Below are 65,976 nucleotides of genomic sequence, written 5' to 3' on the forward strand. Positions count from 1 at the left end.
GAGTGAGTCAGAATCTCTGGGGTCAGACCCAGTCATCAATATTAGCTCTGCAGGAAATTCCAGAATGCAGCCAAATTTGAGAGCCAGTGCTTTATGCCTCCTACAACTAAGAGAGAGGCAGAACTCTCACGGGGTTCTTTGGATTTTGGAGGTGATATCCCACACGTGAGGGTACCCAGCTGCCTCCCATTTTCCTGGTAAATATAAAAGCAATGAGCTTCCAGTGGGACACTGGACAAGGGAAAGCTCCCCTGTTGGTCTAGGTTGCAGGTAAATTGTCCTGGCACTGGATCTCTTCAGACCAATGACGTCTTACGTAGTGCAGAGGGTCTGAAGTGGACTGTGGTGATGGATGAAGACTGTGGCCAGCCTTGATAGAGAACTCACAGCAGAGGCCCAACTGAATTCCTGAGCAAGGAAATGCCCCTTGAGTAGACAACCATCATTTTCTTTTAAATAGGAGTTCTTAATTTTTTTCCCCTCATCCTTCCTTGCCTCTCATTGTTGACTTTATAGTGTTTGGCTGTGAGCTGAACTTTATTATTAATTTTACAGATTGCAGAATAGTCAGATGGGATTTCTAAGGAACCAAATGAGAGTCTGGAGATGGTAGACTGTGAGAAGAGTGGCCCTCTGGCATTATCTGTGAATTCCATGATCTGCTCTGAGGAGATAGGGATGTGCTACAGTAGTGCCTAATGTCTGGGGATTATGGTAGCAGGGCACATTGCACATATGTGGGAGGAGATAATGGAGATAGCCCGACAGCTCTAAGTGGAAAGCAGTAGACATTTTCAGAGGTGTCTGCCCAGCTCACAGCAATAGGCCCTTGTCTGAGAAACCGCCCCCTCGTGTAACCCACCCTCCAGTAAACCTGCCTGAGGGCACAGCTGCTGGGAGCAGGAGTGAATGCCAGGCCATTTGGTTTCCTTCCCCAGGAATTTAGAATCCTGAGGGAGGAAACCCTGAGACTGGAGGTAGTTGGAAATGGGTCATGTTGGCAGACCTCCAGGGGAATTTCCTAATGCTCCACTATTGAAGCCCTTGAACTTCCCTGGCACTTGCTCCTGGGCTGGTTGTAAGGATGTGCACAGCTAAAACTTTACACAACTAACTCCTAAAAAAGAAAGGTGAAAAGGAAAAAAAGATCTGATTTCTGGTGTTTGCTGATTCCCATGGTGTAAAGACTCCCACCATGGCCGGTACCAGGCTACCACAGTGGAGTCACTGAACAGAGAGCCGGGCGACATTGTGGACACCGGGCCGTCCTCATGGGTCAGCAGCTCTGCCTTTGAAGCTAGTGGAACTCTCCAGTGGCCTCCCAATAACCTCTTTTGGGTTTAGACCACTTAAGGGGCATGTCTGTTCCTTGCAACTAAAATATCTTTAACTGAACTCCTAGCTACCATAACCTCCCTTTGTTCTGAACAGTTAGAGTCAGTTCACTCAAAGCGTATTCTAACTTTGGTTGATTCTCCACAACCCTGTACTTTAAATATGCGTAGCTATTTTCATTTACATGTAAAATTCATATCTGTTTGTACAAATGGGTAGTCTTCACCAGGTCCAGATTTTGTTTTTAATCACTGCGGTTGCTTAGAATAACTTATTTTCAGAAATTCCTGCCCTCCAGTGTCCAGTACAGCGAACTGCTCTGTGTTTCTTAGCTGTGAAAGTTATAGGAGACCAAGGAGTGAGTCCCAAGCATTGACATTCATCAGGGACTATGGGTAGACACTAGTGGGTATTACGCATATTGGCTCTCCCACATTGTTTTAACGAAGCTCAGGGACATTTTACACCAGGATTTCTCAAGCTCAGCACATTTTGAGCCAGACAGTGCTTTGTCGTGGGGGCCTTTCCTGTGCCTTTGGGGATGTTAAGCGGCATCCCTGGTCTTTACCAGTAGATGTGAATACCAGCCCTGCCCAAGTTGTGACAACCAACGGTATCTTCAGACATTGCCACATCTCCCTGGGGTCAGGGCAGGGGCTGGGGAGTGGAGGTGGAAAATCATGCTGGTGGAGAACCACTGCTCTACACTGACGTAGCAGCTTTGTCTCATGTATCAGTGACGCTAAGCAGCACCGAACCTTACGCAGCACTGAGCCTGGTTATGTACCCGGTTAGAGCCTGAAGCTCAGGCTGTACCTCCTGAGTGCCTGTACTGCGTGCACTCACTATAGGAGGAAAAATTCCAGGTGCCAGAGATAAAAGTATCTGAGTTCATAATCAAAAAATTTTTAACTTTTTTATTTAAAAAAAACACTTCTTTTGAGCCCTGATGGGAGTGGATGTGATGATGCATTCATCTTTGTAGATATTTGTTAAGCAGTGCTTCTGACCTAGGTGATGTAATAGGTGCTGGAGCTGATGCAAAAGCAGACTACAGCTCTTCCTGTAAAAAATGAGTTACTCTAAATGGGACCAACAGGGGTATTTTCAGTTATTATAAGAGAAAGCCCAATTCCAGCTGACTTAAACAATAATGGAACTTCATTGGCTCGCACATTTGAAAAGCCCACAGGCAGTAGTAAGGCTGGAGCCAGCGGCTCAAGGGTTGCCATCAAGGGCTGGGTTTCCTTCAGTTTCCCTAATGCTATTGTCAGGTTCCTCCTAATGCTGACCCTCTTGCAGTCACCAGAGGTGTTAGCAGCAGTCATTGCCACCAAAGGAATGAAAGGTGCTGATTAGCTTAGCTGAGACCACTGGCCCCAGTGGTCCATAGACATCACACAGACTCTGTAGGGGAGCCCAAGCATTGCTGGGAGTGGGGAAGAGAGCCACAAATGCTGGGAGAATGAGGAGTTCTCAACCAGCCAAAGGGCTCCCATGGCCTTTGCTGCTTTTCACACAGGCTGTGCCAGGTGATTTCATCAGCTCCAAGGCTTCAGCACCATTTGTGTGGGTCTCTGCGTCTTATCACAGTCTTCTGTGCTTTCCATGTGCCACACCTCCCCGTGACATCTCATCGCCTCTCTACTTCTCACAGTGATCCCCTTCTCTTTCCAAACTCAATTCAGAGTCAGCTCCTCCAAGGCTATTTCCACATCACTGGCAACCTTCCCTCCTCCACACTCCCTTAGCCCACAACTTCCTTGTGGCCTGTCTTGCTCAGCTTTTGACTGCTTCTCCAGCGTGGCTATGTGATGGGTTTAGACCCACATTCTGCTCCTGCAGAGTTTTTGGTCTACTGAGTTCTTTAATGGTTAATAAATGAATTGAGAGCTTTTGATGGTGATTCCTTGCATCCTCAAATTTAAAAGACAAGATGGTGTGTGCGTGCGCACGCATGTGTGTAAGGTAGAGTGGGAAAGAGTGAGGGAAGCAGACTTGGGCTGTGGAAAGAGTAAAGGATTTCAAGTCAGACAGTCCTGGGTTTGAATCCTAGCTTGCATCCTTTTAGATCTGCGGTTTTGACCAGTGGATCCCTAGTTAACCCTCCGTTCTCTCCTTAAAAGTATCAATTGTATGTTATACATTCATGGCTTTGATGGTGTTCCACACTTGTATGATCATGTGTCATTCACATAAGGTACATTTTATAAGTATTTGTAACTCTAAGTATTGCCATAGATATGGCTCCCTCCATAAATCACACGGTGACTTTGGCTGGGAGATCGAAGATGAGTCATTCCAAGACGGAAGAGAAGTCAGGCTGTTGGGAACCGTCCTGCCTGGTTTCAGGAGCTGTAACCCCGCCAACAGGCGAAAAGGCCCCAAGGCCAGTGACCCTTGGAACTGTAAGCCACAAGGGGATAAAACTTACCCTCCCAGCAAGGGGGCAGCCTCTGCCCCCTTTACTTCACCCTGCTTGGCCCCTGGAGGACGGCTGGATAGTCAATAGTGGGTAAGATTCCTTAAGGGAGGAACAACCTAAAGACAGGCACAGTTTCGAAGGGGCCACTGGGGAAGGACTTAGGGGATTGTGGAGGAGGGGCAAAAGACCCTCACCCCTTGGCTCTATCACAGCCCGAGTCCTCATTCTATCTGTAAAGTCTCCTAATCTCTTGGCTGCCTTGCTTCCCCCGCCTGATTCAAGCCTGAAACAATGCCGAAGGGAGGTGCCTCCCTGTGCCAGAATGGGTGGTTCTCAGTGTGTGCGTGCGTGTGGCAGGGGGCATCCGGCCTAAAAAAGAATGCATAAAGTCCCGTGAAACCTGCTTTGCTAAGAATGTCCTCAATTAAAATGTTAAGGGTCCGAACACAAAATAAGTTTGTTTCCCAAGGTTTCATAGCCGACTGGCTTCACCAGACCGACTCAAAAGGACCCCTGTGATCCCAGAAATGTTATCTGTAAACCACACTTCCGTTCTTTGCTGTGCGTCCCTGTGCAATCGAAAGTCAATGAAAGCCCCCTGAGAGAGGCTTGACACCTTTCTCCTCTGAGACTGGTCAGCCTTTCCTCCCCAAGCAGATCATGTCTTGGTAGACTTATTCTCATCCTCGGCGGCAGGGGGGAGCTCTGTAGGACGGAGAACCCCAATATCAGACCCTTCTAGCCTTAAAGAAGCTTCTCCCCTTCCGGCAGTGTGCGACCCCATTAGAGGTGGAGTGGGAGGAGTGGTTGTCCCTTCCCACCTGCCCCTCATCCCAATGACACCCTCTAAGGCACTGCCCGGGCAGAACAGCTCAAATGCCCAGAGGGCGTCTATCAGCCCTGCATGCACCATGTAAAGATAAGAGTGAACACGTATTGTTCTGTTCACATGATCCATTTAACTAATTTAATGCATTTGGGGCCGGTTTAGTGCATAAAGAGTGGGAAACGGTAGAGGCAGGAAACCTACCTAGTTTTTTAGATACCCTTAGGGCAGAGATGGCCCTTTACAAGTTCCTCTTCAAAGCTGCATCTGCCTTGTTGTGAAATGAGGTCCTCTGAGTATTTACGGTGTCAACACAGTTATCGCTGTCAGAGTCTGATATCAGCTTCAGCTCAGCACTTCCCAGCAGGGTGCCCTAACCTTTCTGAGCCTCGCCTGCTCATCTGCAGAAGGGGGATAATCCTCTACTGTGAAGACATCACACCCTGTTGCACAACCAGCGCACCACACCCCATCAGCTGGTCCCCTTTAATCTGTTCATGACAAACACGGGTGCCCAGACGGCTGGAAATCCAGCCCTTCCCCAGGCTTCCGTGGCCACACATAGTCCCCAAAGGTCAGGGCTAGTGAGCCCAGATACAGTTAAGGCATTGTTTTCTCCCTTTGCCCTGGCGCCCACCCTGGGCTTCAGGAACAAGCTGTTTCCTACTGGGTCTCCCATTGGCAGGTTATCAACTACTTCAGCGTATCACTTTGGAAAGCTCTATCGGGGCATTTGTTTTAAAAGTTTGCAAATCTCAACCATCTTCTAGCTTTGTAATAGCAAGTGCATTTTTAGGACATGAGGGCTTTTTGTAGTCTAAGAATTTAAAATTCTAGAATTGATGGTTCTAAACATCTTTGAGAGAAAATGCACAATCCATGACCAGACCAGAATATACTGAAAAAATAATTTATTCAATTGTAAGCCAGGAATTTTATTTTTTCTTAATGTTTAAGAATAACTGTTCATGAGGTTCTTTTCATAGAAAGGGAGGGGAAGGGAGGGAGAGAAACAAGGATGTAAGAAACATTCATTGGTTGCCTTTCACAGGCACCCGGACTGGGGACACACCTGCAGCCCAGGCATGTGCCCCTGACCGTGAACCTGGCCAGTGGTCTTTCGGTTTGCAGGACGACGCCCAACTCACTGAGCCACGCAGGCCAGAGCTGTTCATGAGATCTTGAGTTTGTTCATTTGGGATTCTCATTTACATGAATAAAGGAAAAATCAAGATTCCCTCAAAAGTAAACATCTATTTAATCATTCAGGATAGATCATTTCTTTGGTTCAGGATTTAAACCATTAATTTTTCCTATTCCAGAATGTATTCCGGAAAACTGGAGATAAAGAGAAACAGAAGTCCTAAGTGACATGTGATTTCCTTTTTCTTTTACAAAGTCCATTCCCGGATTTTTGGTTGGTTCGTTTTGTTTTGCTCATAGTGATATTGTTTGGCAAGAAGCGAAGAGTAAGAGGCACAGTGCAATGGCAGACGAAACGTCGGTTTTCTGTATCCGAGAAGCCCTTCGTGCTGGACATCAAGGCAATGGCTGTTTAAATAAACTGCTTACAAATGGAAACTGATGACTTAAACTGGAACACAAGAAAATTATAAATATGTAAATGTTGCTTCCTAACTTCCTTTACACTGGATTGCATTACTTTAAATAACATGTAGGATTTCATAACTTCTCTTAGAGAAGGGAATTGAATGGTAAGCTGCTCAGTCATGAGGAATGGGTCTCTTGTTGCCATCCCCTCTGCTTTTGATACAAAATTAATGAACCATTTTATGAAATGTGTCTAGCTGTTGTTGCACTTCAGCGGCGCAGGGGAAAATGAGGTTACTCGATGGGAGGGCTTCTCCTCCAGTCCACTCCTGATGGTAGCCCTCCAGGTGGGGCACGATAGGCTGAGGGACCCTGAAGGTCAGGGCAAGTGGCAGCAGGACTTGCTGATGACTGATGGTCATGAGGCCCAAGTCCGGGAAAATCTAACTCCTCGCCAGCCTCTTCAGTCCACTGCGGGCCTTTGTCTTCTCTGACACCGTCCACGTCTTCTGGCCGAGAACCTGAAGGTACGAGCTGCAGAATCTGGCAGGCGGAACGTGACCTGGGCAAAACAAGAAGCATCTTCCGTGCAAGTCCTCTCTGCTCTAGTTGTCATGGGGTGGGGGAGGCTGCAGACCGTCCACGTCGCCCCTCCCGTTCAGCGCCTGGGCCCACGCGTGCTGCATTTAAGTGCCAACCTGTGTCCCGTGCTCCTCTGAGGTGGCATCGATCGCCCAGCCATAACCAGCCTCCCTCTCTTCCCACCCTCTCTCCGCTGTTTCACAGCAAACTCACTTTGACGCTTTGTGTTCACTTTCTTCACGTTCTCTGGGACTCCAAAATTCACCACCGTGATATCCACTGGGAGTCTCAACCAGTCCTTTCCACGGAAGCCAGATGTCCTGAGAAAAGGAAAGGACTACAAATGGCCTGAAGCCGCCGGCTATGAAACCATCTGAGGATTGCCACGTGGACGGCATCCTCACGTCGAGCTCCCCTGCTGCAAAGCAACCCGTGTTGCTCCAGAGTCAGCACCCTTTTCTACAGTCCATTGTCTGGTACGTGTAGAATGCTTCTGGCTTTTTCTTCGCCCATGACAATTTTTTTTATTCGACTGATAGTATTTCTCCCAAACCCAGAATAGGTAAGAAATCATTCAGAATTTACATCTGATTCTCCCATAATACAAAGCTCAAAGTTACAAGGAGGAATAGTATGTACTTGCTGGGTTGGTGTCTTGTTAGTATTTTTTAAAGTTAAAATTATGTTACTTTTCGGAGGAAGTAGCCAGAATACTCTCCCAAATTCAGAAATCTACTGGCACAATTTAAAGTCAGATATTATTTCTAACCAAATTATATTCTTTTGTCTGCCAAGATATCTTGACAGTCTTAATATCTGAAGGTAGGCCTATATGATAATCCCAGCAATATTCTGGGGATAAGATTTTAGTTGGTTTGTTAAGAAGGAAATACTTGTTCAGGTGGCTTTCATCATGCCACTTGGCTTCTATGTCATTTTTCTTGTCCTGGAGGATGCCCTTGAAGCACTCCTGGGTGATGTTTAGGACCTGAATGGGTGTTCCTCCAAAAATGGCTGCGTGGTAATAAAAATCCCCCTGGCCGTACGGAATGAATGCTGAGGACTCCATCCGCCTCTCGTAAGTAAAATCATCAGGATCTGCCTTATAAAACCAGGCCTGTAGCTGTGCCACTGACTGGCCAAGGGTCTCCACCCCAAAGGTGTCTTGGAAGACCTGGTCCACGTCCATGCAGAAGAGGAAGTCGACCTCGTGCTGGATGTGGGCCGCGATGTGCTCCGCGATGGTCTTCATGCGCATCATGCTGATGTCCTGCCACCTCTTCTCAGGCTTGACCTCGAACACTTTGAAGGAACGCAGGGGACCCAGCTCTATCAAAGGCAGCCTGGAGACATCGTCCATCATGATGTAAAATATGACTCTGTGGCCAATCATGAAGTGCCTGTTGGCAGATGTTAAGAACTCCTCCAGGTAATGCTCAATGTATCTGAAACAAAGAATGGGATAAATGAAATCTCTGGGACTCGACAGGAGACCACGTGCTATTCTCATCATTTTGTTTGTATTTTGAGGTTTAGGAGTCTTTTCCTCATTCCAGATGCGACATTCCTGACTGCTCTCTGCTGTTCAGTCACACTGCCTTGGGGTGGTGGAGTGACTTATCCGACTGCCAGTTTTGGAAAGGCGAGTGTCGGTGAACAGCCCGGACCCCTCCCCTCCTCCTGCTCCTAGAAGCTGACCGATTGGAGATAGTATGGGTGCTCTGGGCCTAACGGTGCGTATAGTGGTACAGGCCCTGCTCCCATGTCCAGAGCCCTGAAATTTCTAGTGCTATAGATGCCTGGGTCCCTAAGTCCTTCTAATTCTGTGGTTCAATGTCAGGAGGCCTTATAAAGGCCTGCAGATATAAGCCACATTCTCCAGTGCCAGCTTCCACTGTAATGAAGACTATATTTACCGTCACCTGCCTTAATTAGCCTTTGGGCAGGCAAAGGGGCTGAAGTTCTTTTCTCCCCAGCTCTATTGGTATATAACTGACATACAACATTGTATAAGTTTAAGGTGTACAAAGTGTTGATTTGATACACTCATATTTTGCAAAATGATTCCACCATAGTGTTAGTTAACACCTCCACGTGTCACACAATTACAATTTTCTTTTTGTGGTGACAATATTCAAATTCTACTTTCTTAGCAACTTTCAAGTATACACAGTACAGTATCATTCACTGGAGTCACCATGCTCTACCTTAGATCCTGGAACTCACTCATCTTACAAGGGGAAGTTTATACCCTTGGACTAACATCGGGGGGCACTAGTTCTTGAGCCTCCTTCAAAAAGCCCAGCCTACACCCCAGTGTTGCTACCACCCTACCAGGTGCGACCATGATGTGACTCTCGGGTCCTTTGGGGAAGCATTAGGCCTAACAATCGCCACTCTGGGACCCAGACAATGGGTGGGTTAAAGGACACGGATATCCTTCTGTACTACAGATTCGCCCTGTGAGCCTCTCACGGGTCACCCAAAATCCTAATCCATTGTTCAGACACCACCATTTTAAGATTTACCTAAATACTGATGCAAATAAGCTTGGATTTAGCCTTAACTATTTTTTCTTAAATTTTTCCATAGCATTTTTAGGTTCACATAAAAGTTGAGCCAGAAGCACAAAATTCCCATATACTCCCCGGGCCGCCCCTCCCTCCCCACCTTCCCCCGCCTCCAACACCCGCGCCAGGATGGGACGCGTGCTGCAGCCGGCGCCCCTACAGCGACACTCGGTCAGCGCCCGAGCCCGGGGTTCACGGGAAGGTTCCCTCTGGGTGCGGCGCCTTCCACGGGTTCGCACAAACGTACAACGACGTATCTATCATCACGTACAGTATTATACAGAATAGTTTTATTGCCCCCCAATCCTGTTCCCCCTATTCCTTCCTTCCCCCACCCCGGCTTCTGGCCACTACTGACCTTGTTACTGTCGCCACAGTTTTGCCTTTTCTGGAATGTCACAGTATGCAATCATACAGTAGGTAGCCTTTTCAGATGGGTGTCTTTCACTTAGTATACGCATGGGAGATTCCTCCAAGTCTTTGCATGGCTTAGCTCTTTCCTTTTTGGAATACTGATGCTACTGATAAGATATCCCTGTCTGGATGAACCACGGTTGGTTTATCCATTCACCTGCTGAAGGGCATCTTGGCTGCTTCCAAATTCTGGCAATTGTGAATAAAGCTGATGTAAATATGTTGTGTGCAGGTTTTTATGTGGACATAGTGTTCAACTCCTTTGGGTAAATATCAAGGAATGCAATTGCTGGAGTGCATGTGAAGAGTATGTTTAGTTTTGTTAGAAACTGCCAAACTGTTTTTCAAAGTCTCTGCCATTTTGCAGTCCCACAAACAATGAATCAGAATTCCTGCTACTTCCCAGCATTTAGTGTTGTCAGTGTTTTGGGATCTGGGCCATAGTAATGGGGTGAGCAGTGGTTTTTTAGCTACTAGTCAACTCATTCAAAAAATATCGTGTTGACGCCTTTTGTAACCCAGCTACACTCTCTCTGTGAATCCACGAAGGTCAGAGAGAAGAGGAAGGAGCAGGAAGACAGCTAACCCAGCTCATGCAAACTGGACTCACGCTCGGTGAAGGTGGACTGAATTTAATGGGTTCGCACAGCACCGGCCAATCACGATGTCTTGTGAGTAGCAATAACTGGCACTTTTCAGTGCGGTTGCTGCCTGGATTCCCTTTCTTTGCTGCCTAATTAAATGGGTTTTTAATGGTGGCCTCTGGAAACCTAAGGGCTCACAGTATTGAGTCTTTAAATGGAGAGCAGAGCACATATCTGAGCACTATAAAGAAGGGCTTTGATATGGCTCTGTGGCCGATGGCTGGGAAATTCTTTGGTGCTCTGCACCTTTAAGAAAAGTCTATAGTGCTTTGAGGCTGGGAGACAATCCTAAAGGGAGCACGTGAACTACAGCAGGGTTTAACATTGTTTGGAGATTAAAGCACTGAGGTTGCACTGTTATTTGACAGTAAACCAAATGTCACACCTCCTAAAAAGTCCAAATCCACTCTCCTGAGGATTTATTGCTGGTGATTACAGTCCTCTCCTGCCTCAGAGGGCAAAGGGCTTTCACCAGGATATGCCATTTATCCTTTAGTTCTGCAGAGTTACAACTGTGGACAAAAAAGGGGTTCTGTGGAATGTAAGCAAGGTGATCTGATCATAAATTCCTAACTGGATAGGTCATGGTGAGCAGTCATGCCCCAGACACATAACTTCTTCAGTAAAAGGTTTATTTTCCACTTAGGCTAGTCCTGCCCATTGTTTCTACGCACCCAGGTTAACATACCTTTGAAATAAGAGAACTACCCTCAAGAGAGCACATAATCCTAATTATCCTGTTCTTTGCCGCCTTCCACCACCTTGTACCATACATTGCTGTGTATATGCGCACTTTTTGCCCAAATTTTTGAGGGAAAAATACGGATGTGCATAGACATGGGCAGTACGAATTCTGTATGTATATAACTCTTTTAAATTCTTTTATTTATGCTCATGTGTTAAAAGTGTAACTCTAGAAAACAATAACAATATCCATATGCAAAACAATACCCTGGAGTATGACCATCGATTTTTGTTTCTAAAAATAAGCAAATAAACAATCGAATGAAAAAATTAAAATGAAAGATTTTTTCCTGAAAATTTGGGCCCAAAACATGGGTGCCCATTATACATGGGAGTACATTACGCGCGGCAAAATACAGGTGATCTTTCTTATGTGCCCTCACTAGTTTCGAATGCAAAAAAGAAAGTGCAAAATGGTTATTCTCCAGAGTATTTGAGGTCTTGCTTCTTGGCAACTGTCATCAGTTTGGGTCAAATAAATTCCTGTAAAAATTCTTTGTAGGTTTGGATGTTTCTTTCGCTGACACAACTGCTGGCTGAGGTCACTGCAGGACAGTGGGCAGCATTCTGTTCTTTTGGAAACATCAGGATAGAATCAGTCTGCATCGTGGCCGGCTTGTCCCCTCTCTTGCCAAAGGATGAGGGGAGCTGAGTGAGCAGTGGCTCCCAACTCATAACAATATAGATTCTTTCAGTAAAAGCGTCAAAACTCCAGGGTTACCCTTTCCTATTACAGTTGCTCACACAGGTCCCTGGGATCGGCACAGTCAGTGACATTAGGACCTAATCGGTACGGTGCCGGCAATGGCTTCTGAGCCCCGAGTTGGAGGAGGACTTCGGAGAACTGTCAGATCCACACAGTGCTCTCCTTTGGGCCCTACAGTGGCGGAGCTCAGGCTCAGACTGACCTTGGCCTTCAAGTCCTCTGTCCAAGGCAAAAAGGTCAGCTTCCCACATGGCTTTCAGAAAAGGTACAGATAGATGGAAAGGCCAGGATGGGGGCGGGGAAGGAAGGGGAAAATTAAACTTTTGCTTTTGTTTTGGAAAAAAAAGAATTCTCCAAAAGAGCACAATGAGTTATATTTTAAAACCAAAATTGCAAGCTACCAATTTCAAGTAGGAACCATTGTAGCTTGGGGAGAAACATTCTAAACAAGGAAATGGACACTGAAAGAGGAACCCAGCCAACCTCTGGGAGAGGAAGTCCTGGCCAGCCAATCCCGGGGCCTGAGTCCTCCGGGACCCAGGAGGGCCAGACAGAGAGGAACACGAGGGACCCAGGGAAGAGCGGTCAGCCACGCTCTGCCGTGGAAACCACAGCACTTGGGTGGGTCTGGACCAGGCACTTGCTCTGAGTCCTGTCTTTCGTCCTGGGTCTCGAGAGTGTAGGAGGAAGAATGCTGCACATTCGGGCTAGCTGCTGGCATTCTGGGAAATTTCCAGAGAGAGCCACGGGTGCGGGGGTGGGGTGGAGGTGGCTGTGGGTGAGCTGTAGTCTTTGGGCTCCGTGGGTGTAGCAGGCATTTTTACCTGTACCCTGAGATGGCTCTCGCTTGGAGGTGGGAAGGAGTCGACTCACTGACTCTTGTTTCGTCCTCACATTTAGGGGGCCTTAGCAGCAATGAGACTGAAATGGTCCCATTGTAACATTCTCCTAACTGATGACTCAGATGGGTCATGAACGGCTTTCATTAGCCCAGGGGGACCCTCACAAACACTTGACAGTTGGAACAAGAAGTCAAGTTCAATTTTAACAGTGACACCTACCTTCCGATAGCAAAAACCGTCAAACCCACAGTAATTTTCTGTTTGCCATAGTAATTTTCCAAGATGGCTCTGTCGTAAGTGCCTTCCCACACAATTGGCGCCTTCCATCCGGTCACTGTCAGCACTTCCGGCCGTTTCCTGGTGATGAACACAGAGTCCCGTCAGTGGGGACAGCTTCGCTAAGGTCGGGCAGAGCCCGGGGAAACCTGGGGTCAGCTGGGACTTGCGGCCACTGTCCCCGAATCCCGACTGCAGCTTAACTGCAAACAGGGGGCTGGGTCGCAGGCATCTGAGGGGCAGCACGTTCTGGCAGGGGCACGGAGGCCCAGGTGCCTCAGAGGGCTGTCTCGGGGGCCTACAGGGGGTCTTACCTGCATGTCTCATGCCCTCTTTCCTTTTTCCTGCTTTCCTTGCTCCCTTTCAACGCCCCTTCCTAGCTCCCCGCCTTTCCCTAAACTGCCAGTGGCATCCCTGGGTGTTGTTACCCCTGTGGGTGCCAGCTGAGCCTGAGAAGGTCCTGGTCCTTGGCATGGGGACAGGACAGTGATACTGAGCGGAAAGAGAGAAAACGGTTGCAATGTGCCTTTTACCAGAGAAGGATTTCTGCATAACAACCTGGTTAGAGGCCAAAAAGGGCCCCGGACTAGGGGATTTGGGGGTTATTTTACACACAAGGAGACAGAGTCCCCCAGAAAAGGAGGGACTCATAGCACAGGCCCCACAGCCAAGGCTGGAAGACCCCGGCACAGACCCCCTCCTCAGCCCATGGGGCCGCGTCACTGGGGGCACAAAGGGAAGCGGGGAAAGCGTGTGTTTTCTGCACTCAGAACACCCGAAAGGAACTTGGCAAAGCCAACACAAACACAGGAAGCAACGTCAGAGCTACAACAAACTGTAAAGGATAATGCAGAAAAGCTGAGCTGCAGCTGGGGCCCAGCATGGGGGTGTGACTCAGCCTCGAAGGGGTGGTGGGGACTAGCTCTGACTCCCTTTGGCTCAGGAAGTGGCTGCATTTCCCCCACTGGGGAGCAGAGGCTGAGACACAGTCATTTAGATTTAAACCCCAGCGTGCGAAGGCCTAGCCTCGGCTAGGCATTTGCTTGTACTTCATCCACTGCAGGGAGACCAGTGTTGGGGGCAAGTCCTGGTGTCCCCTTCGTCAGGTCCCTGCTGGCTGTGTGCCTGTGGCCCTGGGGAGGCTACCGGGGAAATGTTAGCACACAGAACATATCCGGCCGGCCAGAACTTCCCCTCCCATCACACATGGGCGGAGGGCAGGTTTTCACTCAGCAAAGCCGGCTCTTTCCGCAGTGAGGCCGGGCAAGGGTGCGTCGACCCCACCTCGCCCCAGCCTTAGCCCCAGAGAGAAAAAGAGCCTTAGAAGACTTGTCTTCATACCCCCTGTCCCTCTGTCACCTAGCTCTGCACTCTCATTCTTGAGCTGACTCTGCCCTCCCACCACAGCCCTGTGCCCTGCTTTCTTCTGCCCCCTGCACAGCCAGAGTGGCCTCCAGGGATGGGGGGACACTCTCAGGCTGCTCTCCTGACCCTGCCTTGTCTGGAGTCTCCAAGTGAGACTCAGCTCTGCCCTCACACCCAGACATGCTGGCCGCATGGAGGACAGCTCCTTCAGAGGTGCACCAACCTCTGCCAGGCAACCTCACATCACAGCACTTTCTCTTTTGGTCCTTGCCACAGGCCTGCCACATATTATGTCCATTGTACAGGTGAGAAAGTCAAGGCTCAGAAAGGCTTGTTAACTTGTCCAAGGCCACAGGGCTGGCCACCAGTGGCAGTAACTAACACACACTGAGTACCTCCATCCCAGGGGGCCAGGCACTACAATAAGGGCTTCAGCCTTCAGAAGTGGGACTCTGTCGGTTTTCCTATCAATGCGGAAACTAGCACAGAGAGGTTAAATAACTTGCCTGCGGTCACATAGCCAGGAAGGGGCAAAGCTGGGGCTTGAACCCAGATAAGCTAACTCTGTAGTCTGTGCACTAAGCCACCACCCTGTATCACTTCCTATGTGGACAGTTATGTGCTGTGCTGATGCAGCTGGGGTTAAACGCCAGGTCCGTCATTTTTGCCATCTAACTTAGCTACTTCGGTTGTTTTATTACTGCAGGATGGTTGGGGGGAAGGGCGGGGGCAGAGAGAGGATGAGATCAGCTTCCTGGACGAACCTCTGTTTGTATCAAGACAACTCAGTCATTAAAACCCACAAACCTCCCCCACCAAAAAGAAGGGACAGATGGCAGGCCACACGTGTGTAAGAGCCTTTGCTGCTCTCAACTGCCAGAGATGTTCAAGATCACCAAGGTGGGGCTCCAAAAGGAGGAAAAAGTGCTGCAGGAAAAGATTCGGAGCTGCCCCCCAAAACCTCCCTTCCAAGCAGGGCACCCGCCATGTTATGCTGGCTCGCGTGGTTCCACCAGAACAGGCTTCCCACAAGGTAATAAAGGCTCCAGAACCCAAACCCACACCTGCTCAGGATGTTGGTAGCTTTTATATCTTAGGTACTTATGTACGGGAACACCGTGGTACCTATCCAAGGGCTGGGTGGAGGGAGCGTTAAAATTCCACGAAGTGTGCATGTCAACAAAGATGTGGAATGCATATAACGCACTGTTTACTGAACTCCCAGGAAGCAGCTGCTGGAGAATGATCTGGCAAAGAGCCTATGGTGAAAGGAACAAGGACAGTGGCTGTGAAATGCACAGATGACGACGGTAGGGGAAGAATTTTGGAGGAAGAATGAACAGAACACGTTAATGAATCAGATGGAGGGGCAGATGGAGGAGAATACTGAATCAGAGAGGTGTCCCAGACTCTGGAGCTTGACAGGGGGAATTAGAAAAACCAGGGTGGGGTGGGACCATGCGAGACAGGCAGAGACATCAGGCAGGCAGCGAGAGCAGGCCTCGGCCCGGAGATCTACATGCGGGAATCCTCCGCACACAGACGGATCTAACGCCCTGGAAGGGTGAGAGCACCCTGGAAGGTGACGCATGCAGACGAGGTATGAGGGCACTGGACTTGCCCCGCAGACGCTCTAAAGAGTGAGGGCCGGGGGGGGAGAAGCCCCCGTCAAGGAGACTAAGAAGGGAGGACGGAAAAGGAGGAGGAAAACTACAAGGTCCTGATGTCACAGAATCTGAGCGGGCTTGATGTGGAAATGTGAACACAATAATACTATATGCTTTGGGTAGTTTACAGAAAAGTACACGTTTGTAGAAATATATTTAATCGTTCATTGAGTTGGTTGTCTGATCACTCACTTACGTGAGACGTGCGCTCTGGGGCCCTGAGAAGGCTTAATTTGGTGTCACTTCCAACCAATAGTCTCTAAATACCTGCTCACCACTGCTTCAGAGAGGCTGAGCCATGCGTGTGGAGAGTGGCAGCTGGTGGCTGTCATCTGTCCCTCCTCTTTACCCCCAGCAATTCAGCCCTGACCCCACCACCCAAGTCCTATTCAGGAAGGCACAAGTGTCACAGTAAAAGTGTGCCACCCTCCTTAGAAGGGAGCCTGGTGACCATCTCTGGCTTATCAAGCCTGCTCCCTGGGAGGTCTGAAGCCCTTCACCACCCCCCCACGCTCCCCCACACACACATCTAAGGGACTTATCAACACAACGGGGTGTCCATACTCTGACATTTCCAGTAATGGGAACATCTCATAGATGGCTACCCTGTTGTCCAGCTGATCAAATGACACATGGGGACCCCAAATTCCCATCCGTATCCCAAAACAATAAAAGAACTTGCCGGAACATATTTAGTCTTTCCAGAGTCCAAGATCCCCCACACTGGAATAGGGTTCTTCTCTCCCACCCTCCTACCACCTCCACAGCTGGGTCTCCGACCTCTCTTCCTCTACCAGCCCTTGACACGCTGATGTCAGGCGGGACTCAGGTCTGTTCCTCTGCCTGGGTGGCCCTATCCAGGCTCACAGATCCCACTGCCACTTGTATTCTGACGGCTCCCCATCCTCCGTCTTCCTATCTTCTGCCGAGCTCAGGCACTGCTAACAGATGGGACTGTCCCCTCACCCCACCAAATTTACACGTTAAAACCTAATCCCCATTGTGGGGGTATCTGGAAGTGAGGCTTTTGTGGTGACCAGGTCATGAGGATGAAGTCCTCGTGGATGGGATTAGTGCCCTTTTTAAAGGAAATCCCGGAGAGCTCCCTCGCCCCTTCCACCACATGCGGACACAGTGAGAAGATGGCCAGGTAGGAACTAGGAAGTGGGTCTTCACCAGACACACCACATCTGTCTGTGCCTTGATCTTGCACTTGCCAACCTCCAGAACTGTGACAGACAAGCTTCTTGTCGTTCATAAGGCACCCAGTCTATGGTGTTCTGTCACAGCAGGCCAGAGAGACTGAGACAGGCACCCTGTGACTCTCCATCCAGGTGTCCCCCACGGACCTGAATTCACACACATCCCTAACTGGCTCATCACCGCCCTCCCCTCTCCACTCCTAGACCATCTCCTCCTCCGGGCCCTCTCCTGATCCGTGGCACCCCCACTCCCACACAGCCTCTCAGGCTTCATGGTCATCCTGGACAGCTCCCACCCCCTTACTCCCCAAGCCACATCCTTCTAAGTCAGGTTCATCAGACCTTCTTACGAATCTTGGCAAGTGCCACTCTAAGACTGTGAACTTCTTGAACATACCCACATTGATGACACTGGAAGACACATAGGGGATCCACAGAGGGCTGGATTTTTCCGTTTACAGTGTCCAACACAATGTCCAGTACAGGATATGTGAGCACGACTCATAGTGGGAAATACACTTGACGTCACACCCAAAACACGCACATACACATACAGAAACAAAAATTCCACTAGAGAGCACATCCTTATTTCCTCTGGCTCACAGTGATACCCTCTGATCTTCTATTTAACTTCAATATTTTTAAAAAAAGCTGGTGTTAACCCTTTAAGCTAGACACATTGATGATAGTGATCAGTGGTTTGAAAGACACCAGCTGGCCTGTCACAGATGGTTGCTGAATGGATGCACACATGGTCCCTGAGACTCTGCATCCTCATTGCCATTTTACAGATGAGTTAACTGAATCTCAGAGAGAATTTTCTTGTTCTGACTCTGGATCCTGCGGCTTTCCAAAACACACCGCAGTCTGTAAGACCCCTCCTGGCCGAGTATTTTGTGATTCACCTGCTGCCATCGGCCAGCTGCTGTCAGAGTCACCATGTTACTGCTCCAGCATTTGAGTCAGAACATCTAGACTCTTGGTTTCTCATTTAACCTGTTGCTAAAGGTCCAACAGAGGCTTGGACCCCGTCTCCCCGCTCCGGGATGTTCTCAGCGGCACTGTCGCTGACACAGCCCCCACCACCTCCCGCTACACCTCGGGTTCACTGTGCCAGGGCAACGCCCTTTCTTACTGTGGATTAAACCAGTCCGACAGCTGAAGCTCTTCGTCTTCCTTCTCTTTGTTTGTGTCTTCTTCTTCCTCTCGGTAAGCGTGGGTCCTGTGTACAAAGGGAAAGCAAGCTGAATGAGGCAGGGAGGGCGGTCGACCGTGTGGGGACGGTCGGTGAAAACGCATCTGGAGGCAGGAACACCTGCGGCACGTGACTGGCCGGAGGGGGTGGCTCATGGCACCAACTGGTTATTCCCGAGGGCGTGCTGCGGGTGAGAAGGCGCAGCAGCACCTATCCTTGTCGTCATCCTTCCAAGTCAGCGCAGTTGGCAGTTTAGCGGTCCAGCAGCCCTCAGATTATTTCGGGGGGTGAGGGAAACTTGATAAAGCAGTCCTCACAAGGACATTTTATCTTATGACGATCTTCCCTGCAACTTGAACTTCAGCCCAAGTCCCACTCACCCCCAACTTAAACGGAAAACCAAAATCAAATCTTCTAGTTCCAACCTTGAAGTGAATACCTTGTATGACTTCAATAAGCCAGAAGATGAATGACCGAGAAGGTCGTGACCATGAACTGTCTACCTGACTCTGCAAGTGTTCAGTGGGGGGAAGCACAGCTCTCCGTCTTACACCTCACCTGTTGTTAAACCAGCTCGGAAACCACCAGCCCTGTGGGCTGCCGCCGTCACCGAGTTCTGGGCTTCTAAGAAACAAAAAAGATGAGAAACAGTTTTAGAAAATGAGACTGTCCCAAACTGGGGGTTTTCCAAACTCTCTTTATGACAGAAAATCATGTCAAATTTTATTTTGAACTGCCAGCTGGTAAAACAGACAGCAGTGGCGCTGCTCCGGTGGAAGGAGCGGAGACGGGCCCGGCGGTGCCCGGACCGCGCCTCCCAGAGGCAGCCCGACCGGCACTCGGCTCCGAGTCCAGGGTCCGCGTCCAGGGAGCCAGAGAATGACGGGGCGCAGGGGGTGGGGCCTGATACACAAACCGGGGGCTTGGATCTGCCACTTACTAGTTGTGTGGCTACGATAAGACATTTTCCTTCTCTGAATCTTGGTTTTTCTCCTCCGAAAAGTCACATAATACTACTGCTACAGGGTGGGGCAAAAGTAGGTTTGCAGTTGTTCATATGGAATACAGTACAACAATTAATAAGGAATAATACAAGAACTGTTTTGTGTACTCACAGTTGTAAACCTTTTTTGCCCAACCCCATACAATAATAATAATAAACCTACTATGAAGGTATCTTTGAAAACTAAGGGACACAACATACATAAAAGAGCTTTATAAGTTGAAAATAACTGTAACAAGTTGTGATCTTAGTAAAGAAACCAGCGCACCCTTCCAGGAAGGATCTCTTCTGCCGGCCTAGGAGAATTCAGGCCGCCACAAAGTCAGCAGTCGCAGCCCCAGGGAATCTGAGGGTCTCCGAGCTGGAAACCCACAACCTGTCATCAGAAACCACCTTCCCTGCCCACACGCGGAAGTTTCCACACTTGCTGTGAGAGCCTCCCCGGGGGCAGGGGCCTTCTGGAGATGGGGAAACACGGGAAACCGAGAGATAAGGCCTTTCGGTTGGACAAGTCCGAGTGGTGAGGCATGAACAGGCATCGTAAATCTGTTTGAAAGCTCATCTCCTTTCAGAAAGTGTTCAAGATGGTACACGATCAAGAAGGTATGGTTGCGGTAAGCAGAGAAACAATGCAAGCATACAACAAACAAAAGGGAACAGGGAAACATTTACTCTGTCTTTCAGGTAGGTGTTTTCACATGACCTGGGTCATCCCAGCCACGCGTGAGAATAAAGGTTTCGCCTTTCCTTTCACTTGTAGCTACAATATGGCTGAATGGGCTTGGGAAAACTGCCAAGATCCCATGGCACTCTGTGCACATAAACGCTCCGATTTAGTGCCAGGGGATAAACTGTATCAGAAACGAAGGCCGAGGAAAGCACAAGCAGTTAAGCACGACTCTGCTCTGAGGTTCCTGGCAACCCAGCTGAACACAGAAAAACAAAGGTTCGCGTAGCTCTTCCTGCCAGGAATAATAATGATAATAGACCCACGAGTTCATCCGAGTCCCCAACTTTTTTCATGATCCTGTCTCACAGAAATTTCTCGGAAGAATACACAACATGTACTGGGCAGCCTGAGGGACAATATCTACCCTGACACTTTTTACTGGGAAGGCAGGCATGGTCTCCAAATGACACCACTTAAGAGACACGTTGTGAGAAAAAGCAAGGGCGAACACAGCCACGGTCCTCTAAAGGCTGCCTGGGAGGCCGAGGCAGGCTGTCCAGATCCCCGGAGCCCTACCCTGCCCTCGGCCTCTGACCAGAGCCCGGCCGCCAGCCGCCACGTTGAGAGGGGGCTGTAGGAGGTGCGGGAGTGGTCATGGGAGCAGCTCCAGAGCCATCTAAAATTCAAAGCACTTACTTTGAGTGATATATCCACAAGAAAGAGCCTTCTGGGCTAAAAGCAAACAAAGAAAAACATATCGAGTTACTTTTCATTCTGAGAAAAGCTTTTTTGCAACCACTATGGGCTGAGTTGAGAGCCTTGTTCTAGCTCCTCTTAGGTTTCCACCTTCCTGGAGATGTAACCGAGGATCTCGGGAGACAGGGACGCTCTGCTGCAGTCACCCCAGCGCTCCCCACGGCAAGGAGGTCTGAGGAGACTCAGCTCTTAGTAAAAAGGCGACAGCTCTTCCCTGTGGCTTCACCGAGGAGAGGTTCACAGACGGGTCCCCTCCCAGGACCTCCTCGGGATCACCATGGCTCAGCCATCCTCCACACAGGGTTCACGGTCCCTCAGGAAACAGGACAAGGAATGACCGCAGAGCCTAATGCCGCGTCCAGGTGGCAGCTTTCGAGACGCGGTGTTCCTCATCTGGAAACCTGGATGAACACCTCCTCGCAGGGCTGGTGTGCGAGCTGGAGGGTGTGCACGCAGTTCCTGGCACACGCCGACACTCAGTCACTGGTAGCTGCTGTCGTCACAATCGCCATCGCCATCATTCTTTTACTACCACTTTCCACCAGCTCTAAAACTCTAAGATTTTTTTTTTTCCATCCAGCCTCGAACCAAATGCTGTCCTGGATGACATTCTTTCAGGAGGCTCTGCTGAGAACAGCTGATGTGTTCGGTTAGGTTATTTTAAAACCCTTTTGAGCCCAGCACTGATCGCCTATCTAAGGCTGGTGCTCTCAGCTCACCTCCAATCATCACACAGCCGATTGATTCACAAGGTGGCAGAGGACCTGCTGCCTTCCGAGCCCCTTGCGGGTATGCGGGCAGGTTCCTCACAGTGAGTCACGGTGCGGCCCCAGGCTGGGTGCACGGGGTGCTGGAGAGCAGCCAGGACCTGCTCTGGTGCCCGAGTAAAGACAGTGTGCCCAGGACTGCAGAAAGACCCTCTCTGTGGGAGGCCAGTGCCAAATGCACATTTGTGCCTTTGGCTCCATATTTTAATTTTGTGAGTCACCCAAAATACGGAATTCTGGCTGCAATTCAGAACACCAAGGATATCAAGGCAAGCAGTCACAGCTTGAAGGTTATCCACACAAGCAACCTAACTCAGGGCAGGTCCCCCAAAGGGAACTTGTACTTCTTTGCATTCTTCCAACTGCTAGAGCTCTTTCTTCAAGCTGCCACAATCCTCTGTCCTGGCCTGCTCTCTGGAGCAGAGGGTGAGGGTAATAGTGACGATGAAGATGATGGTGATAAACAAGGCAGCTAGCATCTCCTGAGTGCTTATTAAGTGCCAGACATTGCCCTAACTGCTTAACATACAGTAACTTATTTAATCCTCCCAGCAGTCCTATGAAGCAGGCACTGAATTACTGTCCCCGTTTAAAGACAGGGAAGATGAGGAACAGAGCGGCTGCACAAGTTGCCCCAGGTCACAGGGGAGGTGAGCGGTGCCAAAGGACCAGCCCCGGCAGCAGCCGAGCTCCAGACTCCAGCCAGGGTATTTCCTCGGCTCTCGAGTCCACGAGGCAGCCTCGAGGCGCCTTCGCCCAACTCCGGTCCCTCTACACTTCAGACCAAGTACCCGTTTTCTCAATTTAAAAGATCTGGTTAGCCGACCCCTCTACCTTGGTAACACTGGTGAGCTGTTCAGAAGGAAACGGAAAGACAATCCAGAAACAGATCTATGCAGCGCCCCGGGGCGGGGGTGGGGGTGAAAAGCTCCCCAATTCTGGAGCAATTCTCTTTCTCCTGACGGACCTCAAGGTGCAGTTCCTTTATTAGTAGCCAAGATGGTCCTCTTGGCTCATCAAGTCTTAGGACTGAAGAACTGGAAGACATTCAAATGTTAATTCAGGCTGTCACTGTGAACTTGGTGGCTACTTAAACACTGCACCATGAAAATATCAGTGGTGCCAAGACAGCTCTCCCTGCCCAGAGGTGTACGGTGGACTTTTTGGACGAACCATACCAGTGCTTTTTTAAGTCAGAGGCATCGCACATTTTTGTAGCTGCTGGTGGAGACTTCTTTCTATCAGAAGCCTCTCCAGCTGGAACCTGCACAGCACTGTAGTCTCCAAAAGCACAGAAGCAGCTTTTGGAGAATGCGCTCAGAAATGTTTAATCCACTTTGCTTCCAGAGTTTAAAAAAGAAACGTTTTAACCAGGCACACATAAATCACCAGCGACTCAAGTGTATTTTGCAGCAAAAGTCAACAACTTGAGTTGCTCCTTTAAACTCTGCAAATATCTCAGAATTACCAATTTCAGGATGGATTTCTTGTGGCATTTGTGTCTGAAACTCCTCAACATAATTTCTATATCTGGCCACATGAATAACTTTAAATTACATTTTGGGCTTAATAAGACCTTACTATTCCTGGATTCAGCCTGCCCGGAACTGCAAGAGCACAAAAATCAAGACATTAGGAACGTGGCAGGAAGACAGTTAATCAGTCAGAAGGTACTTGGAGCTCTAACGCTTTGACATACGGCTCAGCGTTAAATTGAACTAACAAGGAGAATGGGGACAGACTCACAGATGGAGAGCAGGACGACAGCTAGAGGTTGGGGGAGGTTAGGGGGTGGAGGGATTGAGCAAAAAGGAAAAAGGACTCACGGACAAGGACAACAGTGTGGTGATTGCTGGGGAGAGGGGGTGTAAGAGGACTAATGGTAATGGAAAGAGAAATAAAGATTAAAAAAATGAAGACAGTTCAGGGCTCAGGGATATAGAAAAGGTGGAATCTCTTCTTGGTGGTTTCGGTGAAGACCACCTTTAATTCAGCGTGGTGATTTGGCTGATACTAGGGGATCAGAGTGACTTTCATCAACATCAGTTCATCGTGGTTCATAATTACCTGTTGATATATTCCCAAAACACAACAATTACAGTTGAGATAATCAGCATTGACAGAACCAGTTTTCCTTTGACATTCATTATTTCCTCCTGGAAAAGAAAAAGAAAAAAGACAAGGAAAATAGACTCAATAACTTCTGAGCAAGATATGGCCTTTAGGGACTGCTGCTACCTATACGCCCTCTCTAAAGGGAAATGTCCACGAATGCATAATCGGACCCGAGGAGGTGCTCTACCTGGAAGTGCACAGGGCTGCACAGGCCAATCAGGCCAGTTCCAGGAACTGACAGGGCTCTCGTGTTGGGAATGATGCTAAGGCCACTTTGGGGCTCAGAGGGAAAGTACCCGGATGATCCCGAGGTCCACCATGGATGGGACGTGTGAGGGGGTAACTGTAAATGGTTCCCATGGGCGCCAACTGCCTGAACTCAGGTCACCCACCTCTCAGCAAATGACAGCAGGGGCCATCCAGGTCCTAGTTCTGCTTCCCTTCATACACTGACCACACGGCTGGCACTCAGAGGGGGAACCACTCGGGCCTTGACAGTCCAGGCTCCCCCACTGCCCACCCCACTCGGCTTTCCCCCTCCGAACCCACAGCAAGCCAACAACTGGTGTATAGTAAGCACGTGAGCGTTTCTTGATTGCTGCATTGACTGTGGTTGGGGGGGAAAGGGTGCTGGGCGGGGGACAGCAGGTTGGGAGTACTTTAATTAAGGGTGGTCAGGGAAGGCCTTGTTGGGGAGGCGGCTAAAGATTCCCAAGGAGGGAAGACAGGATGGAAAGGGGTGAAGAGCGGGCCATGAGACGGATGAGACTATTTCAGAACAGCATCTATGACAGCCTGACAGGAGAAAGAGTTTCTCGTGTTTGAAAAAAAAAGGCAAAAGAAAAAGCCTGAATAAGAAAAAAAGAGTGACGTTCTTTCACCTGAGCAGCTGGAACAAGGGCGGGGTGGCAGGGCAGAGCCTGGGAAGGCATGGCAAGGGGGTGGGGACCCACGAAAGCATCTACAGCTGGGGTATCACCTGATCCGATTTCATTCAGAGACCCCCGTGGGTGCTCGGGAGTGCTGGGGGTAGGGAATGAGTGTGGGGACAAGGGCAGACACAGGGATGTGAGGTGGCAGGCTATTCCAATGGCCAAAAAGCAGGGGCGGCCTTGCTGGAAAGGAGGAGAGGAGGTGGACAGAAGTCAGTTAATCCCTATACTCTGAAGAGAGAATTGATAGGATCTGGCTGGCAATTGAGACATCAGGGATGAGGGAGAGGGAAGCAGCAAGGTTTCTGCTTAAGCAGGTAGGCTGCAGCATTCCCTCAGAGTCCCTGGGCTGGAGGAGGACCAGGTCTGGGGATGAGAGTCCGGAACTCCGTTTTGGATGTGTTACTTTCGAGGAGTGTGTGAACATCTAAACGGAGATGGCAGGTCTGAAGTTCATTGGGGAGATGTGGGCGGGGCATGCAATCAGAGGCGTCGTCCACACGGACGGTATGTAAGGTGAGAGGGAGGAATTTCATCACCTAGGGAGCGGATGCGGAGGGATGTCAAGGACAGGAGAGGGCCCTGGGCTGCAGTGACACTCAGAGGTAAGACAGAGAAGGAGGTGAGGAGGACAGGGCTGGGGGGCAGGAGAAAAACCAAGAGGTGGACACCCAGAAGCCAAAGGGCGAGAGTGGCCAGCTGTACCATTCATCAAACACCATGGGCCTTTGTGAAGCCACTTCCTACCCCTGCCCTGGCCACCAGCGAAACGCCCTGTCTCCGCTCGGGCTCCCTCGTCATTATTCACAGTGTCGCACATGTCCCCTTGGGAGGCAGCTCACACGGGAGCATCCGAACGCGGCCCAGTCTCCTCCCGGCCAGTCTGAGCTTCCCGAGGGCCGGAGGAGTGTCCTCCTCAATCCTGAATCTCCAGGCCCTCTCTAAGTGTTCGGTGAGCGAATTACATCAAATGAAAGTGACACTGAAATTTGTCTTTTCAAGGAGAGGGGGTATTTTGCGACTCTTCTCGAAGAGGGCTGGCCTCAGACGATTCCAGTCTTGGATCTCACGTGCTACATCACTTTTATTATCAATTCAGTGAAAGGACATGGTTGTCGGCCACCACACTCTAGTCCTCCTTGCTTAGAAAGTGCGCCCTGTTCGGAAGCAGAGAAGCCCGTGCGGAACTCAAGGTCACAGCTCAGTCAGGTTCAGATGCACCTATGATTGGCGGTGTTCCACAGGCACACGAAGGTGGGCCTGTCGGGCCCGTGTAAACCTCACTCTTGAGCTTCTGCCCGTTGAGGACCTCGTAAGCAGGCTGGCCTGGGGCCTGTGGCAAAGTCACACAATGCAACAGCATGTGACTCCGCCCCCCTCTTGGAAAAGCCACTGGAAGTCTACATCAACGGCACCAGCGCTGAGCGCTAGAGAAGTCCTGGGTTTCGGAGCAAACAGATCAGGATCGAGATGGCGACCACCTTTTCACATGGAAGTCTTCACTCCCGGAGAAGTGAGATAGTGACTGAACCCACAGGCTTTGGGGTGAGGTGGGGATCAGACTCCCGGTGCTGACACGCACCAAACCAGGCAACCCTGAGCGTGTGGCAGTCCCTCATCCACATCTCCAGAAAGCTCTGAAAACCAAAAGCCTTTTTGTTATTCAGTTGGCACTGTGGCCCTGTTGTGAGGCTACTTATACTCCTTATCCCACTTAGTGAGACTGTTTAAACATTTCTTTGTGTAAACATGGATGCATGTTATCATTTGGCGCTGCCGCACTGGGAGTGTTACATAATGTATGATCTACAGTCCGCGCCTCCTGCCTTCCAGGCCCCGCGGTTCCAGAACAGGGATTGCGGGTTTGTTTCCTTGTCTCTAAGATGGAGATAAAAATGGCCAGGACTGTAAGAGATAAGGTCCATAAAACACTTAGCATGGGGCCTGGTACCATACAAACGTGGAAAAACTGCTCATTCTTATTACTGGCATCCATAGAGCAGGCTGTCAGGAGGACCCCGTGCAACAGCGCAGTGGCTGGTATTTAGCCAGAGCTCAAGACACATTTAATGCAGAGAAACGAGGGTTCTGGAAGAATAACACGTGAAACAACAAAGTGCAGGGAGATGCAGATTAGGCGCTCTGAAGGTTATCCATCTGCTCCTCGCTGCAGCACCACAAAGAGCTCACGGAAGGGGGAGGAGACTGAGTTTCTTTGATTGAGGCGAGGGCCCCACTACAACGCCCTGACAGTGGGTGCCGAGGAGGCCACCACGCTGCACAACGTGGGTCCCAGGCTTTATCGGCCCCACCAACTGAGAATCAAATGCAATTGTCCCCCAGTAGAAAAAACGTGAACCGGAGAAGCATGCAAACTCTCACGGCAGAAAACACCGAGACGAACGCCAGGAAGAGCCCAACCCACACACATCTCCCCATCGCCCCTCCGTGCACAGTGTTTGTGACTTCTCATTTCAGAAATCAGCATGAGAGGCAGGTCACGAGGCCCCTTTCTTCCTGGACTTCACAGATTGCTCGAATCGACTTACTTTTTGCTGTGGCCAGTCATCACTCTCGTTGGAGACTTACAGTTGGATGCTGTGCCAGTGAGCCAACACCCCGTTCTTTAGCGAAGCACTGGGAGTGGGTGTGGACTTGCTTCCTGGGATCTGGAATGCATGTCTCCAGAGATGGAGGGGTTGGCGGGGTGGCCAACAAGTCTTTTAAAACATTTTTGTATTTCTCTCTGGACAAAAACAAGGCATTTGGCAGCCAGCGTGATTTAAAAATCTTTCTCTTATGCGCTTATCTCTCAGAATTTTCAAAACTGCATAACTCTGAAGATGGGTGGTTGACTATCTTAGCCACCAACTAGGAAACTGTGGGTTGCTTCTAAATTCTCCACTTAAGGGGCAGAGCACAGAGTTAGGACTGCCGAATATTGACTCCCAGCCTCACGTGGGAACGTGGAACTCTGGGTCACCTGGCCCCTGCCCCTCAGAGGGCTTGGTGAACACAGCCACGCCCAGTCCTAGCAGAGCCCTCCCACCATCCCTCAGGCCCTCTCGTCCCAGGGCTGACGGTTTCTCCCTGAGTCCATCCTACCTCCCACAGGGGCAGCTCCCGGGCCCCTCCCAGAACTCAGCCCCTGTACCGGTTCCCAGAGGAAACCACCTGTCACACGCCTCTCTCCTGGAACTCCTGCTGAAAACCTGGGGGCGTTTCTAAGGGCAGGGCCACCTTGTAAAGTCTCCATCTTCCCCACTTCCCTTTCCTCCTCTTCCTTTCCCGCTGCATTTCCCTGGAGTGTCAGACTTTCCCACGTGGCTCATAAATTAATTCTTCCTCACCTACCCTCAACCTGTCCCCTAAAGCACAACACACACACACAACTTTAGTCTGGGCTAAGTGGGGGCATTGGCTTCACACAGAGGCCCTCCCTGAAAGGAGTTCTGTGGACTGTGGACCTTGTTGCTCCGTCTCATGTCAGGGGAAGATGAACGTCTCCGCTGAAGAGCAGTGCTCAGAAGCCCTGGAAAAGCCATTATCTCCGAGAGCCGGAATCTGCAGGGGGAAAGCAGTGGCAGAGGAAACCCAACCTTCCCCTCTGCCTGTGATTCCCCGGCCCCCCAGCCCCTGGAACCCATCCCCTGCTCCCCGGAGCTGCCCCTGCGTGCTCCAGCCGCAGCCACTCCTGCACGATGGAGAAGGGGTCAAAGACTCTGAGTGGCAAGTATTGTGAACAGGTAAGGGGGGCCACAGGAGCACACTGGGTATTACAGCCCTCCCCGGACAAAACTCCGGTCTTCTGTCCTCCACACCCTCCACTGCAGCGATCAGATCCATCATTCCAGGGAGGAATCAGGCCAGTGCTGACTCTTAAAGCAGCGGTCCCAGACGCCGGCCCTGCGCAAGTCCTCTGACACTGTGACCTTGGTTTACACTCACAAGCACCCTCCTGTGGGGGCCCTGAAAGTCCAAGAGGAGACCGCGTGTACGGAGCACGCCGCGCCCGTGGTCAGTAAATGCGCCACAGGTGGCTCTGAAGGCAGAGATGTGGCTTCATCTGGGAGAGGAGTGTGGGTCCCCTGGGGTAGCACCACCCAGAAGCTCAAGGGAAAGCCCCCCACCACCCCCACTGTGACTTTGTGACAGTCAGCTCCCCTCCCACTGTCCACGGCTCAGGGCCCAGCTGCGCATCGTGGCTGCCCCACTGCCCGGAGCCCGAGCTGGGTGGGGAAGAAGCCCAGGCTGACCAGCCCCACCTTCCACCAGAGCAGGCGTTGGAAACCGGGGTCACGGAGGTCTCTGGCCTTAGTGTCCCTGTCCTTAGTGTCCCTGAAAGAAGTCATCCAGACTTAACTTTCCATGACAGGCTTTCCTGATGGACCCAGGACGTGCAAGAGAAATCAGCCACTGGCTGGAAGTCTCATTCGGAGCACATCTTACTGCAATGGCCCCACAGATTCCTTAAAGTGATGACTGAATGAGAAGATCACCCACCAGGACCACTGTGATTAAACAACAATTAAAAAAAAAAAAAAAAGGTTACCCACCAACACAAGTTGAATGCAGAGGCCTCCTTACCCAGAAGTGAACGAAGCCTGGTGTCAGGCCCCCCTGCAGACTGGGGTCAGGAGTGAGTAAGGCCTGGATGCTTCCCAGAGGTGAGGAGTGGTCCCCTGATGGGGCAGTCACTCCAGCCTCAGTGCCTGGACTGGGGCTGCAGGTGGGTCCGAGGCACTGACCCCACTATCTACACACCTGCCCGGGTCCCAGTAACAACCGGCCCCGGGTGGGCCTTGTTGCATACCCAGGAGCCCTCCACTTTGATCCCAAGGAGAAGGAGCTGCCCTGGGTGCTGCTCTGCTCCCTGCTCGGGGCTCAGGATGATCAGGACACTGCGGCCCAGCACCCGTGCCCTCCACCCCTGCCCCCCAGGCTGGACCAACAGCAGAGTTCCCTGGCACCCTGGCTGGAGCCACTGAGCAAGAAACTGCCAAAGGACTTACAGATACGCCATCACCAGTAACAAGTCATGAAGCCGAAAGGAACTTTTCTAAACTCTCAGTAATAAAAAGCAACAACTGATTAACCGTGCTAGGGGCAAAAGTGATTTGTCTGTCTTTCGTCTCTGTCAAAAATGGTATTATAAAGTCCTTGTCAAACAAAGAGGAAACCCAAGGGTAAGCAGCAGAAATATGACAGGTGCATTAGACACCTACATAATACCATTTTTACATTATTTTCATGTCATTATGCTTTCTAAATTTTATCCTATTTGGAGTATTTGTCAGTGTTTGTTATTTGTTGTGATATGTGTCCTCCCATTTTAAATACAGTGGACCCTTGAACAATGCAGGGCTTAGGGGTGCCAGTCCCCCTGCAGTTGTGAATCTGCCCCTCACTGCTGACACCCCAAGAACTTAACTACTCGCAGCCCACTGCTGACAAAGCCTTACCGATAACATAAATAGTCAATTAACACATATTTGTATGTTACATGTATGATATGCTGTATTCTTACAATAAAGTAAGGGAAAAGAAAATGTTAAGAAAATCATAAGGAAAATATATATACAGTATTTATTAGAAAAAAAACCACATATAAGTGGACCTGTGCAGTCCCAACTCGTGTTGCTCAAGTATCCATTCCATGCCTAATATTGTATTTACAACTGTGCACTCTTTTCTGAAGAGGGCCCTGGAAACTGAATAAGCTACGGGCCCTAACAACACTGGGATGCTCCCCAAATGAACCAGGCCAGGCCCTGGGCTAAACACTTTAACAGTGGTCTCTCAAGTTAAGCCTCACAACAATCCCAAAGTCATTCCAGAATTATCCCCACTTTAAAGATATGAAAATGGAGGCTCAGAGAGGTTAAGTAACTTGCCTGATATCACACAGCATAAAGTGGCAGAGCCAGGATTCAGGTCCCAGGCACTGGCCTCTGGTGACCACCATTTTCACCACTCTCTTCTCAGAAAACACGAGGGCCTCCCCATGGGCTAATCACTCAGGTTTCTTTGGGACATCCTCTCATTTTGCTTCTCATGACTATCACGTGGTGACTGGCTCAAAGCTAGCCAGTCACAGGCTAGCCTTGTGGAGGGCCTGGCTTCCCCTTTGCCCATCTGGCAAGCACTGGCTGTTCTGCCATGCCCAGGCACCTCCTGCGTGCCCGGTGTGGGTCTTCCTCTCCCCATCCGGTAATCCCTCACCATGGTCAGTGCAGTGGCTTTTGGATGAGGAAACTGAGCTTCAGTGGAGGCTGAGATGGCAGGGCTCACCCAGAAGGGGATGGCAATTTGAAAAACAGACCCTCTGACCCCCAGGCCCAGCTCCTGGCAGGGGGCTGACGCTAGAGGTGAGGAGGGAGAGTGCTGCTTTACCCAGAAGCCTCTGGATTGGTGAGCATAGGCCCTGGCTGGGTAGCTCAGTTGGTGAGAGCATTGTCCCAATACACCAAGGTTGTGGGTTTGATCCCCAGTCAGGGTAGGTACAGGAATCAACCAATAAATGCATAAGTAAGTGGAACAGCAAATTGATGTTTCTCTCTCTCTCACCATCCCTCTAAAATCAATCAATCAGTCAATATTTAATAAATAAATTAGTGGGCACTATAGAGAAATGCTCCCCATTGGAAGAAACTCAGTACAAGTCCTGGGAAAACAAAGTGCATGGAAGGCTGCTCCCAGTTCTGTTTTTCATTACGAGGGTCAGAGCAAACACAACAGAGGAAGCTAGCGAGCTAACAGACAAGTCTCAGACCACATGCATGGCCCAGTGTCGCGCCCGCCGTCACAAACGGAACAACCTGCTTTCTGAGGTCCATCTTGTCGTGCCTCTTCTTGCGTCCCTTCAGGAAATCTCAAGCCTGGATCCAGCCAGACTGGCCTTGCTGCCTAGCCCAGACATTGTGCAAGGGATTTTCCAAGAGAAATAAGGCAAGGTAAATGAAGGGGCTACCACGCAACAGGTCTCCGCATCCACCCACACACAGTGTAGCCCCGGGGCCAGACCCAGGCTGGCCCTGCACCGTCACTCCGAATCCTGCAGAGAAAACCCCAGGCCGCAGCCACAGCCCCAAGAGGTGCTGCCAGGGGAAGCAAAATCCACAGCATCCTGCCAGCTTCCGCTTCTCGATCCCATGCCAGGGAGAGGAGGACTTTGGCTTCTTCCAGAACTATTGAGAGGGGACCAGCAAGAGGTCAGAGGGGCAGCGAGGGTCCTCCCCCTGGGGGGATCCATGCCACAGCCAGCTCTCCGTTCCCCCAATGACCCCGACGAGGCAGAAGTAAATCATTTCAACATTCCACATACCTCATCGTCTGCTTCTCTCCCTGCAAAGTAAAAGGCAAAACAAAGTTCTGTCCAGCTCCGTTCTGCAGAAGGAGGCAGAGCTGGAGGGAGGGAAGGTGCCGTCGTCCAGCTCCTGTCAAAAGAATAAACAGCTGTTTCAGGAACACCGGGGCAGACAAATCCCAGAGCAGCCCAGGGGCTTTGTTCCTCGCAGGCCCTGGGAAAGGGGCTGTTTATCAGGCCTGTTGACTCAGAGCTACGCAGGCCAAGGCAGAGATGTTTCTGTCTGAGCCCATGAATGGCCCACCCTCCTTCATCAAGTGAAACTGCAGGTCCAAGCTGGGCCAGCTGCTGGTGAAGGGAAGGCCAGCACCCCAGAGAGGGATGCACAGGCTGCCCACATCTCCTACTCCTCTGTGAAAGTGGGAACTGTTCTGAACCCAAACAACCCCAATGGACTGCGACTAGGAACAGCCGATGGAGAAGTACAAAAAATTAAAAATTATAAAATGAAAAAAACTTGTACATGCAGAGGGTTGGGTGAAGTATAGTGCCCTCAAGACTCTTGCTGAAATGCTACCTAAACGCTCCTCAGAGTGAAGCCCATCCTCTGCATCCTTTGGCCTTTGGAAGTTACTTCGTTTGAACGCTATTTTAATAGAATGTTCCGAGATCTCCCGCACTGCAAACCAAGCTATAAGAACTTTAAAAGGTCATGAGGCCCAACCCGGCTCTGGCTGAATAATGCTTAACCCTTCCCACACCCACCTCCTGTTCCCAGAATAGAATTTTCCAGGGGGAAGGGATCTCAGAAGCAGTGTACGGTCAAACACCCAAAGAAAACTCTTTCAAAAGGCCACAAGAAGTCATTCTCAGAACTCCAGTGAGTGAAACGGAGGCCACGGAGCCCCAGGGCTGAAACAGGGAGGTAAAGCGCAGAGAGCCCCGCGGCCCCGTTTCTGGACACCTCACGGGAGTGCAGTCCGGAAACCCCAGACTAAGGAGAGGGGATAAACCCAGGAGGAAGGCACCAAGGGCTGGCCCCACCTCCAAGCACTGCCTAATCGAATCGTCCTCTTGTTCTCCAAAGCAAATTAAAAAAAAAAAAAAATCCTCACCCAAGGATGTGTTTAACTGATTTTAGAGAAAGGAGGAGAGACAGAAAAAAGCACCGATATGACATACGAAACATCTATCAGTTGCCTCCTGTACCCACCCCAACCAGGGGATCAAACCTGCAACCCACTACCTAGGTATGTGCCCTGACTAGGAATCAAACCCGCAACCTTCGGGAGCAGGGAGGATGCTCCAACCGACCAAGCCACCCAGCCAGGGCTCCAGGGCAAATTTCACAGCGCCCTCCTCCGGGGACATAAGCTGGTTGGCCACAAGTAAAACGCACACAAGCTCCCCAACACACGTGGGCTAGAACATTGGGAGGACGCCCGAAGCCGGAAAGGACCCCAGGCCGCTCTAGAACATTCCTGACTTTCCGGCCCCCACAGGCCCCGCCCCCCGCCTCGGGACCGTCCCCACGCTCACGCGGGAACATGGCGGCCGCATGCGTGGTGGCGGCCGCACGCGCTGAAGATGGCGGGCGGGAAGGTGGCCTGGGGCTGGGTTGCCGGACGTACGCGCGCCGTCTCTCGGAGCAGCCCAGCGCCTGCAGCGCCGAGGCCTGCTGCTTCGGGGCCCAGGTGCAGCACATGCGCGGCGGCATGCTTCCCAGCGCCCGTCCCCTGCGGCGCCCCCGCGGGCACCCGCACACGCCCAGCTGGGAAGGGGCCACGTCGTCCGCGGAGAGTTGCCAGAACGAAGCCTCGGTGACGGTGAGGGGGACTCCTGGGTGCTCTCCTCCTGTCCCTGGGCGTTCACCGTCGTGTGTCCCACAGGAATTACTGCTCTGAGCGACAAAGCCAGAGGGCCCCACGATGGGACCCGTGCAGAGGCTGGCGTGCAGCGCGCCCCTCTCGGCCACTGGCCGGGACCACACACGGAGGACAAGTGGCGGCGGGGGCCTCGCGACATCGCCCTGTGGTCACACACGACTGAGCAGATGTTCTTAGACTACAGTCCTGCACTAAGTCTCTTTATTTTTACTTTTATTTCTTTTCTTTATTAATTGATTTTAAAAAGCGGGGGCGGTGCTGGGGCGGGGGGGGGGGGAGATCCACTCCTTGTTCCACGTATTTACGCACTCATTGGTTGCTTCTTCTGTGTGCCCTGACTGGGGATCAAACGTGCAACCTTGGTGACGCTCTAACCAACTGAGAAACCCAGCCAGGGCCGAGAGGCCTCGTCCTAACTGAGCCAGTGGAGGCATCGAGCATTTGAGTGTCAGTAATATGCCCCTGGACCACAGCGAGGAAGAGAGACCCTCCGCCTGGTGACCGCGCTCCCGTTAGCGGAAGTCCGTGGAGAAGTCTGCCCAGCCGACTGGACCCCGGACTCTCCAATGCCCAGCCACCTCCCACTGCCTGCAGAGAACGCTGAGAACGTCAATCGTCCCCCGCGCACCTGCCGCGTCTCCAAAGAACCACAGGTGGAACTCACTTTTAGCATTTCGAAGATGGTTGTGTATAGAAGGCAAAAAATCAAGTACGCTTGCATTGATAAATATTAGTCTAAATTATTTGTTTTTGTGACATGCACTGAGGCTTTTTAAACACAGTTACAGAAAAACAAAACCTAGATCCGTGGTGATCTTGTTGGGATACTACACACAGCACTGAGAATGAACCAACCGCCGCTACTAACATCAACAGGGTGAATCTCACACGCACACAAGCACTGGGTGAAAGAAGCCCTGGATGTTTCCATTTATTTCAAGTTCAAAAGCAGGCAACCCCATCTGTGGTGCCAGAAGATGGGATGGGGGTGGCAGAGACTGGGAGACGGCCTAGAGGTACGGGGAGGCGGGGGGGGGGGCAGTCATGTTGTTTTGTGAGCTGGGTAGTAGTTTGCAGCTATGTCTACTTCGTGCAAACTCATCACACGTGGGCCTTTTCCACGTGTAAAGAATAAAAATGATTGGGAACCTTCCTGTTGAAAGCTGCATTCCCTTGGACATGGTTTTCCCCTGACACTGGCTGCAGGGCCACAAGACCTCGGATGGCCCTGCCTTTTCCTTCACTCGGGTCCTCTGCCACAATGCCAGGCACCACCAAACACCTCACTAGGGGACCAGGGGAGATCTGTTGCATTGAATGATCCAGGAAATCCGGACCTGTGGTCAGTGGGAAGGGAAAGGCAACAGAGTTTGGAGGCTAAGGAGCTGGGCTAGGGTAAAGCGGTCCTTTTGACAAGCAAGTACTGATCATGGGTCAGATGGGTCTCCCACTTCCCCATTATAAAGCAGCCTCTCCTGTATCTCGGTGATCCTCAGGATCACCCGAGGGAACAGGTCAGGGAACAGTGGAGGCTCCGGGGGCCTCAAAGCCTTGCTCACGGCCACCAGCTGTGGGTCTGATACTGCTCTTCCCCTCAGCTGCTTCCAGGAGACGTTCTACAGGTCTCTGGAATGAGAGGCTCCAGGCTGTGTAGCCACAGCTGGACAGAGCCTGCAGACTGAAAGTCAGAAAACTGAACTTCTAGAGTATCCACCATGACCTTCCTCTTCCCTAGCGCTTTCTCATGCTCAGATTCTCAGAACAAAGGAGCCCACACTTGTGGCCATTCCTTAACTGAGACGAAGAACCGTAGTAACCGTAGTAACTCCTCTGATCAGCTCTGCTAATCAGAGGAGGCGAGAGGCTGCCCAGGTAAGTGCGTGGCACGGTGCCTGGCAGGGCTGACCGATCTCATCTTTTGATGGGTCACTAAGGCCCCTTCCAGTCCTAACAGCCCATGGGTCTGTCAGATAACAGCCAGCATTCGGTGCCTGTCCATCTGCCACATGCTGAGTCAGAGGACTGCAAGGCATGGGGGTTGTAGCCAAGGGGACTATGGCCTGGGTGTGCCCTGGCTTTGCGTCCCAGACCACCTCCTTCTGGGAGAAAGGAAGGTCAAGCCCCACCCTCCCGCCCCCCCATGCTTACTGCTGTGAGGATATTTCTTGGCAAAGAACACCACAAACCAACAGGTTGCAGGCCGCCACTATTTGTTTAATCCTAAATATGTTTGGGGCACTCACGAAGGACAGTCTGGCCGATGCCTGCGTGTGATGGAACAATTTGGTTGGTTTCCTCCTCTGTGTGGGGGATAAACATCATCCCCACCTCCCAAGTGGATGAGGGGGCTGCAGGGTGTGGTGGGTACAGGCATGCACTCTGGGGCGAGGCTGGCTGGGGTTGAGTCCTGGCTCTGCCCCGGGGCTGTGCAATCCTGGGCAACTTTTCCCTGCCTCTGTCTCTACACCTGCAGCCAGGCGCCAGATTGCGGTGGGTCACGGAATGAACCTCAGCTGAGGAAGTGATGTCAGTAAGCATAGGGGCCTCTTTCTTCCCAGCATGGGAAAGGGTTGGGGAGAGGGCGCCAGCTAGAGAGAGCCTGGAGAGAAAGGGAGATGACCCCAGAGTGCACTGCCGGCAGCGGGAACCCCTTGTTGAGACAGAGCCAAGGAGAGAGATGACAGGTGTAGGAGAGCAGCCCTGTGGGGGAGAATGGGGGGGTGCCCCCAAGACAGGCAGAAGCTGCTTCCCCTCATGCAAAAGGGAAGGAGACAGGATGGGTGGTTGCTGATGAGTTTGGGGGGGAAAGTAGGTAGTTGACGAGTTCTAATCCCCAGCAGCTGAAGTACAGAGGACAAAGGGGTGGGTGGGTGGGCTGCAGGGGTGGCAGACAAGCTGGGGGGCTGTGCAGAATCATCACTGGGGACCCTGGATCCTCACTGTGCTGAGGAATCCCTCAGTGATGGTAGGCCAAGGGAATGACATGATTCGCTTTATTACAAGAATTACATGGCTGCCAGCTGAAGGTGTGTGGGGGAGGGAAACTCTCCAGCCAGGAGAGTAGCAGATCCCCACCCAGCCGGGGTGGGGGTGGGGGCTGCTGGCTGGTGTCCAGGTGAGAGAGTGGAGGCCTGAACAAAGGGACTGAGCTGGAAGACACCGTGGCAGCCATTTGAGAGAAACGAAGGAGGGGCACATCTTGAGATCTTGGGTTACACGAAATCACTTTCACGCTTGGCATAACTGTCACCTTCTTGGTGAGAACTTCCTGGATTTAAAATGACTTTCCTTTTGTAGTGCAGTTATTTAACTTTTAACTTTCTTCCTCTACCAGAATGTCAGTGGTATGGGCGGATACTTTCGTATGCTTTGCACCAGGTGAAAGTAGCTATGACTGCACCTGGCACTCACACACCTTTGCAGGCTACACACAGGCCTCGTACTGAATGTACTGGGTGCTTGGCACCCAGGCGTTCAATACTACGAACTACCGAAAATGGACGGCGGCAACAATATCAACAATGATAGTGAGCGAGGGGATCAAGGGACTGAGACAGACACGAGGCCAGTCCCGGGCTACTCAAAGTGCGGCCACGAGCGCATCCCCTGGGAGCCTGTCAGAAATGCACAGCACCGAGCCCCCAGCCCCAGCGGATCGGGATGCCCAGGGTGGTCCCGGGAATCTGTGTTTGCCGAGGCCTCCAGGTGATCCCTGTGTTCCTCCAACTTGCCAAACTCTGTCCTGGGCTGGTCCTCAGGCTCCCGGTTGGAAAAGGGGAGAAGATGGTGTTGCCCTTGGTGGGAAAACGCAGTAGCAGGGGTGGGGAGTGGGGGGAGCTGCTGAGTTCCTTTCTAGATGTGCTGAGTTGAAAGAACCTGCTGGAGCCAGTTCGGCAAAGGCGTCTTAGAGACACAGCCCGGGGCGCAGCCTGATTTGGAAGTTGCCAGCAAGAGGGCAAGAACCAGCAGGTCCCATCTGTGCTCAATAAGGGCAAGCAGGGGCGTCCTTAACGGGCACCTCCCTGAAACCTGGGTGAGGGGCACAGCCCAGAAGCAGGAGAACGAGAACAAAAGGGACAAGGTGGGAAAGGCTGCCAGGACGCAGCGTGTGGAGCAGAGTCCGGTCTAGACTCTGAGCTCGCCGGCCTCCCTCCCCGCCTCGGCGCTCCCAGTGGACCACCTCAGGTCCCATTTGCCCCCGGAAGAGAGAAGGAGGCCTGGGCATGTGCCTGGCAAGGGTACAGCTGTCTGAGAACTTCAAGGGCTCCAGGGCAAACAGAGGTGTGGCACAAAGAGGTTCTGTTCCCAGCTCTGCCACTGGCTTCAGGCACCCCCTGCTGCACTTGACTGATTCCCACCCCACCCCCCTCTGCTGGATGGCACTGTGTCTCAGTTCTGGGGTTCACGCCACCTTTCCCACCCAGCTGCAGGCTCTGGGCGAAGACGCCTGAATAGGATCCATTGGTGGCCTTTGCCTTTGGATGGAGAGAGGGCACAGTGGGTAGGGAGCACCCCCCCCCACCCCGGCAAAAGGAGTGCCGAATCCACGGCTTATAGGGCTGCCTTCGGAGCTGCTGAGAGTCAAGTTCTAAAGACGCCTTCTCCCTCGGCCGAAATGGGAGGCCCAAGCTGGTCCCTGTCCTCCCTCCAGCAGCTGCTAGGAGGCAGATACAGGCTCTCAAGGGGCCAGCTCCCAGTCCCAGCCTCGTTGCCCACCCCTGGCACCCCCCCTGGCGCCCCCAGGGCCAGCCAATGGCTCAGTCTTCTAGGTGACCCGAGAGGAATATAAACACATCCCTCTCATAGCAGACATTCAAGCTGCAAGCCCCTCAGGCTTTTACAGCAGTGGCAATCTGTCAGCTCTCCCAGTGTCCCGCCAGCCAGCCTCCCGAAGCTGGTCACCCCATTTACGGGACCCGTGCCAGACAGCCTCTGCTTAACGCCTTCTAGTGATGAGGAACTCACCACCTCCCTGCCCTGCCCCCCGTTTCATTTCTAGACTATTCTGATTGTAAAACACATCTTTTCAGCGTGGAGCTAAGCTCTGCTTCCCAGAACATTATTAATAATACTGAGCCACACCAGCCAAGATGTCCCTGCACTTTTAAAGTCCCCGTCAGGTAAGAGAAACACAGGTGCCCACAAATGCCAAGTGCTGCCTGTAGAGCTCAGCTACTGCCAGCGTGCTGCCAGGCTTGGCACTGAGCCAGGCTGCACAGCGTCCACTGGCGGAGGCCACGGCCCCTCGTGTAAAAATCAGGGAAACCAAACAAACTGCTTTCCCCAGGGCGGCTCTGATTTACACCTGCTGCAGATCCGGTCACAGGTTACTGCCTTACTGCCCCCTTCACTCCCAAAGGTACGCCTGTCTGGAGGGTGAATCACAGGGTCACTCTGTAACATAAAGAGGGTTCAGCCCTGGCTGGTGTGGCTCAGTGGGTTGAGCACCGGCCTGTCAACCCAAAGGGCACCGGTTCGATCCCAGGTCAGGGCCCATGCCTGGGTTGCTGGTCAGGCTCCCATTTGGGGGCGTGTGAGAGGCAGCCCTTTGATGTTTCTCTCCCCCTCTTTCTCTCTCTCTTCTCCTCTCTCAGAAAACAAATTAGATAAATAAATAAAATCTTTTTAAAAAATAAATTTAAAGAGAGTTCAGTGAGGTCCTCTTCAGGATCCTTTCCTGACTCTAGGATTCAGGGCTTGGGTTTCCTTCCTGCTGGCCCCTTGGGTACCCATCTCTGGCATCCGGAGTCTCTCCTGCGGCTGCTCAGAGGGGCACAAGCCCCATCCCTCCTGATGCGTCTCTGTCCCCGCTCCTCCCTACACCTGTGATGGGAGTGTCTCAGCGCACTGCTTCCACTGTGCAGGCCAGGAGGTCATCAAAGTCTAAGAACTGATTGGAAAATTTTGAGGTTGTTTTGTTTTGCTTTTTTCCCCCCTCTATATTTTCCTGGGTTTCTTGTAATAAGCTGACTTGAACATAAAAGGCCTTTCAAGAATTAGTCTCTAATGATTAGTTTCCAGGAACCCTAGCAATAAACTCAAAATAAAACAGAACAACTCTTAATTGAGGCCACCACGGAGATGGCTTTTCCCCACCTGTTTCTGAAATGGGACAGACCTGGGTTCAAATCCCAGTCCCCTACTTGCTTGTTTTGTGATCCTAGGTAAATGACCTTGTACTTTATGAGCCTCAGTTTACTTATCTTTGAACCAGGGATAATAATTCCTTCCTCTTTGGGTTGTTGGAAGGATGGCTAGGAGCATCTGCAAAGTTCCTGGCACCTAGTAGGCACTTAGAAAAAGGCAGCTTATACTATGAGCACCGTGTGCGCCTCATGGTGGGGCAGGAGGCAGGAGCACACAGAGGTCAGAGCCTGCGTTTACGGCAGGCCTGGGTGTTGATGAAGTGCATCACCGTGGGCAATCGCTTGAACCTTCCGGGCTCGGTGAAGTGAGAGCAGCAACGCCTCCCCGCTAAACTGCTGTGAAGGAGATGGCCACAGAAAGTGCTTGGCATAGGGCCTGATGCTGGAGCAAGTGGCCCATAAGTGGTAGCTACTCAATTCTCATTGATGATTATTCCAGAACCCTCCACCTCACGGGCTCTGGCACCGCCTGCTCTACGTCCCCAAAGAGTCCACGATGTTCCTGTGTCCTAAAAACAACAGCTCGCTGTTTGTACAGAGTGTCTCTGAATCCTCCGGCCAGCTGGAGCATCCACCGCAGCCCGTGAGGCTCTCGCCGTGTGCAAGGGACGAGTCTGGTGACTTGCCCAAGGTGACTTCGCTGGGACTGGAGCCGTGAATTCTTCCAACCTCCTCCTGCCCCACAGAGAGTCTGCGAGTCACTGATTCAACGTTGAAGGGAGTTATGTGTTCATTGGTTCACTCATTCACTCAATAAATATTTTTTTAGTGCCAATACTGGCACCTGCCATGTGCCGGGCACTGTTCGGGCTGGTAGGTCTACAAGGATTAGCCAATATGTCCTCTAACGGGGAGCTAAGCCCAGAACAGAACTTTCACACCACCAAAGGCATGCTGCAGCTGAGGTCATCGTCCTGTGATGGCAATGACAAAAGACACTGGAACATTCTGGCACTCACTTACTCTGAGCCCCATAGATCACACATGCCACTTTGCCCACGAGGCTGGAGGGACATCCTCACCACCCAGGTCCTTTCGTGTTACAGATGAGAAAACTGAGGCATCAAGGAAGAGAAACGACCTGTCCAGGCCACTCAGCAATGACAGGAGGAGCCTGGAGCTGGCACCCAGGTGTATGAACCTCTCCCAGACCAGCTGCCTTTTAACCACAGCACAGGAAATGGATGAGCTCAGGGAAGGGGCTGGGGGCTGGGGGCTGCAGCCAACGGTCTCCTTCCTGAGTCTCCGCATCTGGGCCCGCCTGAAAAAGTCCCAGAAGCTTCTGCCGGGGATGGCTTCCCTTCCCACCACTCTTGCATTATCTGGGGGTGCCACGGAGAGCTTTCTGATGTGTGTGCAGAAATGCCACAGAAAAAAAAGGTGACCAGTGGGTGGACTGAAGATAAGCGAAGCATTCCATTCAGAAAGGCCACCCCTCACTCAAACATACACATAAAATAGCTCAGAAGTGGAGTAAAACACCTAAATACATGCCCCACTTGGGAAACATCACACGTGTCTGTTACGAAGACTGTAGTTTGGACGCCCTGATTGGACCCCACTGCCTCTGCCTTCCCCATGGGTTTAGCTCCAAGGGCTCTGAGTATCACCTTCCCTCTTCATGGCTTCTGCATTCTTCACTGAAGTGTTGGCAGCTGGAGCTGCCCTATTGTTCCTCTGCTTGGCACTTGGGGCTGAGAGGCAGCTTTGGATTTTTTCCCCTCTGGGTGTGGTTTCTTGGCACTCACTGTGGAAAGTCTAGAGGCTGCTGTGTCTGTGCAGCCCAGGCTGGTTATGGCAGCAGCTTGCTGAGCTGACTTCTGCTAGGCACTGAAGGGCATATCTCACCTGCGGTGCTCCATAATGCCTTATCAAACTTTTCCGGCTCTCCACCTTCATGGGAGGATGTCATTTCCTGGTCCCCTTGTGGTTGGGTAGGCCCATGTTACTAGTCTGACCAATACAAGTGAGCCCAAGCAATTCATTGCCAGTGCAAGACTCTCTAGGGTCCTTTTCCTCTCTGCCATGCAGTACATTCAAGAAGGTGATTGCTCCATCAGCTGCCTCCTTGAATGAGGAGCACAGCCCCCAGCTGACCCAAGATGCTCTTATTAATTAGAGTAGGAAATAAACCTTTGTGGGTTTGGCCCTTAAGATTTAGGGGTTGTTTGTTACTGCAGCATAACCTACTCCATCCTGACTGATACACTGCCCATCTCACAAAGGGTAGGGCATTCTCTAGATATTAGTCTACCCACTTCCCTATAAAACCTTTACCTTTCTCATCATGAGAGGCCTACAGGAATAAAGGAAAGTGAAGTAGAAGCAAGACCATTTCTCCAATGTCCTATATAAATCTTTTTCTCCTAAGCCCCAAAGAAGGGTGAACATTCGGCCTAATTTGAAGGAGTGAGAAGGAAGTTCAGAGTGTTGTTCTCTGTGGCCTCCCTTTCCTGTGAAATAAGGAGCAATGTCATGATGAGAGCAAGTGGGGCTAGCAGCTGGAGAGAGGACCCTGACCACAGATGAGGACAGAGGGTGCCAGGCAGCCCTGCAACCCTGCTGAGGTTGTAACAGAGCCAGCTACATGGTCCCATTCAGCAGTCCAGGGGCAATGGCAGAGACAGCAACTTGCTGGATTCATTGGCAGTCGGGGACTGACTGGTGTGGGGGTGGGCCGGCCAGAAAGTCAAAGAGAGGGAAGTGGTTAAACACAGAGAGGGACATGTGATTTAACTGGCTGATGGGAGGGAAGGAGGTGGAGCTCACAGCATCCCTGTCAAGTAGATTCGACTATTATCCCCATTCTACAGAGAGGAACACCGAGGCTCAGAAAGGTAGTATCGCTTGCCCATGCTCAGACAGCTAAAGTCAGAGCCAGAACTGCTGCAAGTCCAGCTGGCACAAAAGCTTAGCCACTCCCCATTTTACAGATGAGGAGGCATCTCGGGCTGAGCTGAAATCCTGCTCCCAGTATCAATATTCTAATAACTATAGTTCAATATGATTCGTTTCCTCTATAATCCTGTTTACTTTATTTTTTCCACTTTGAGACGTTCTCAAAAGGGGTCTGTCTGCAGGTTTCATCAGATGCCACAGGGGCAGTCCACAGCCCGTGCACAATCAAGGTTGGGAACACAGGTGGAGGCAGGTGCCAGGATTCCAGATTCTGTCCCCCATCTACACCACAGAACCCAGACTTCCAGGCTGGTGCCGGGTGAGGGGCCCTCTCCCACCTCCATGCTGGGTGGGCATGACTAATAGCTACATTAGCCCATGTACGCAATGTCAATCCGTAAATATCATGACTGCTTGACCGCTACAGCGTGAGCCCATGTGCCACATTCATCGTAATACACAAGCCGCTTGTTTCCCCAGTTACAAAACAAATCGCAGCCCTCAGTGTGCTAACCAGAAAAGCATCGGTTGTAGATCACAACTCGGGGTGGGTGACAGAAAGGTTTGCAGCGACCACATCTGGGTATGATGCCAGCTGGCCCCCACCCCAGACTCTGCATCCCTGAGCCCTGATTGGCTGACCACTCCCCACTAGACTTGCTTTCTTAGCATCTGCGCATTGACTCAGTCCAGGTAGAAGTCACATAATATCCCCTGCTCTATGTGTTAGAATTTTATAAAGTAAGTTCCAGGCATCCAAACAGATACACCAATCACAAACCAGGAAGAGCCCTCTGAATTTCAGACAACCGGGGCTACTGAGGGACACGGCAGCCAGGGCCAGTGCTGCCTGCTCAGACCAGACAGCTGGTCCGCTTGCCAGCTGGCCAGGGCCCAGGGCGGAGCCTCGGGACACTGCCGGCCTTGGCATTGGCCCGAGGGGCTGTGTCACCTTATGCAAGTTGTTCACCATCTGAGCCTTGGCTATGTTATCCTCTAAATAGGGGGCTACACCAGATCCAAGTCCAGTCAATAAGCAACCACAACACACCCACTGTGTGCCGGCACCACAAGGAAGGCAGGGGAGCCTGGCCTCCACGCAACGAGCTCTCACACACACAACAGAAAGAAGTGTTGGGTGGGGCTGGGAGTGCCACGTAGTGCTCTGGGCCGCAGAGGAGGGAGTCAGCGGCCCCGCACGGGGGGTGCGGCCGGGCTTCAAAGAGGAAGAGGCTATTTTTGAACTAGGCCCCAAAGGGTGAGTAGGAGTCCCATGGGTGGGGTTGAGGGACAAGCACCTGCAAACTCAGAGAGGGGATGGTGAGCACCGTGCAGGGCCCAGCCTGGTCTTTCCCTACATCCCTTGCTTTGAAGTCCGGAGGAAGAGTTCTGAGGACCTGTGTTTTTAAGTGACTCCAGCATGCAGGCCGTAGCTGCTTCGTGTGGAGGAAAGAAACGAATGCGTGTACAAAAATGAACTTGACCCCAGGGAAGTCCCTTTCTCTCTCAAGATGTCTACCCATCTTTAAAGGGCTGGATCAGCCTGGTGGTTTTCAAACTGCGTTCCGGAGAAGCCCAGAACGCCCCTGGATCTGCCAGGCTCTCCCCGTGGAGGAGAGGACAGGCCAGGAGGGCGAGTCTCCGAGCGCCCATCCGCCCTTCCTTAGATCTTCCCTCCTTTTATCTGCTTGTTATTACACTGCGCTTTCATCTGGTACTTTGTTTGTAGTCAAGTATCCCTGGCTACAAAGAACTTTTAAAACCACTGCCTTGGATGACCCCCAAGAATCCCTAGGGAGAAATTCTTAAATTCTGTGAAGGCAGGAACCTATTTTTGTTGAGGATTTCTCTAACAAGTATGAACAGAGCATGAGGCTGTTTACCAGAAGCAAATTATTTTATTATCATAATTTAAAATGTTTTGCTGTGGTCCAGAAATCAGAGGTGGGGTGGCGGCGGGGAGGGGGAGCGAATGAGGCATAACAATGCAATGGATATGAAGCGACCTTTAAAAAAATCGATGTTTTTGAAGAATAGTTAATAAATGGAAAATTAAGTGAAAAAGTCACACAGAGTTGTACATAGACTTTGGTCCCAGCTATAGGTGTTACACATCGAAGTTACTAGACAAGAGGGCGGTTCCTCAAAAAGTCCAACATAGAATGACCACAGGACCCGGCAGTCCTACTTTGGGGTGTGTGTCCAAAGAGACCAAAGCAGAGACTCGAAGAGGTATTCGCACACCGATATCCAACCTGCATTATGCACCACGGCCAAAAAGATGGAAAACAACGCAAATGTCCACGGGTGAATAAATGGGTACACAAAATGAGGTACACACATACAGTGGAATGTTATCAAGTCTTAAAAAGGAAAGAAACTCTGACAAATGTTTTACCGCGGAAGAATCTCGAAGGCGTTACGCAGAGTAGAATAAGCCATCACGCAAAAGAACAAACGTCGTATGATTCTACTTTGATGAGTTACCTGGGGCGGTCAAATTCAGAGACAGAAGAGTGTCGAAATGGTAAGTCTTATGTTCCCTGTACTTTACCACAATAAACTCCACTCGTGGGGTACTAGCGCTGAATTCCCAGCAATCAGACTATGGCCAAGGGATCAATTTACCCGTCCTACCTCTCTGCTTTTCCCAGTGAGAGCACATCACTTCTAAAACCAAACACAACGCTGTTTCATCAAATAAACGCGGCGGTTCTCTGAAATGCATTGTTGTCATTTATGCAAAGGCAAGCAACACTTTCTGTACTTAATAGGAACCAAGTTCAAGGATGGCAGCTAAAGTATGGCCCAAACTACTCAGTCAAAACAAATGACAGGCAGAGTGGTCCTCCTTGCTAAGATTAGTTGTTCCCGTCTATATTTAAATAAACTTCAAATAAAAACGGAACCAAGATAAATCTTCTAATAAGCCTCTCGAGAAGTTGTCTGGCTTGAAAAAGCTCAAGCACAAACAGAAGAAAGAAAGCAAGCTACCAAAACATGGGGAACCGCCAATGTTTTTTTAGGTTATTAACTCACTGCAGCTGGGAAAGTGACTTTGTCAGTGAATTTCTATTCCCCGGCTTCTGGAAAACGCTATTGTGTAGAATGAATTCAGAATCCAAGGGGTGGCCTGGGATGGAAGTAGAAGGCAGAAAACTGTACTTGAACAACAATTAAAATTTAAAAAATAATAAATTAAAAAAAAAGAATCCAAAAGGCAGCCCACCATTTGTATTCACTGCAAATCCATTTCTTCCCACATGCCCCACCCCAGATAAATGTGGAACAAATATTTAAAGAATATTGGGTTGGCCCTGGCTGGTGTGGCTCAGTGGATTAAGTGCCAGTTTGTCAATCAAAGGGTTGCTGGTTTGATTCCCAGCCAGGGTACATGCCCAGGTTGTAGGCCAGGTCCCCAGTAGGGGACATGTGAGAGGCAACCACACATTGATGTTTCTCTCCCTCTCTTTCTCCCTCCCTTCCCCTTTCTCTAAAAATAAGTAAATAAAATCTGGAGAAAAAAAAAGTTATTGGTTTGTAGGGCAGCCAGGGTGTCTGCCCTCTGTCGTTAGCCCCATGGGGTCCCTCTGCTCAGGGCTGGCCCAAGGGCAGACAGACCAAAAGTAGCCTCCAGGAGAAGCATGCTGCGGCTACCCCCTCGTTGCCTGTGTGACCTCAGGCAGCGTCCTTTGGGGTCTCTGCGCCTTCACCAAACCAATGGGAAGAAGGGCATGCAGGGCTGTCCTTGCCGGCTTGTTGCGAGGGTTAAATGATGCTGCCCGAGTAAAAGTGTCTAAGACGTTGGATGCATAGTAGGTGCGCATAAACTTCCTTCTTCGTTTCCTAGACGTTCACTGTCCAAGATTCTTTTGTGTCTTGGTGGGGCGCTGGAGGGCGTTGGCGCGTACCAAGTGTGGTGAATGCTGAGTGGCCGAATGCAGGATCAGGGTGACTCCCTGGGATGGAGACAGGATCCTGCAGACTTGGGGCTCGGGGACAGCCCGCGGGAGGCGTGGGAGGGGAGCCCGACAGCCGCACGGCCGGCTCTGGCTCCCACACTGACTGGCAGGCCCAGGGCCCTTTCACAGGCGACCTGGGTGAGATCCAGGAGCAGGAAGGTGGGCTCCACTTCACAAACGAAGACACAGAGGCTCGGAGGGGTTCAGTGTCATATTCAAAGTCACACAGTTAGGAAACAGTTTAAGGGTTCTCTGAAACTCCCCTGGCGTGGGCTGGGGAGAGCTCCCAGTCATGCCAGCTCTGCCACTGGCTCCTTTATTTAGTCAGTTGTTTACCTCTGGCCTCTGTCCTTTAAAAACAATAGGTTTCCAACGTCATGTGCAAAATGAGGCTCTTCCTGCCTGAAGACCTTCGCGTGTGTCCTTTCTTCTTCCTGGGACACATTTGCCCAGCCCCCTCACAGCCACTCACCTGTCACTTCGTCCTTTCAGTTTCAGCCACAGTCACTTCCTCCGTAAGTCACCCCATATTCTTCTGGTTCTCCTGGGTGACACCTGGTTTTGTCCTGTAGGGCACTGGCCGCTCTCTGGGCACACATGTCCGATCATCTGAGCCCCAGAATCCAGGGTATTCGTTGTGTGTTGATTCAATACATGTTGATGCAAAGGCCAGCTCTCTGGTCTTCAGTACCCTGCCCTCCCCGTTCGCCACCCCCCCATTCTCTGAGGTTCTCATCTCTGAAACATGGAAGGGGGGGTGGGGTAGGCTGGGGCGCCTGCTAGATTTCTGCCAGCTCGCACAGTCTGTGAGTCTATGATCTCAAAAAAAAAAAAAAAAAAAATCAGCAACACAGAAAACAAACCCAAACTGCGGTGATTCTGGTATGCTTTGTGAACTGACAGGTTCTTGTGTTCTCTGGGCCTCAGTTTCCCTATCTACAAAACAAAACACTTAAGCACAATCTTCTAGGCTTTTTCTGTCTCTAACAACTGTAATTCCTATAAGGAAGGCTCTGCCTCCCCCTTGCCCTTCACCTCAAGCTCCACCTCAGCCCAGGCACACGTAGAAAAAAGGTGACACCCAGAAGCATGTAGCAGCTAGTTTCTCTGCAGCATGGGTGGCTGAGGGGAGAACAGAGTTTCTGAACTTTGCAGCCAAAGCCAGGACTCCGTGCCCAAGACCTTTCTCAAATGGCATGGAGGGAGGGACCTTGTGGTGTCTGCTGGGCCTCCCAGGGCCACTGCCACCCCGGTGTATTCCCAGAAGGCCCCACGGCAGATTCAGCAGGTAAGCGGTCTCGGGGATGGCACCATGTGACTTTACTCTGATGCTTGACTGAAGGTGATAAAACCCCAAGACAGAGCAGAAGGTGGAGTGCAGGACTCCTGGGCCCCAGCAAGGCCCTGTGTGACCTTCTGGGAGCTCCCACATCCCCCTGGGCCTAGGTTTCCCAGGGGGCTCCAGCTGGGGCCGTGCCAGCTGCCTGATCCCTCTGATGTCTTTCTCTCTGAAGAGAGTGTAAGGCTGTGATAAAGGGCACCGTCTCCTTGCTCATGTCTGAGTCCCATATCATTTGCTCACCCTGTGCTGTGGCCTGAGAAAGCTCTGAATCCTCAGTGTCCTCATTCGCAACACTGGGGTTTCTGGGTGATGAAACCCCAGGCGGGGTCCCTGTCAAGCTCCCAGAACAGTGTCTGGGGTTCAGTGAATGCCCAGGTAGCATGAGCTGCTATTGTTTCATAATTACTCTTGGTTCTTCTGCACAGCATGTCTAAGCCCCATGCCTCAGAGGAAGCAAAGCATGAACCTCAGTGTGAGCCAAGCGTGGCAGGAAACGGGAACTGTAGGGGAAGGCAGAAAATCCTGGGATGCTGCTCAGAGCAGACGAGTTTAGGGGCAGCTGCGGCCTCGGGCTGCCAGGCCCCAAAGCCTCCGGCCGCATGCAGGCTCAGGACTGCAGGGACAGTCCAGCCCATGCCCAGCTCACCCTGGAGAGGACGCGCCTTGCCTTTGGAGAGGAGCGCACTGAGACACCGGAGATGCGGGTTTGTTTATCTCCGTGGCTGCTGCCTCTGCCCTGTGTCTCGTAGATAAAGAGGAGGCTAGACTCAGTCATCTCAGACCCTACAGATGATTCTGTCTGATGGGACTGTTGGCCTCTCACCTCTGGGGACCTGGAGGCGTGGGCAGCACCCCCTCCCTGGGGCCCTCAACGGGAGGCTCTGGACCCCTGCCCAGACTGCGAAGGCCAGGGACTTCCAACGCCAGCTTCCGCCAGGCTGGCCGCTGGGAGAAGGGAAGGAGCCGTGAAGACGTGCCCAAGGGCGTGCCTCTCAACAGGTGCTGCAGACAGATGCTGTCTGCTCCTCCACGAGGAGGCGTGGAAATCCACAGTAATTCATTTTTGTTGTATTTTACCAAAGTATCAGTCCACGGAGGATTGGAAAGGACAGAAGGAGGGAAAGGGGGTTCTTCTACCACACGGTCTTTAGACACATTGTTCTGCCCTCTGGGGCCACCCCACTTGGTTCCAGTGGGCTTCACATTCAAGGTGGAGGTGGGGGTCCCTGACTCGCTAGAATGACTCCCCCCGCCGCAGGCAGAACTCCCTCCTGGACCCTAGAGCACCTCACACCGTGGCAAACGCATGGGGCCTCGCAACAACTGCCGCCACTGAAGAGGCAGGGAGGGCCTGGCTTCTGCTGGGCACAGCCCCGAAGGCCGGGCAGGGAACAGGCACGGACACTCAGGGAAGCCCTCTGCCCTCAGTGTTCAAAGCTGTCCACAGAGGGGAAGAATGAAACCGAAGAATCGGTGCACTGGCTCCGACCCTCGAAGGGGCGGGGGGATCTGTTTAGCCCCGCTGTGTGGGTCTTTGTCAGGTGCAGAGACTTTTCATAGCTAAAGGGGACTTTGGGGGTCTCTGCTCAAACCCTTTTCTTCTACAGATGAAGAAAACACTCAGAGCAAGTGCACCTTAGAGCACAGACAGGTTTGAACCTTTGCAGGCTCCGGCCCTGCCTCCATTCATTGGGTTAGCCCGTGGCTCCTGAGGGCCCACTGTGTGTACGAGTGTCCTAAGCCCTGGGGTTTGGTGCTGAACCCAACACGGAAGGTCTCTGTTCCCACAGAGCTCACATTCTAGTTGATAAATAAATAAAATTAAAGTTTAACAAATAGTTAAATAAGGAAATGATTTGAGGTGGTAAAAGGGGCTATAAAGCAAATCAGAGATATCGACAGGTCGGAGTGACTGGGGTGAGGTGGGTGCTGCTGTTTGGGGGCGGCCTGTGTGTGCTGGCATCTCTCTGGGGTCCCCGAGGGCCTCCCCAGCCCGTAGCGTGCTGGGGCTGGCTCACGATAGCTTGCCAGAGCCATTGGTAAATTTTCAGGAATTTGGCAAGGAAGTCATTCAACGGAGTCATTATTAAAAATTAAGTTATATAAACTTACACAGCCATGATTAAAAATTAAACTTATGACTAAATGAATTCTGTTAAGAAGGAAATCATTAAACTCATCGCTTCCTAATTATTTCACAAAAGGCTCAACTCTCGAGGTTGCAAAACCCTACTGTATTCAGACCGAGTGGAAAATAAACAGTGCACTCCCAGTTCCTCAAGTGGTGGCTGGAGACTGGTCACTGTGGAAATACTGATATGGTGAAAAGCGGCACCTACCACCCACCAGGACTTTCCCTTTTTTGAAGAGCTGGTCATGACACGTGCTGCAGCCCCCCATGGCCTCGGGCTGCCACTCAGGCCCTCTGTGTCTATTCCACCTGTGCCTTCGGCCAGAGGCTGTGGGGGCGCAGCCCAACTCTCTGGGGGGTGGGGCGGGGACCGGGCCTGCTGTCATGTGAGTGTGAACTTCCCTCTTCCTTTTTCAATGCTTCCACTGCGAGAAAGCAGATCTGGGGTCTCCCAACAGACCTGTCTCTTCCTGCAAGAGAACACTCTTCAACGCTTTCTATCAAGAGTCTGTAAGATAATGATTCATTCAGGTATTTGTTTTTGATAAATTAAATCCTGTGGTGAGTAGCCAGCCATTAAAAAATGTAAAGGGACCCTAAGGAGAATCTCTTTACAAATGTGTACGGTCACTTCTGAATTCCTCTAGATTTCCACGTACTGAGCTTCCTTCCTTCAAGACATAACTGTTCTGCTAGCAGCTGAGTTACTATTGTTTCTCCAAAGGTACTATTATTTCTACTACTAGTAATGATAACAGTGCCCTTTATTAGTACCACATGTCAAGCACTAGGCAGTTATATTATTTCTAAAATCCACACCAACCCGTTTTACACATGAGAATATTGAGGTTCAGTGGTTTAAGAACTTGACTAAGACCAGGCTGCCCCTCCAAGAGGTCCCCAGAAGGCTTTTTCCCTCTTGCACTCAGTCCTGGGACTCCTTACACCTGCAGGATTCTGTGGCACTACAGGTTCCCCCATTCCTGGTGGCTTTGGTGGACTTTGTGACTGCTGAGCTTGGTGGCAGGAGCCCCCACTCCCTCACCCTTACACCCCCACCAGAGCAGAGCGAACCAGGTGTACTTGGAATGCAGGAAAGCGACTCAAGTTTGGCCAGTTAGCAGCTTTGCATCCTAAAAAACAGGGGCATGACGCTGGCCAGTGTGACTCAGTTGGTTGGGTGTCATCCCATAAAGTAGCCATTCCTGGTCAGGGCACTCGCTTGGGTTGTGGGCTCAGTACCAGGTCAGGGTGCATTCAGGAAGCAACCGATCAATGTTTCTCTCCCTCCCTTTCTCTCTCCCTTCCCCTCTCTCTAAAAATACAATAAACAAAAGCAGCATGAAGATGAGGGCACCCAAACTAGGATGTGATTAAAAACATTTATTAACTACATTAACTAGTCACAAGACCTGGCCTCTCTCTCTGCAGCCTCTTCCCACCTCGGCTTCTCGCTGTCTCTGGCTGACTTCTGTCTAAGTAGCGGCAGGCAGGGTCCCTCTCACGGGCTGGGATGGATCTGCGCCCCAGCGAATTCTCTGGAGCGGCCCCCACCTTCAAAACCACCTCCCCTCCCCAACCCACCCAAGTTTCCAAGCCACACTATGGAGTCAGAGTGGGCTCTCCTGCCTCAGTTCTGCCACTTTATTCTTGAATAAAGACTTTGACCAAAACAGTACATCTCTAGGCCTGGGTTTCCCCATATGTAAAATAATTCCCAATTTGGTTTTTGTGAGGCTCAAGCAAGATGGATCTATGGCCTCGCTTTTCAAGCTGTCGACTAGGGTAGGGAGCTCTAATAATAATTTTATCATTATTTTTCTGTTTCCCCCAGGTTCTTGCTGTCAACCCATAGCCACCAGTCCATCTCTCCCAGGGTCCATGTCTTCTACCCAACCTCGCCACACCATTCCACCCTCCTGACCACATCCACCCAGAAACCTCCCATTCCTCCCACTTCCCAGAAGGGTTCTCTCCGGGCTCTCCTCCTCCACCTCAGACCCCTCCCTCTCTCGTGAGGACCTGACCCCTGCAGCAACTTCATGGTTTCACTCCCATTCACAGCTGCCGAGGTCACGTGGGCTCAGAGAAGAACCACAGGAAGCATGCACCAACCACCCAACTCCCTTGCGAGTGCTTGCCTGGGGTTTCTGGGTACTCAGAAATGTGAGCCCTAAGCCTCTCCGATCTGTACCCCGCTGCCACCAACACCTCTCTTTTATAAGAGGCTGTTTGGGGTAACGATAGTGCAATGACCCCAGGGGCTCAAGTCCGGGCAAGTCTGCAGCTGGTCTGCATGGCGTGCAGCAGGGTTCCGCGGCCTCCGCTGTGGGATTGGACACACAGAGCAGACCAGCTCTCGGGCCAGAAATTTAGATGACACATTTTTACTTCCTCTTTTTAGAACTAAAGAGCTTTTATTTTATTTTTAGTTTTTCTTATATTTGCCGGGGCTTTATTGAATTTAACCAATGGGGTGACACTGGTTAATAAAATGAAACAGGTTTCAGGTGTACAATGCTAGAATGCATCATCTGTATATCGCATGGTGCGTTCACCACCCCAGGTCAAGTCTCCTTCCATCACCATTTAGTCCTACTTTGCCCTCCTCTACCTCCCCCCACGTCCCCTTTCCCGCTGGTCCTCACCACGCTGCTGTCGCTGTCTAAGTTTCCTTTGTTTGTTTTCCTTAATCCCTTCACCTTTCTCACCCAGCCCCACACCCTCGAACTGAAGGACTTTTAAAAATAAGTCTGGATTGAGTATACTAAATGATGACCCCCTTGCTTTCAATCCATGGACCAAATCTACCTCACTCTGACTTCCCCAACTAACCCACCTCGACTCCACTCCTCTCTCGGGAGTGAAAGTAAAGCTCCCGCCGGGCAGCCCTTTCAGCCTAGGCTGGAAGTGGGGTACCTTGCCCCAGGTCTGACAGCCACTGAGAATGCAAACTCAGGCAGCGGCCTCCAGAGCACACTGACCCCCCCCACCCCCCGCCAAAGCGGGTCACGTAAAGAGTGCCGTGGTCCTGAGCAGTGTCCCCTCTGGCCCCAGCAGCTCACAGTGGAGGTGGAGGGAAGAAACGACGACACCCAACAGAACACGTCTGGGGCAGTGTACTGGAGTGTGCCCAGGGAGCTGGGGGAGGGGAGGAAGGGGAAGTACCTAATTCATAGGAGGCAAAATGAGAGATTGGTTTCACAGAGAGGAGGAGGATGAAGCTAGCTCTTGAAGGATGGATAGGAACAGCAGGTGGGCTGGGGAGGAGGCGAGGAGAGCATTCCAAGCAGAGGGAGAGGTTGGGGGGCGGGGGAAGCCCAGAGGCATAAAGCCAGGAGAGGGGTTCAAGAGTTACAGTAGCTCCTTGAGGCTGAAGCAGAAATTCTGAGGAGGAAGGTGTGAGGTTGAAGAGAGGTTCAGAGAACAGCTCATTCAGGACCTTAAATTCACCTGAGGGGATATATGCTTTACCCTGAGGAGGCTTACACAGACTGAAAAACCCAAAAACCCAATCAGCTGGATGGCTGGAAAGAGGACTTGAGTGAGGAGACTGCACCAGAAGGCCTAGGGCGGGAGTGGGGAACGGGGAAGGCAAAGAGCCAGGGTCTGGGGTGGAGACAGGAGCAGCGGGGACGGAAGTGAAAGCACTATTTGAAGAGTTGTTAGAGAGGTAGGATTAACTGAACGACCTCATAGATTTGACGATTTAGATGCAGGGGGGCAGGGCAGGCAGGTGACTCCCAGACACAGGGACCATGTGTGCAAAGATATCGAGACTTGAAAGGGCACTGCCATACTTGATGGCAATTGTACCAACTTGTAGTCTGTATGGTGGGGGTTGGTTTAGAGAGATAACTGGGGACCTGTATCAGGGAGTTATTAACACATCTATGTGGTCAACTGGGTTATTGTTCCCAAGTGTCATTCCCTGCCAAGAGGAAGAGCATATACCTCTGCCCCAATGATTTTGGACTTGGTCCAATGACTGACTTTGACCAATGGAATGTGGGTGAATGTGATAGTGTTCCAGTGCAGAGTGGAGGCTTTAAGAGGCATCCCATCACCTCTTTCCTCCAGTTCCCACCAGAGAAGTAACATGTACTGGAGAGAAGTTGCTCCTCCAGCCTGGGTCTTAGGATGAGATAAATGGAGCAGAGCCATAGAAACCATGCAGCTGCAACTGCCCTACAACTGTCTTGCAGTGTGAACAATGACTAAACCTTTGTGGTCAGGAGTTAAGAGTTGGGGGGTTGTTTGTTATGCAGCACAGCTGCTCCAAGAGCTAACTGATACACAATATATATGTGAGATAAGGGAGCAGATGGTGAAGAACCTTACATGTCATAATTAGGAGTTATGCACGTGGACAGTCAACAGAGAATTGTGTCGTCAATGAACTTTCTCCCCTTCATTCGCTCACATCTAATCTCAGAGGTGGAGACAACCGTCCTCCTTTCAGAGCCAGCCCTCCCCATTTCCTCCTGCTCCTCTCACACCTTGCTCTATTGGCCACCCCTACCCTCTCCTGCACCAGATCCTTCCCCAGAGCCCATATCTCACTTGTCTTTTCTATCCTGAAATTATTTCCTTCTTCCCATCTTCCTACAGCTCTGTAGCTCAACCTTCTCACTGGCCTTTTCAAACTCCTGCAAAGAGTTGCATATACTCACCATCTCCATTTTTTTCTCTCTCACCTATCAGCAATCCAGCCAGCCTGCCCCACATTCCAGCAAAACTGCTTTCAGTATGTATTTCAGTAATCTTCCAAATTGCCCAGTGTACTTTCCAGCCCTTATCTTCTGATTGTGCTCCACACCATTTAGCATGGAAGTGAATTCATTGTCCCCCAGCCCCACACATTCCTCATTGCACATCCTCTCAGCTAGCGGAACCATTATTCACCCGGTGACCCGTGGCAGAAAGCCAACACAAGATAATGAATTCTGCTCCAGACTTGCCAAGTTTGCAGTGCCTTTGAGACATTCGAAGAGAGATGCACGAATAGCAGTTGGTCAGGTGAGTGGGGGGCCCCAAAACAGAGATCTGGAGATAAAGACGATTGTTAAGAGAGGTAGCATTTAAGGCCAAGAGTCTGGGTGAACTCGCCTCATTTACAGAGCACAAATACCAGACCTTGAAATCTCAGGTGATACATAGGGAGCTCTCCTGAGTCAGAAATTCCTCTTCCTAAGGTCAACCATTCCAACCACCACCTGATTGCTTCCCTCCTGGGTCATGGCTCCTACTGACCTCCACGCCATCATCTTAGTTCGTATTCTGTACCCTGCTCGTGTTGTCCTCACCAGAGACTCCTAAAATTCCATCATAAAATAAAAGGTATGAGCTACCATTGAATCACTGAAACAGCTAAAATCAAAAAGACCGACAACACCAATTCTTATCAAGGATGTGGAATAATCACGAGGCTAGTACACTGCTGTGGAAGGGACAATGGTATACCCCGTGACCCAACAGTTTTATCCTAGATGAAAACAAATGTCTACAAAAGAATTCTAGATGGAGAGTGGTTACCAGCTAGTGGGGGGTGGGGGGGGGGTAGGGGGTGGAGGGATTGAGCAAAAAGGAAAAAGGACTCACAGACATGGACAACAGGGTGGTGATTGCCAGGTGGAGGTGGGTATAAGGGGACTAAAAGGTAATGGAAAAAATACAATAAAGATTAAATTTAAAAAAAAAAAGAATTCTGTAAGAAATAACAGCCAGAACTGAGAGTAACCCAGATGTCCATTAACAACAAGAGCGTGAATAAGCAAATCATGGTATGTCCATGCAACGGAACACTACCCAGCAATAAAAGGAACCAACCACTCATACAAGCAGCCACACCGCTGAATTTGACAGACACTGTGGCCAGGGCAATGGCGTCTTCCACTGAGCCAGACACGCAAGAGCCATGCAGTATGATTCCATGTATGTGAGGTCCAAGAGCCGGCAAAGTGAATACATGGTGAGAAAACCAGTAAGTGCTTACCTCCAAGGGCAGAAGGAAAATTGGAAATGGGAACTTTCTAGGATGTGGTCATATTTTATATCTTATTTCGGGTGGCGGTTACACAGGTGTAAACAACGGTCAAAACTTGTTAAACACGACACTTAAGATGTGTGGATTTTACTGTATATCCATTACACTTTCAAAACTTGAGAAGCACATACTTTTAGAGTATCCGTAAAATAAACAGTGAAGTGAAAGTACAGGGCGGAACACATTCATTTCAAACAAAATTGCGTTTCTGCCACGAATTCACCTGAATGAGTGCCAGGCCCCCCACCCCATGCTGCCCCCCCTTTCAGTCATTCTCCCCGCCTTTGTTCCGAGCTTAAGGACATCTGTCCATTAGCCATTTTCTAGCCACCACGAGAGACGATTCAATGGACAGAGCGCACGGCTTAGAACCAGGCAGAGCTGCATTCAAACGCAGCTGCGATTTACGAGCCGATGAGTGAGCCTTCACTTCCTCAACTGTGAAATGGGTTAACAATACCCACCCTACCCTGAGGGGCTGCGCTACGACCTAGCAACGTGCTGACTAGCCGCTGGGGAACCTGATTCTGTCTGACCTCGGCCTGTGAAACCAACTCACATGTGGAGATCCCCTGAAGTCCTGGAAAAGCTCCGAGGCTGAGACTCACTGGCTTCTTCTCCCAGATGGGTGAGGAGGTGGCGGGGACCCTGGGGCCCTGGAGTTAGGGTCTGAGTGAACTGGGGCTAAGAGCTGGAGAAATGCCTGCTCAGCGCCACGGTGGCCAGGGAGAGGTACCCCTGGCCTACAGGTTAGGCCAGGTAAGATTTGGCTACTGGAGGATCTTGCCCAAATCACTTTGCACCCCTCTTGGCTCAGTTTCTGCAGCTGGGTCTGAGGAATTGGGTATTAAACACGGCCTCTCCCTGGCCTGTGCGGCCTGGTTGATTGGGCGGGGACCAGTAGACCGAAAGGTCCCCCGAGTTCCATTCTGGTCAGGGCACATGGTTTTGGGTTCGGTCCCCAGTTGGGGCACCTGCAAGAGGCACTTGCAACAGATGGACATTTCTCTCCCACACTGATGTTTCTCTCCCTCTCTCCCCCTCTCTCTGGAATCAGTAAAAGAAAAAAATGTTAAAAGAAAAAAAATGTTAAAAACAACCACCACCACCTCTGGGAGTTTCCAGCATATAGAAGAGATAAAGGCAGAACTGAACTGGCTCTCCACTGTGTGGGCCCTTGAGCCAGGATCCTTGGGGCATAATTTGAAATCCCCTGGACCAGGTAAACCCTAGGGACTCTTTCCCCGCTTCCAGCCTGCCTTATTCAGCCAATGACACCTGTTACTTGGAACAGTAACTGGGATCTGCACCTGCCCCCCATCTGGTAGGGGAGGGAAGGTATACCCAGAGATAACTCCAAACAAGGGCTTAGGGTAGCCAAAGCAGCACAGAAGTGCACGAGAGTAACTATATCCTCTCCCTGGCGCCCAAACGCACAGGAGCCCCCCCCACATTGGGCTCGTCCTGACTCAGAGCAGTATTGCTTTTCCCGAGTTGCAGAAACTCAGGTCGTGTCTGGGAAAGCGTCTCCCGGACAGGAGGCGGCAAGGCCAGGGTTCTCTCCTGCATCTCCTGCCTCCTGAGACACACCAGTTTCCAGGTGAATGAATGAGGCGACAAGGCCTGCTCAGGACCCCGAGAGAGGGCAGAAGACAAGCGAAGCCACTCACGCAGCCGCCCGGGTCTGGGTTCCTCCTGAGGGGAGGGGCGGCGCTGACACCGTCCACGGGGACCTCCTTCTCCCCCGCGGGCCAGCGGGAAGACTGGGGAATCTCTCTGGTCGCTCGTTTTCCCCCACGCCTGACATTTTTCCCCCACTGTTTCTTGGCTGCCTTTCAAGAGTTTGTGTAATCATTCCGTTTAGCTGTTTTTCTGCCCTTTTCTAACGTGGGGTGGTGTCCCTTTCTTTGCAGAGTTGAAGGGGCCCTTTCACAGCCCATCGCCCCAAAGAAGCATATGCCCTTCGCTGCAAAAGTGACAAAACCCGAAACTTTCTGCACGCCAAGTTTTCGGCTTGCTGCTGGGCTCTGCGAGCTCTCACCCCTTCCCCTGCGTCCATGCGCCCCTCGCTCTGCGCCCGGGCTCCCCTTCCCGAGGGCCAGCCTCTTCCCATCCAGTCCTGGGCGAGAGCCATGCTTCCTTCCTGTCCCAGAGACGGGGACAGACTCCTCGCTGCTTTTGAGACTTCTTCGGTGGTCTTACTCCTGCCCCGCGAGCCTCCCCCCTCCCACCCTCTCGCCGCGGACCCGATGCGGAGGCCTCCGCCCGCAGCCCCTCAGGCCCCCCGTCTGCAAGGCTGAGCAGAGACAGCGACGGGGACCGGATGGGGACAGTGATGAGGTCCGATTGGGAAGGCAGAGACGAGAACAAAAGCAGGGGCGCAGGGCAGAAATCGGGCAGGGCCGGAGCGGGTAGCCCTTCTCTCCCCACTTCTCCCACGCCGCAGCCCACAACCCGGGGATCTGGCCCTGCTCGCAGCCTCCAGGGGCCTCGGGCGGCGCCCCGCGGGACCCACCTGATCCGCAGAAACTGGGTGCGCTCGGGAACGGACCGCGCCTCGGCTCCCGGCCTCCGCGGCGCCCTCCGCTGTCGGGACACGCGCTAGGCTTCACGCCGCCACCGCCCGAGCCCGGCCGGGGGTGCCGCCTGCGCTCCGGCCGGACGCCGGGCGCCGCCTGGGGCAGCGGGGAAAGCGCAGCGGGCAGGAGCGCAGAGGAGCGGCGAGCGCTCGGCGGCGGCGGCGGCGGCGGCGCACTCCGGCAGGGCCGCCGCCCGCGGCTATTTATGCAGAGCGGATCCCGCCCCGGACACAGACAGCGGAGAGGCTGGCCGCGACAGGGCTCGAAGGGCAGTGCTTGCGCGTCTGGTGGCCCGGAGGCTGAGCGGGTGTTTGTTTCATTTCACTCAGGCAGAAAAAACCCTGAAACCAGCAAAAAAAAAAAGAAAAGAAAAAGCCAAAACAAAAAGAGAGAGAGAAAAGAAAATCCCTGGTGACGGTGGCTGGCTGGGCCTTTGCCACCTCGAGCAGGCACGTGGTGAGGGTGGGGGTGGGCGACCCCGAGTCCGAGGGGGTGGGGTCTGTCACCCTGCTCGTGAAGGAGTGGCCTCCGCGCCCGGGCGCACCGCCACACCGTGGGGAAGCGGAGAGCCTGGGAGGTCCAAGCCACCATTGTTTCCTGGGGAAGGAAGCGCGGAGACATGGCCACGACAGGCCGGAGGGCTCCAGCCGTCCTGGCCCTCCCCTCCCGCCAACCCCAAGTCTCCTGAGCTCGGGAGGAGAGGGGTTCTTCCTCGGGCATCTGGTGCGGGTCCTGTCGGTGCTTGTTCACAGACTTAGCGATCCTTGAGCCCAGAGTTTCTGACACCCGGCTCTCCGCACCCCCTGGGGTTCTCCGCCAGAACTGTTTAGATGGGGCCCCAGCGGGGTAGCTGAGTTGGTTAGAGCATCTTTCTGCTGTGCCGAGCGGACGGGTCAAGGCAGCGCCTTTCGCTGAGCAGGCCCAGGACTCTGTGAAACACGACTGCCATTTTGCTCGTCTGAGCTCCTGCCCCAGGACTGGAAGGAACTGGGCAGCAAGAACGCCGCATTACTAACTGGCCCCCAGGGCCACAGGCAGGAGATAACATTGGGAAGAACTGCGGCCTCGGGCTACAAGGCCCCAACAGCCCAGGGGCCTCACAGCAGCAACCCCACCCTGTTTTAATCCAATGGTAATCCATTAAAAGCTCAAAGTCTCAACCCCTCCAGGCTGGTGTATCTGTCTACACCACTTGCCTCTCCTTTCTTGGAGAGTAAAATAAAACTTGACTCTCTACACTTCCTTCAGTTTGTGAATTCTTTCACAGCCACTGGCCCCTACCACCCTCACACTGAGGTTGCGGGTTAGATCCCGGGGCAGGGCACCTACAAGAATCAACCAATGCATGCATAAAGAAATAGAACAACAAAGCAATGTCTCCTCCCTTCCTCTCTCTCCCTGTGTCTCTCTCTCAAAGCAATAAATACATGATTTCATTTTTAAAAATTGTTTAGAAAGGAACCAAAAAGGAGTCTATTGCAGAGTGCGTGCTCTGTTCCCAGTAGGGCAGCGACTCACTTCCGGTGGGTGGCTGGGGGCCATCAGGCTGCCCTCTCCCGGTTTGTGTGGATGGAAAGGGGCCACTTGACAAGCTGGGGGAGGCCCACCTGCTGGCCCTACAAACTCAGAGACCCAAAGTAACCACATAGGATGGTTGAAAATTAAAACTTTCTAACTAAGAGCAGTTCATGGCGGGTAGTCTGGCCTTAGGCAGATATTTTTCTCTAACAAAGGTCAGTCTTTACCTTAACTGAGCCTGTGTTTTTTTTTTTTATCTAGGTAACATACCTGATAACAGTAACTTTGGAATATCAAAGTAGTTTCCTTTTTTTTTTTTTTTGGACCCCTTAAAGAACAACCAGAGACCACAAATCCCCTCGTTGTTATTGTTACCATGTTAATTGTTAACTGTTAAGTATCCTGGACCCACAGATGGAAAGAAGTACCTGTCTCCTTTTACTTTCTATCCAGTCCCAGAGGTCTCTCCCCCTTTGCTTTCTCCCGCCTCCCTCATCTATCGCCAATGAATTTCACTTAACCCCCTCACACGTCCTCCTTTGGTTGTAATGTATTAAAAAAGCTGCAAAATGCCATTCTCTGGAGCGTTTCCTCAATCTGTTGAGGTTTTGCTTCCCAGCAACTGCCATCAGTTTGGCTCAGACTCGTAACAGTTCTTACTGGTTTGGATGGGTTTTTTTACAGTGACCCTTGTAAGGACAAAAGTCATCTCAGTCCCAACCTTGGGCTCAGGATCCTCTATTTTACCAGTGAAAACTCAAAACTTGCTTTTGCCAAGATCATTTCCATTGAACATCAGTTTCAGAGACTAGGAGATTAGCTTCTTAAATATTTTAGTGCATTGGAAATGTAGTTTGGCACCGTGAAAAGTGACACAGAGCATGGACCTCATGAAAAACTTTAATGGTTTCATGCTAGTGAAAAAGGTGAAGGTCTGGTTAAATACCTGAAGGATGCACCCGAGGCTGGAGGCGGGCCAGGTGTCATCTTGGGCTTCAGAGAACAAAGTTTCGTGATGGGTCCAGTGGAGTAAAGTGGTGGGAGAATTGAACTATCAGGCCCACGTGGTGCCTCAGGAATGAGCCCTAGTGAGCAAAATGGGTCCTTTGCCAGAGCGTAAATTGTGCCTTTATTGTCTTTGGTGATCACGCTTGTAGTAGTTCATTGGTAGTGAGTATCACAGTAAATAAACACTGAGCAATGTTATACTAAGTGCCTTATTTCCCACTTTTCATTATCAAACTTGAGAAAGCATTGTTGAAATCGCTCGGCACATCAAACTGAATTACAAACGAGTTTTTGTGTTTTGAGAAAACAATGACTAACTCTGGCAGAGGCTCAAGTAATGTCACTCATGATCCAAATCAAATACAATGATGCGGGAAACATAAAACATGTCAGCACATGACTCTGCTCCCATTAAACCTGATGTCAGGGTCTCGGTTTCAGCAACACAGGACCAGCCACATTAAACTGATGTTGTTAATTTGGATTTTATTGGTGGTGTGGTTATGTTTGTATTAGAAGATTTGTTTTGGTTTTATGGCTGATTTATAGAACTGTAAGTGTGAACACTTCGCGCTTAATTTTAGACTTATGTCTATGTCAATCACACTAAAATAAGAATAATTTAAGTCAACATTGTGTCTGGACTGTTTTGTTTTGTTTTGAGAGGAGCCATGTAGTTCATAAAATCTAACTAGAAATTCTGCTGACCGAATGAACTAGAAAACACCTTAAAGATGATACATACATTGGGTTTGGTGTGAGGAGTTAAAGGCCTAAGGCCTAAGATGGGTTCACCTTGTCTTCTGAGATTCGTTGGTCTCTGATGCAAAACGGGGATGAGATGACTAGTTTGTGGGAGCAGTGAAATCAGGATGGATAAATGGGGGTGAACAAGGTGTGGGCGTGTGAGACTGAACGCCCGTGGAGGGAAGGGCAGGTCAGGAAACACAGGTAGCTCCGACCACTGGGAGGGCTTTGCTCCAAGAACTTCACACATTCCTGAGCTCACCTTCCCCCTCGGCGCAGCCTAATAACGCCCCCACTCTCTAGGAAAGGACTCGGAGGTACGCCAAGTAAGGCACTTGGTTTAGCGTCTCTGCAGGTGTGGCCCACATGCTCCTGGGCCAGAAGAACTTCCCTGTACTGTCTTTCATTCTTTTAACAGATGTTTATTGGGATCCTGCCATCTGTCAGCTGTGTTCTTCAGGCTGAGGACACAGAGACAGTGGCATAGCCCCGGAGGACTCTGCAGCCCAGACGTTAAACTGAGAACCACCTAATCAATGGAGCAGGGCTTTGAGGGAGGAATACAGGGTGCAGAGGACCCTGAGATGGGAAGGAGGAGTTCACTAGGTGAAGAGTTGGGGGAAAGTGACCCAACCAGAGCCACGTGCAAAAGTCTTGGTGTGTGTGTGTGCTTGAGAGAGTGAGCGAGAGCTAGACAGCTTCCACATCATAAAAATAGCAGTTCTCCTCAAATCAACCTAAAAATTCAAAACAAAGCCCAAAAGAGTTTTTGTGGAACTTGATGAGCTGCTCCTAAAATTCGTATGGAAGAGCAAAGGGTTGAATTTAATCAAGACAGTTTTGACAAAGCAGGGAGAGGAGACTGGGCGTTGGCCCACCAGCTCTCGAGAGGTACGTACTGCGAAGCTCTAACGAAGAATCTGTAGCACAGCGTTGGTTCCGGGTGGATTATTAGGCCCACGGAGCAGAACTCGGAGCCTAGAAAGAGCCCCGCACCTGAGTGGAAAGTCAGGGTCGGACAGATCAGAACAACTGTTCAGCAAGCGTTGCTGGACTGCAAAGAACTGAGCCAACAAAAACGCGTGTAGAGATGTTCATAGGGTCACTGGCAACAATAGCAAAAAATGGGGCTGACCCAAGTATTCATGAACTGATGAATGGATAAGCAAAACGTGGTACAGCCATACCATGGAATACTATTTGGCATAAAAAGGAATGAAATACTGACACAATGACACATGCTACCACATGGATGAACCTTGAAAACGTCATGCTAAGTGAAAGGATGCCAGACGCAGAAGGCTACACATCACATGATTCGAGTCACATGAAATAGCCAAAATAGGTGAATTCACAGAGATGGGAAGCAGCTAAGTAGCTGCCAGGGACGTGGGGGGGGGGGGGGGAGGCAGTGGGAGTGACCGCCTAGGAGCAGTGCTTCCTGGTGGCTGATGAGCAATGCCCTGGAGCCAGGTAGGCTGGCAGCCGCGCCCCGGGAATGTGCTAATTGCCGCTGAACCGTACACTTAAAAGTGGCTTAGCCATTTTCAACGTAAATTTTATGTTATATGAACTTTACCATAATTTTTTAATTTTAATCATTGTTCAAGTACAGTTTTCTCCCTTTCACTCCCATTCCAGCCCACCCTCCCAACCCTCCCCACGTCCCTCCCATTACCACCCTCCCCTTAGCTTTTGTCCATGTGTCCTTTAAATTTGTTCCCGTGAACCCTTCCCCTTTTCCCCTGAAATTCCCGCCCCTCTCCCCTCTGGTCACTGTCAGCCTGTCCTCTATTTCAGTGTCTTTGGTTATATTTTGCTTGTTTCTTTGTTTTGTTGATTAGGTTCCTGTTAAAGGTGAGATCATACATGGTATTTGTCTTTCACTGCCTGGCTTGTTTCACTTAGCATAATGCTCTCCAGCTCCATCCACGCTGTTGCAAAGGGTAGGAGCTCCTTCTTTCTTTCTGCTGCATAGAATTCCATTGTGTAAATGTACCATAGTTTTTTTGATCCATTCATTTACTGATGGGCATCTTGGTTGCTTCCAGCACCTAGCTATTGTAAATTGTGCTGCTATGAACATCGGGATGCAAAGGTTCTTTTTTATTGGTGTTTTAGTATTCTTAGGATATAGTCCCAGCAGTGGAATTGCTGGGTCAAAAGGCAGATCCATTTTTAGTTTTCTGAGGAAGTTCCACACTGCTTTTCCATAGTGGTTGTACCAGTGTGCAATCCCACCAGCAGTGCACTAGGGTCCCCTTTTCTCCACAAACTCTCCAACACTTGTTGTTTGTTGCTTTGTTTATGATGGCCATTCTGACCGATGTGAAGTGGTATCTCATTGTGGTTTTAATGTGCATCTCTCTGATAACTAGCGATATTGAACATCATTTCATGTGTCTTTGGGTCCTCTGTATGTCCTCCTTGGAGAAGTGTCTTGAACTTTACCATAATTTTTAAAAAGGTGTCTCTGCAAAATTAACTGTCCATACAAAACATAAAATTAGATTCCTAATACATATCCACACACATGCATACACAGCCCCCACATAATAGATGGGTAAATGACCTAAAGATGAAGAAAGTATTAAAAACTTTAAAGGAAAATATTATTACCTCAGAATAATTAAGGTTTATTTAAACACACACACACTGACCATAAAAAATATGAACATTTTTAACTACACGAAAATGCAAAATATATAGGAAAGATATTGCAACAAATTAATAGACAAAACAGAGATTGGGAGAAGATGTTTGCAACATAAATAGCTAACAAAGGATTGACATCTAGAATATACAAGGAATTTCCATACAAGGAAAAGACAGGTACTTTTCAATTTTCCCATCTGACTCAAGTCCTGCATGAAATGTCCCTGGATCAGGGTCGCTGTAGGTGCAAAGCACGTGTGTTAACTGAATGGAGGAACGGATGCCTAGATCGGTGGACGAAGAACACGCAGTGAGATTCGTTACAGGCTGCCTCTTCCAGACAGTGAGCTTGCCTCCTTCCCCTGGCCCCGCCCTCCTGTCTCACCAATGTCCCTTTCTTCCTCAGACGCTCCCTGTCAGAAACATGGAGGTGAGGTAACTTCTGGATCTGGAAGGCAAATCCAGAAGGCTCTTGGCAGGGAAAATCGCCTCCTTGAGGCCTTGGGAAGGGAACTACCAACATGGGTGGGCTGGACTGGGGTAGGAACGGTGAGCCAAGGTTTCCAGAGTTTGCTGAACCCTCTGCAGAGACTCCAGATCAAGGAAATTTGAGTTCTGCCCTGGCAATCCTGAGATGGCAGAGCCCTGCCCCTCACTTCTTTCTTTAGCGTGAGGAACTGAGATTCAGATGTGGGTGTGAGTTTCTTAGAATCACCAACCAGGAATTTTCCAAGCTGGGTTTCACTCATCCTCAGCTCTCCCACGTGTTCCTTAGCCCGAGATAAGTGAGGAAATCCCCAGGGCCCGAGAGCGGGAAGGTGTTTAAAAGTAGTGACCAGGAGGGGTAGAGTGAGTCAGGAAAAACAGAAGGCGAGTGTAAGAGCTGAGTCTTGGAGGAAGCGGGGCTGAGCCGAGTGAGAGAGCACGGAGGAGGACGCGGCAGGCAAGGCGAGCTGCGCCTGCAAATGCACGGAGGACCAGACGGATGAGGTCCATACAGGAGGCCCTGGCCATCAGTCCCGGGGCTCAAGGGGCCAAGCTTGAGTCAGAGCAGAGAGGCTTTGAAGGGGAAGACCAGGGATTGGCATCCTTCCCACAGAAGGATTCTGGGGAGGACCGGGGGAAGGGAGAAGAGCGTGGTGGAAGTTGTGGTTGAAAGGTTCAC

At 51.1% G+C, this 65,976-nt stretch overlaps 1 protein-coding gene across 2 annotated transcripts; it reads right to left on the minus strand.

Annotated features, from left to right (window-relative positions):
• Positions 1-5,480: 5,480 nt before the first annotated feature.
• On the minus strand, positions 5,481-59,309 carry LOC123819701 (N-acetyllactosaminide alpha-1,3-galactosyltransferase). 2 transcript variants are annotated; one of them, XM_045840165.1, is made up of 8 exons: positions 58,820-59,309; positions 31,912-32,023; positions 23,608-23,696; positions 20,714-20,749; positions 18,903-18,968; positions 18,285-18,371; positions 12,859-12,996; positions 5,481-8,164 (listed from the first exon to the last, which is right to left on the minus strand). In XM_045840165.1, the coding sequence occupies exons 3-8, from the start codon at positions 23,685-23,687 to the stop codon at positions 7,471-7,473; spliced, it is 1,101 nt and encodes a 366-aa protein (XP_045696121.1). In that variant the 5' UTR covers positions 23,688-23,696; positions 31,912-32,023; positions 58,820-59,309; the 3' UTR covers positions 5,481-7,470. The 2 variants fall into 2 exon arrangements, with proteins under 2 accessions (XP_045696121.1, XP_045696122.1); XM_045840166.1 differs by lacking the exon at positions 20,714-20,749.
• Positions 59,310-65,976: the final 6,667 nt, after the last annotated feature.

This window comes from Phyllostomus hastatus, unplaced genomic scaffold (genome assembly GCF_019186645.2).
Source record: "Phyllostomus hastatus isolate PE091 unplaced genomic scaffold, TTU_PhHast_1.1 phas_contig_34, whole genome shotgun sequence".
Taxonomy (NCBI): domain Eukaryota; kingdom Metazoa; phylum Chordata; class Mammalia; order Chiroptera; family Phyllostomidae; genus Phyllostomus; species Phyllostomus hastatus.

Coding starts and splice junctions, on each gene's coding strand:
- LOC123819701 (XM_045840165.1), bottom strand. CDS start 23,687: ATGAATGTCAAAGGAAAACTGGTTCTGTCAATGCTGATTATCTCAACT. Junction 18,969..20,713: donor TTGTGGATATATCACTCAAA/GTAAGTGCTTTG, acceptor TTTGTTTCTTAG/AAGCCCAGAACTCGGTGACG. Junction 12,997..18,284: donor TCGGACTGGTTTAATCCACA/GTAAGAAAGGGC, acceptor GTTCATCACCAG/GAAACGGCCGGAAGTGCTGA.